The sequence below is a fragment of the Vitis vinifera genome, chromosome 9 (assembly GCF_030704535.1).
Source record: "Vitis vinifera cultivar Pinot Noir 40024 chromosome 9, ASM3070453v1".
NCBI classification, from domain to species: Eukaryota; Viridiplantae; Streptophyta; class Magnoliopsida; order Vitales; family Vitaceae; genus Vitis; species Vitis vinifera.
The window spans coordinates 13,545,904-13,617,992 of record NC_081813.1 but is presented as its reverse complement, the minus strand read 5'-3'; the positions used below and the strand labels follow the sequence as shown (position 1 = coordinate 13,617,992).

The 72,089-nt window shown below is 33.8% G+C and overlaps 3 protein-coding genes and 1 long non-coding RNA gene across 11 annotated transcripts in view; all 4 read right to left on the bottom strand.

Annotated features, from left to right (window-relative positions):
• The window catches only part of LOC100267028 (large ribosomal subunit protein uL30y), an 8,511-nt gene extending 2,151 nt beyond the window's left edge, over positions 1-6,360 (bottom strand). The window contains exons 1-4 of the mRNA XM_002272880.5: positions 6,226-6,360; positions 4,621-4,854; positions 2,574-2,671; positions 2,347-2,484 (exon numbers count right to left, since the gene is read on the bottom strand). Of these exons, the coding sequence (XP_002272916.1) occupies positions 2,347-2,484; positions 2,574-2,671; positions 4,621-4,806 (422 nt within the window). The 5' untranslated portion in view covers positions 4,807-4,854; positions 6,226-6,360. The remainder of the gene's footprint in view (positions 1-2,346; positions 2,485-2,573; positions 2,672-4,620; positions 4,855-6,225) is intronic.
• A 5,580-nt stretch (positions 6,361-11,940) lies between these two features.
• On the bottom strand, positions 11,941-42,648 carry LOC100260162 (uncharacterized). 8 transcript variants are annotated; one of them, XM_059739668.1, is made up of 22 exons: positions 42,528-42,648; positions 41,668-41,844; positions 40,946-41,229; positions 40,822-40,856; positions 40,181-40,302; positions 37,571-37,660; positions 37,317-37,436; positions 37,106-37,189; positions 36,778-36,855; positions 36,317-36,442; positions 36,141-36,230; positions 26,847-26,882; positions 26,688-26,743; positions 21,112-21,259; positions 14,891-15,332; positions 14,670-14,761; positions 13,978-14,491; positions 13,235-13,370; positions 12,904-12,945; positions 12,499-12,664; positions 12,306-12,389; positions 11,941-12,207 (listed from the first exon to the last, which is right to left on the bottom strand). In XM_059739668.1, exons 3-22 carry the CDS (start codon positions 41,209-41,211, stop codon positions 12,109-12,111), a joined length of 2,826 nt encoding a protein of 941 aa, XP_059595651.1. In that variant the 5' UTR covers positions 41,212-41,229; positions 41,668-41,844; positions 42,528-42,648; the 3' UTR covers positions 11,941-12,108. The 8 variants fall into 8 exon arrangements, with proteins under 8 accessions (XP_059595651.1, XP_059595653.1, XP_059595649.1 ...); XM_059739670.1 differs by having other exon boundaries at positions 41,357-41,841; XM_059739666.1 differs by having other exon boundaries at positions 41,668-41,841.
• Positions 42,649-51,588: 8,940 nt separating this feature from the next.
• On the bottom strand, positions 51,589-58,641 carry LOC100244712 (uncharacterized). Its single transcript, XM_010656713.3, has 3 exons — positions 58,457-58,641; positions 58,226-58,364; positions 51,589-51,804 (listed from the first exon to the last, which is right to left on the bottom strand). Exons 1-2 carry the CDS (start codon positions 58,616-58,618, stop codon positions 58,227-58,229), a joined length of 300 nt encoding a protein of 99 aa, XP_010655015.1. The 5' UTR covers positions 58,619-58,641; the 3' UTR covers positions 51,589-51,804; position 58,226.
• Positions 58,636-70,023, bottom strand: LOC132254320 (uncharacterized). Its single transcript, XR_009466580.1, has 3 exons — positions 69,890-70,023; positions 66,762-66,846; positions 58,636-58,671 (listed from the first exon to the last, which is right to left on the bottom strand). It is a non-coding gene; the product is annotated as an uncharacterized LOC132254320 (long non-coding RNA).
• Positions 70,024-72,089: the final 2,066 nt, after the last annotated feature.

Here is a 72,089-nt window from a genome sequence, read left to right as displayed (position 1 = left end):
TTGATGTGAAGTGTTTTTTGGTTGAAGCAATCTCAGGCTTAAGCAATAACTTAGAGAAAAATGAAACAATCCTTGTTAGTGAGGTTCCCAGTGTTAAGGAGCAAGCATTTTTGTTAGGTTGTAGGTTAAGAAAGTTGCCTTCCACCTATCTAGGTCCTAATCGAATGCTCCTTTCAAATCTTCTGCATGCAGGATGTTGTGGAGGAGAGGTTCCTTAAAAGGTCAGTTTCTTGGAGACATTAGCTTTTGTAAAGATGGCAAAATAACCCTTTTGTAGAGCTCATTGTCTAGCTTGCCTATCTACATGTTTCCATTTGTCATTCCAAGGGTTTTTTTTGTAGGCAAATAAGAATATATATTAACAGCGCCTAAAAGGGACGCACCAAGGTTGACACAACTAAGATTCAAGAAGATTCAAAGTACCTCACGTGGGAGGTGGTTCTTTAGAGAAGAAACATCACTTAATTGATTGACCGTATGGTTGGACAATAGAAGGGTAGTTTGGGCAATAAAGATCTTTCTTTGCTCTAGAAGACCCTTCTAGGTAATGGAGTTGGATTAATAGATACAATAGGTTTTGAAGATGGATTATTCTAGGTAAATTTGGTGAGGACGCAGAAAGGAGGTGTTCTTGTGAAAAAGAGGGAAGGATATGGTGTAGGTTCTTCATGGAAAGCAATAAAAAATAGATGGATAGAATTTCAAGCTAGGACCAACATTGTGGGGGTTATTGGTAGAAGAATGAAGGGACTCTTTTCCATTTTTATTCTCCATTCCAAAGTCTAATAATATCTGATTTCCCAATGTCTCTGAGGAGGTGAATGGAGTTAGATACTAGAACCACCCTTGTTTCTTAAGAAATTTGTTATGATTACAAGGTCGAGTGTGTGCAACCGTTTCTTCAACAAATTCAAGTGATGGAAGTGACTATGAGATGTCAGGATTGGTTGATGCTAAGGGGGCCCTAAGGATGGGAAGTTCTCTGTAAAATCTTTCTTTAGCTCTTTGGAAAAGGTTTTACAGGGGTTCCTTTCCTAGTCAAAGAAGTATAGAGCTTGAGGTCTCCCCCAAAAGTGAATTTTTTGCTTGGGCAGGAGTCAAAGATAAAAAATTTTATGATGGCTCAATAAAAGATAAGAGGATGACCTCTAGCTACCTGGTGTTGTTCTGAGTAAGAGCAATAAGAAATTAGTCAACTATACTGTTAGAAGATTAGCCTAAGAAATCAGCAATTATTTTTCCTCTCATATATATATTCCCTTTTTTAGTAAAAATGATTTCTGTACCTAGAATCTGGATAAATTCCATATAAGACCCTAGCAATCAGATTGCTTAATTTAAGGGATCCTTTTGTGATAGGTAGCTTAAAAAGGGTTGTCAAAATAGCAGCCCAAGGCATACAAAAAGTATACAGCGACCACCAGCCACCAACCCAATAATCCAAGGTTACCCAAAAAAAATAGAGAACAAAACCAGCCCACCCCATTAATTCAAGGAATCTTGTCAACTCTTCTTTTATTTATATATTATAAATCAGAATGAATTGAGAAATACAGGAGATCATTTTTTTACACCATATACCTTTCTTCATTGTGGCCTTGAGGGAAGCTTATTTTTGGTGTCTCCCGTGTTGCCAACATCATAAATGGAGACTATATTAGCGTCACAGGAGTTCCACAGGGAAGAAGGAAGAAAAGGGTGGAGGATGGACCCACTTGTTTGTTTTGTTTTGGACCATTTAGCAGAAGCAGAACTGTAGGGCATTACCATTATAAGAATTTTTGTAGGCTGTACTAGGAGTAGGTTCAGGCTTATTTGGTTTGGTATTTTAAGGCCTATAAAAAGGAGTTAATGATGATGTAAAGGGGAGAATCGGCTTTCAGTAATACCTTACCAAGGGATATTTATCTTGTTTCCACCAATTTGGTATAGTTTGTCAGTAGAAGGTTGCTCTCAATCAAGTTGTGTTGGTTGGTTGTCCCTGATGATTGCCCAGGGTTGTTACATGCTCCATCAGCAAAGATGGAACGAGAACAAACACTTTAACCCATATACTAGGAAACAAATCAAGCTGCAGAACTTACACAAATGAATCCATTCCATCAAAGATATTCAGACACAGTTAGTTAGCAGGCTTTCCTAGAAAAACTTCAGACTGTAGACCATGAACAAATGGTGAGAGTGCCCCCAGGACATGCAAATCTTGCTAGCATCTAGTGTATCTGTGTAGCTGCTACTATCGTAAATGAGAAGGAATGCAAACAAAAGTCACAGGAAACTAATGACACAGCACATATGAAACATATGATAATAACAACAGTAACAATAAGGACTTGTTTCTCCTACCCATATGCAACGTATGGCTCCACCTTTTGCAGCATTTCCAGAATTCCTTCATTGGCCTTCACCAAAACACCATCAAAGATTTTCCTCAATCTCAAAAAGTATAAGATCTTCCTAGTCTTTGGATGCATATCATTTTTGCTGAAAATAATTTGGGAAGATCAAAATCTGAAGAGGCAATAACAAAAAATATAGAGGAAACCCTCAAAATCACAATATTAGTAACCAACCCCTGTATGCGAATGACAAAAAGCAGTTTGGAGTCTAATGTTTCCAATGATAGTTTTCGCTTTTTTCCCCTATGCTTCATTTGGATCAGGTCTAATTCCTGGATGCAAAACAACAAATAAGATATATATTTTTTTGATAGGTAAATTAGGAGGATATATTAAAAGCAGTTGGAAAATGGCACAATAGAGTACACACAGAGTATACAAAATATGATATATCATATGATTTAATGGAACACATTGAACTCAGCAGAGTGACATAAAACCTAGACAGGAATAGAAGCTCTATCATATATTGTGATAATCCACCGTGCAAGGCATCTGATCATTTTTTTTTTTTTTGATCAGAGCAAGGCATCTGATCATGAAGGCCTGAGGTTGGACCATCTCATAATAAGTTCTGAAGCGTTATCTAGGTCTCCATCCTCATCCTCCACATATATAGGGAAATTATTAGAAGAAAATTCAACCTTTTTGTTCACATTTTTATTGCAGTTATCAAAATAATACTATTTGTACATGTACCATGTAATACATGCAGCAATTAACTTTATTGGACAATACAGATATGATAAACAATTTTGGATCAACTGAACAGATGACCTAAAACTTAAAAAAAAAAATAATAATAATCACACTAATAACAGTTGCTTTTTTAGTTGTATTGTTTGATCAAGAAACAAAATATGTTTCATTCAACTTTTCTAAACATCTCATAGGGCAAAAAGAACACCTTCTAACATTTGTTTACACTTTCTTTCTTGAGATTGAGATTTCTAGGTCCATTTTCCCTCATAAGAACTGAAATTTCTACCACTTTACAAAGCTCAGAATTTGATTGCATTTTGTTTCATGTCTCTACAAGTGAAAGAGAGCCTATTAGATACAAGTTTAAAGGGATTTGAATAATGATAGTTTGGCCATTGAAAGTGACTTTTATTAGCTTTCATATTGTGGTGAAACCTCCTCCTTAGAAATTTTGGCATAATAATAGTATATATATATTATGCCTTTTATGAATGATCTAAACATTGAAATTTTATATTTTTTATGTTAACACAAGCATGATGTTGCATTTTTTGGACAACCAAATGATAATATATTTTTTTGACAAGTAAAGAGATTGTATTAAAAAAACCACCAAAGTAGTGGCTTAAGTTACAAGGAAGAAAACACCCCTCACACCCTAGCAAAACGCCAAGGGCAGAGGAGCAGCCCTACCCACACCCTTAACGGGTTGCCACCCAACCAACAAAATCAACTATGGTCGAGGGACCATCTTTTATAGACAAGCAAATGATAATATATTGAAAGTGTATTTCCCTATCTGTGTTAATGCATACATATATATATATATATATATATATATATATATATATATATGATACCAAATACAGAAAAAGATGAAAGAATACACAACACATTTTACAAGTTGACGGCCATATTAGTCCATTTGACTTCTTAATGAAACTACTGGACATAAAAATATGGCCACCATGATAACACCTAACTTAGGGTATATGATTTAAGAGATTAAAATGTATCATAATATTTAAGTAGCAAAATAAATGAGAGACAGTTGCTGATTTTCATGATATGTGCCTATCCCTGTTTGCAACTGAGCCTTGCTGATTTCCAAATACAATAAAATTTTGGATGGCAAATTCATAAGATAGTTCCTATTTTTTTTTTTTTTTTTTTTAATAACAGAGGAACCTTCCATGGTCAAGCCCTTAGGACTCTCCATGGGGACCCAAACCTTAGGGTGCTAACCATGCCCTCCACAATCAGCACCGGGTAATTCAACGTATCATCAATGGCAGGATTCAAACCCAGGACCATGTGCCTCTTACCGAGACCAAAGTCCCCAGCGTTCGCCCTGACCAACAGGGTAAATTAAGATAGTTTCAAGCTACTGATAAAATGGACCTAGAAATAATTCTGCCTTGTGGTTCATATTTGAAGCACCAAGATACTGTTTTGATTTCTAGAAGAATGTACAGGACCAATAGCACTAACTTCATTGTATTTATGTAAATATAGTTACCCTATTTCGGTACTCTTGGATGTATTGCTCAGCCGTTTTCAAATTGAAAGCCTTATTTTGTTTGCTTCTCAAATTCCTCTCCTCCAATTGTTGTCTCCTCTTGATCGCCCACTCTTCATTGCTCTTTCTTTTCTTCAAAATCACCTCAGGTATGTATGTGAGGGGTTTTGGCTCCTCATCTGCCATGATTTCTAAACTCCTTTAATAAGGAGAAGACACCAAATTAACACTTCCCTGTTCAAAAGAAAAAAACAGAGATTAAATTTTGAACTATGTAGTTTCCTACAGTATATGATGAATCAACACAAGCAAGCAAACTCTCAAAAATACCAGTTGGTGGACAATTCTAATAACCACAGTCTCATAACATGTTATGAAAACGCATAATCGAGCAACATAAACCAGCAGAAGATAATGTAGTTTCTTTCATGTTTTAAGTTTCACCAGGCCATAAAGACTATCTAGGTTTAGGTTACAAAGAAGTCCAATTTTCATATTTTGCATACAGCTCCATCCCACAGCAGGGAATTCCAATTCCACATTATTGTTCTTCCAATACAAAAATCTTTATCTATATCAATACTTCTATCTTTCTATACCATGCATAATGGTACAAAAAGATATTTTATGTTACTTATTTCCCTTTTATACCTACTTTGCATTTTCTTTTTTTAAGACAAGAGTTTTTCCTTTCTATGTTGCTCTTCCTTTTTTTAGAGGCTTCCATTTAGAATCTTAGATTCGGTAACATTTATGTTTCCATGGTAAAATTAGTGTTAATTTAACCCAAATTTTTTTGTATGTACAAGCGCACAAGATAGTGTTTCCAAAATGCTAGCTTGAGTTGTTGTCCAAAATGAAACCTAGAATTCAAAACTTCCAACAATAGCATTGTACAACTTAAAAGCATTCAAAGAGAAACCCTAGCTCCATGTTTGGTTCCAAGAAAATAGGGCAACAAAGAAAAAACAATATTTTCTTTTTTATGTTATCTCTTATCTTTTGCTTCCTAGAAAATGTTATACATAATAATAATTAAAATAAATAAACCCAGGTCAACTAAGCAAACATTCAGTGTGCATTTTTTTAAGAAAAATGACATTTTTCTGTATTCCCGAATCCTAGGTGGGGAAAACTTTACTACTCAAAATTTTAATTGCTTTTATCATATTTTCTCTGAACATTCCCAAACAGCAAAGACCGTAAATCTAACAAAAAAAAAAAAAAAATCGGTATTAGCTGTAATCCGAAATTGCAATAGTTCCACGTCTGTAAAAAGAGAAACCCTAAATTTCAGAACTCCCAGCAATAGCTTTTCCAAGTTATAAAGCGTTCAGAGTGAAATTCAACACGCTGCTTGGTTACCAAGAAAATGAAGAAAAACAAGTTTTGATTCCTATGCTATCTCCCTCACTTTCTTTGCTGCCAAAAACCTAAAAGAAAAAAAATTTTAAAAAAATATATAAATTTACATTTCATTTTTTTTTTTTTCATTTGTCTCATTATCTTCTCAGTATCCAACGGATTACATCTAACCTAGAAGAATTTTCTCAGCATCCAAACGATTGTAGATTGATTAACTGGGAATAGAGATTGGATCAGTACCTTAACTCAGAGATCGATCGAAACGCGGCGTTTGGAGAAAAATGATTGAATGCTCTTTGTGAACATGGAGCAAACCCTAAAAGGGCGGACACGTTAAGTTTAGCGCCAGTGGAATGATAATGGGCTCAGCCTAGGCCCACCCAAATTTTGAAGTATTGGACTGTAAGTGGGCTAATTTCTAACAGGTCCAAAGCCTCTGGATCAAATATTGTCATTCAAATTCAACCCGACCCTACCCTTTAAAGATTTTCAATCCATAATCATTTCAATTAGGTTTAAGTCGGTTTTGGGTATCACAAATTTTATAAATAATCTAATTTTCAATCCATGATAAGTTTGGAGGTGTTTAAGTAGGTTTAAGGTTTCACAAATTTGATAAATATTAAGTGATTAGTTTTTGAGGGATTAATTGATTAAAAGGGAGAAAAAAATGCTTAAATTTGTAAAATTAGTTTCTCCCATTTTTGAACTTAAAATAGTTATTATTTTTTGCATAAATACCCTTCAACATTTTCATTATTTACATATGTTTTAAAAGAAAATAATATTTTTTCAAGAAAAAAGTGAGGGTATTCTCTTGTCCAAAATGGGTATTTTTTGGGTAAAAAAAAAGTAGGGGGTTAAATTTGTAATTTCATGTTTCTTTTGTCCCTTTTAATCGGTTATCCTTATTTGAATATATTTTTCCTTTTTGTTTCTAAAAGTAAAAAAATAATTATATAAAATTTATGAACTTCTATTGTTAAGAATTATTTTAAAATTTGAGATAGTAAAAAAATTTTAATACCTATTTTCTTAAATAATTTTTAAAAGTCATTATTTTTAGAATTAATTTCAAAAAGTTTTTATATTTTATATAAGAATTACTATTATTTTTTATTTTTAAAAATAGGAAATAAGAAATGTATCCAAACAACACCTGTTAACATATCATTTGTATAATAAATTAATTAAATATATAAAAAATAATTTAAATCCATATTATATCAAACTTATAAAATTTTATTTAATATTTACAAAACCAGTACCTTTATTTATATCATCTCATTCACAAAACTAGTACCTTTATTTCAAAAAAATTATGCTTTCTTCATTCATATATTAAATATTTTTTTAATATTGTATTTATATTCCAAAAGACTTGATCCCCTTTTGATATTATTATGATCTTAACTTTAAAATAATTATATAATAATTAGTATTTTATTTATTAAAATGAGGTAGGCTCTATTTAGTAAGTATTTTGGAAACAATTCCAAAAAACGGTTTGTTAACACAGTTATGTTATCCCAATGGTGCTTCTAATCGTAGTTTGATGATAACAAACCATAATTAAATTGTTAATTGGTTTGAATTATAAAAAATTTAAGGTTTTAATTTGAAATTTCAAAAGGATATCCAAGAAATTCATTAAATGACCCAATGGATACAAGATTGAGACATATAATATTTTTTAACCTTAGGAATCACATGTCAGATGAATGCATGGGTACACTTAGGATTTTTATATCTTTTTATGCATATTTAAAAATTCAATTTATACATTAAAGTTAAATTTTCATTAAAACTCGAGTTTATCATATAAACCTTTAGCAAATTGTTTCAAAATTGACATATTTATTGATCTAAAAACCTTGTTTAAGTGTTAGAAGTGAAAAGAATAGAAAATATAAGTTTTTGGGCCAAAATAGGTGAACCAATCAAGGGACTAGTCAATCAACTCAACTGGTTAGGGTATCGACCGATCGGTTATGTCTTCTCCTGTCGATGGATGCAAAAAAACTTCTCTCTCTTCCAATAGCATTACATTATCGGTCAAGAGGTGAGTCCTCTTGATCAAGGTCTGATTGAGGCTTGGTTGAGGCCCAACGGTTACTGGTCATGCATTTATTATCCAATAGCTAGTTAATCGGTTGACCCTCAGCTTGATCGATCGAGGCTACTTTTTGGTATTTGGGTTCCCAATGCTAGAAACCTATAAATTGGAAGTTCCATTTCATTTATGAGCATGAGAACATTTTCGTTTAATTGTCTAACTACCTGTTCTTCTCTTAAGAGCTCTCATTCTCACCTTAGTACGTTAAATCCTCACTTCCATGCTTTTTAAGTGCACCCTCGTCATTCTTCCTAGTAATTTGAGTTGTATTTGAGTCTTTATTGAGCTAGATTAAGAGTTTCCATCATTGTTCTAAAGTGAGATTGTGTGAATAGAGAGCTTCAAGTTGGTGAATACTTGAAGGATTATGTAAGAATTCATTGAAGTTATAATCAAGATGTAAAATAAGAGCCTAAGAGTTTATTGAAGTTCTTAAGAATAGTGTTTTTTTTTTTTTTTTTTTTTTTTTTTTGTATTTGTTAAATATAAAATTATACTTGAAAACTTATTTTTGAGAAACAAGAGCCTAAGAACATTTTTAACAATAGTTTTCCAAAATAATTTCTCTAATGTTTTTTGAAACAAAATATTAGAGAACTTCAAACATTCTCAATATGTTTTCTTTGTCTTCAAATATTTTTTAAAAATAATTTTTATTTGTAATATTTTATTTTTTAATCATTTTCTATATTTGTATAAGTATTTTTTTTTTCAAAATAATCCTTAGAAAACAAACGAGAATAATTAAAATCTATACTATATTAAAAATACGAGAATTTGTGAAACCTTTGATACTTAAAAACCCCTTCAAAAAATTTGATTGCCCTAAAGTCCCAAAAAAAACCTTTTCAATTGACATCAACCCATAAATTGGTGATGACTTTCCAATTGACACTTACCTTATAACGCTACTCCAACAAAAACCCTTCTATTACCATATTGCAATTTTGAGTTTCCGTCATTGATTCGATTGATAACAATTCATTCCCCATAACAACTATTTTTGTAAGTAAAACGTTTCTACCCAAAAAAAAGTCCTTATAAAACAATAATTTCCATTTATAATAAACACCATATTGTCTTTTCAATCATGCCTTTCCAATTCATAAGTTTTCATTTCCTCTCATTAAGAAAAATCCTCAAACTCATTTAGTCCTTGTTTGAAAGATAAGCTTACAACAAAAATGGATGGTTCTAAGCAACACCTCCAAGACAAAGATCTGGTGGTGAAATTTGTTTTGAATCCGATAGGAGATGCTCCTCAACAAATTTATTTAGCACAAGTTGCACACTAGAAGATGGTTAGATTTTTTTTCTTGCTTATTTTATTTTATTATATTATGATTACCTTCTTTATTTCTTTTTAGATTAACTTAACTTTCTTTATATTTTTATTCTTTAAATATTTGTATAGAAGTCTTCTATATCTCTTTTGTGTTTTTATTAATAGGACATACCATCAAATAAGAAAACAATATTGTAATTTTGAAATAAAAATTTAGCTACTTATATAATTGTGATTCACGTATGGATTATAAAAGTTGAGTGTTGGATTGTGAAACCTTAATCAGTTTTGTTGTGCTTTACTTAGAATGTCGAGATTGAGTTGTCTGGATAGCTCGTGGGGGTGGAAGGGGGCAAAGTCTCTAAATTTTTTTCTTATGTGATGGTCGACAAGTTTATTCCTATTATATATTTAACTCTTTTATATTTAGAGTTTTGTTTTTTTTAGAGTGTAATCGCAATTAAGAGGTTTTTTTTCGAGAGTTTCACCGTTGTAACTCTTCTCATTTGTTTTGATTAATGGATTGTTGAGCGTTGATGCACTTTGTGAACATAGAGATCACATTGATCGCCGAATTATGTTAACAATCTTGTATTTTTCTTCATTTTCTACTTGTTTTTGTATGATTTGGTTAACATTGAGAAAGATGATAGATTTCAAACATTCAAATAATTTGATATGTCTTTTCGACATTCCATCTATTTATTTATTTTAACTCATCTTGAAAAGAGGGTCTTCCCTCCTCTCTCTCTCTCTCTCTCCTTTATAAGAAAAATACGGGGGAGTAGAATTTATCGACTAAGAAAGCATACACGTCCTCCTGTGAGAATGAGGGTTGGAAACATGGAACTTCATGATCCGATGGTGGACTTAAAAAATCTTGGAAATGATGAAGTGTATTATATGAAGTGAATATTATTATTCTATCAAAATAATTTCAAAGTTGTCTTCAATGGTCTTATCGAGAGTTAATAAAAAAATTTAAAATATGGGAATAGATGAGGTGTAAAATCGGAGAGAATAAGATTGTTTCTTTGAAAGTCTATTAAATGACTTTCAGTTGTTAATATTTGGGAATTCCAAATCCCATGTAAGGTGGTGGACAAGTTCGATTTCCGAAATTCAGGTCTTGCTCTATCATGTAATGTTAGTTAAGCCCACCTTACGAGGATTCCATGGCATGTTTTTGCAACTTACAAATTAGTTATGGTTGTCTCTTTGGCTACATTAACTAAAATTGATCTTAATAAATTTGAAAGAATCACAGCAGGACAAGGAAAGGAACTCCCAAGGAAAAATTCTGTGGCCCACCTATCTCCTTCATTTTATTGTCCTCACCATCAAACAAGTACTAAGGTGGTGTTTTTTTTTTTAATTCTAAATATTATTTTAATATTTAATAGTGTTAAGTATTACATTATTTGTTTTTATAATATTTTATTTTTATTAGGAATTAAAAGATTATATAAAAAAAAAATCAACATATTACTTTTTTGATTTAGAAAAAATCAAATATTTTGATATTTTTTTATTCAATAAAAAGTTTATGATAAATTATGAAAAAATAGAAAAACAACCGATCTAAAGTCTAAAAATAAATTGCTTTTAACAAAAAACAAACACCCCCTAATATTATACAATGAATGCTAGTTATAATACCTATTAGCCAAAGAGAAATATTTCCAATAGTATCGATCATTTACCCCCACTTCCCTTCACATTTCATCAAATGGTCATGCTAGAGACAAACAGTCATAGATATTTATGAAATGAGATCCTTTCAAATGGGATAAAAGAATTCCAACTATTATTATTTATTTTAGTTGTCTCTTTGTTCTCTTAATTCTTAATTGAAAAAATAATTAGAAAATAAAACAAGTACAAAAGTGAATAATAACCCCCAATAAAGACGAGTATGATTCAATTCAAAATTTTGTTCATTCGGATTTAATTGTGTCGTAGCTCTATAATTTGGATTATGGTAAATACCATCACTTTCATGAGCAAGGATCTGTCAAAGGAAGGCATGAACCATAACAAAGCCTTACACATTACGATGATGACTACAAGGAAAAGAGTGTCAATGGTTTTAGTTGACAATGGATTGGCCTTCAGAACGTGTGCCCATTCAAAATTACCACTTGCTTAGGATATCAGCAAAAATCTTTTGCAATCTTAGGGCTGGACATTAGAGCATATGACAACTCAAGGCGGGAAGTAATGGGCATCTCGACCTTAGAATTCACTGCAGGCCTGGTCCCGTTTAAGGAAAAATTTCAGGTACCATACATCCCGATGATCTACGAGCACCTTGCAACTTGGAAGGCCATGGTTAAATCTGAGACGAATGCCCTAATTCTTGCTACTTTTTCTCAGATTAAACAACCTTTGCAGCACTACAATACACTAGACTTTAAAAAAAATTGAAAAATCATTTGAAATATTTATTGGAGAAATACTTCATAGGTGATTTTCCCAAAAACATTAAACTAAAAACACTTCGAATATTGGTTACTTTTAGCACCAAGTAACTTATAGCACGAGCTCAATGATATTGACCAAAAAATTCATGAAACGTCACTGATGATTTTCTGCCTTCTAATTTTGCAAATGAGCATCCAACAAAATTTTTTCTGGAGAAAAAAAGGAAAACAAAAAACCTTCTGGGATGGGCTCTGATGTTCATGTTTAAGGAGTAGTCCATCATCTTGTCATCCTCCACTCAACCAACATAGTAAAGGGATGCTAAAACAATTATGAAATCTGAAAGGATCAGGCCCACCACATCAAAAACAAATTTTGGAGCAAATAAACCCCACACCTGCAAGGAAATTAAGTAATAAAAATTCTCATTTGCTTGCCTAATATTCAGAGAATGGTATGATGGTATGAAAATATATGGCAAAGGGTTTCTATTACCATCAAATGCCGTCTTTGAATTGTGACACATATGATTGTGAACGTAACTGTAGTTGCTGTAATAAGTCCATAAATCATATATGCCTGAAACACAGAAGAAGACACATTGCCATTTAGCATCTCCCAACTTAATTGAATTGGAGAAGAATCATTTAAGGAATATTATGGATACACATCCAGGAAATAAACCTACTTGAGACAACCGCGCAAATATGAATGGTTTTCTTTGGTTACTCTGAACAGATGGATATTGGTGTGCAACAAGAAAGGGAAGCCCAAAAATGGGTAGAAGAAGAGAAAATCCAAATGTATCAATAGTAAGAAGGATTGCTTGTCGGATAAGGATGAAATCGTCGAACCTGAAAATGAAGAGCATCAATAATAATAACAATAACAATACCCTATTAACAGTAATAACAAGAAATTACTTCATCCTCCATGGTTATCAATGAAATCTCAACCATAAGTGAGAAAATTGGGTTATTTAGTCCCACTTGTCCAATAAAATTCCAAGATTTAGTTAAACTTCCTTCTCTGCTGATGACCTAATTAAATCATAGTAAAACACTAGTGTTCATCTTCACACAGATGTACTCACCCAATAAATGCAGCTCCATATCGAAGGCCATCAAAGGCACACCTGGAGAAGAAAGTTGTTATTGGCCATGAAACAGAAATCAAATAAATAAACAAGATCTGCTTGTACTTTTTTTTATCGTTCTTTTCATTGGTGAATAACAACTTACATTAGGAGAACAAAATTAAATTGTAGAGGAACTGCTTATGTTATGCGAACAATACCAGATTGTTGCCACACAATTAAACAAGCTCCTAAAACCATAATATGATGTAGCAACAGTTTAACTTTGTTATTGATAACCAATAGCTCAACGAGATGACATGAAAAACTAAAAGTACAAGCATCTTACCAGTGCCCAGTGCAGAAAAACAGACTCACAGCTAAAAGACTCCATTGTGTTACAGGAAGAGGAGACAAATTTAGAACTCCAACTGAACCATCCCTAGATTCATGTTCCAAGTTCTCCAACCTCATTATGCACCAACCTGTTGAGATAAACTTTTACACATATAAGTAATTACAAATCTTTATCCCAAAAACATACACACACAAAAAAAAAAAAAAAAAGGAAGAAGAAAAAGTGCTCACAAATTCAAGAAAAAGATTTACACTCTTTAGTAGATATTGTTGGGAAAAGCTTAATAGCACAAGATGTTGGCTACTTTGAAGACATGATCCAAAATAAGGATGTTGAAATGGATGAGTATAAATCCAAGAAAAGATCGAATAGAACTTGGAATATATTTGTGAGAAGCCAGTAGTGGAAATTATTGAAGACAAGTTCAGAAGTTGACAATCTAGTCATATGCAACAAATACCAATAAGTTCTCAATAAGGAGTAATTAATTCTAGTTGAAGGCAGCCAAAAAAAGGTTTCAGGCAGTGAAAACAGCAATTTGATAATCCTAACTGAAATAGTTGGTACATGCTCTGTTGAGTTGAATATTAAAAAGACGAAGCCAAATACAAATGTTTATGAGGCTATTAAAATGGCATACATGAATGTGAATGTAAAAAATTAAAGAGAATGAAAATATAGCTCAAGTAAATTAGTGTCGAGTAAAAAATCAAAGCTGTAACAAAGAAAAGCACCTCCAACTATTGATGCTAGAGCAACCAGTGGACCTTGTTTTCCCGACACGATGATGACCGTTGAACTCCATGCAGACAACATGGCCACTACTTTAAGAATCAAGCCTTTTTTGGAATCCAAAGCTTTCTCTTTGCCAAACAGCCTACCAAGTGCTAGGATTAATAGTTGTCCAATTCCAATAGCATAAATTATCCGAGGAATTAAACCTTTTCCAGTGCCTTGAAGCATCAAAGGTGTGCCAACTAGGTTACTTTCCATGGTCCAATGCACTGCTATGAGCAAGTAACTTAAAATGGTTACTGCGATGACAAACTTCAATAACCCCACACAAGCAGTGTCATCAATGCTCTTGTACAGAAAGCATGCCAATAAAACTAGAGCTAGCATTGGCACAATCTCAGCTATATACATCCAAAGAGGTATGCTTGTAAACCCAGAACTGAAAGCCTGCTTTGATAGCCCAAGTTCAATAGTTAATCTGAAAATGAAGACTAACAAAAGAAATACAACAGCCTGCAAATTCATGGGAGAAGTCGTCAGCATCACTGGGACATACATAGCATAAATTTTGTCATATGATAAGAACATAAAAAGGAAAAATGAAAAAGCATATTCATAAGTTGTAAGAAATCACCAGTGATGTATTAAAAACAATTTACGGTGATAAAGAAATGTAAGATAAAATACCAACTTCCAATAGCATCTTCTTTTTCAAGATTGAATTGCGGAATTTGAGAATGCCAGTTGTGGCCAAAAGAAAACTTGCCACTTTTCCTTCTTCCACTGATCTCAAGAAAAACAGGGAAAAAAACATAAAAAGAATCATTAAATGTCAGAGATAAGAAGAGAATCCAAAAGGTCAAGAAATTCTATTAAAAGGAAAAAAAGAAAGAAAAAAGGTTCAAAACTTACAGATATAACTATTTGAAAGGAAACTGCATGCACGTATCATCACTATAAAAATGGAAAAGATCAAACCAAAGGAAGTCCAAGAATCTCCTGGGGAAGGAAAATTAACTCCACATGTTTTGTTCATCCTCTTGATACCAAGAAATTGGATAACAAGTGTTATTAACATTATGCCAAGGCCAACACCCATCATCTTTAAATCGAACTCAGTCCATTTGGAGCGAGCTAGCTCAGCAACACTTGCTAGAAAATCAGAATATGCATCAATTTGCCTCTTGATGGGTAACATTGTATTACAGCTTTCATTTTTATCTAATAACAAATTCTTAATAGTATGGGACCAACTCTCCTCTGCCTGAGCATATATGTCTGTTATACGCATTATGTCTTCTGAAGAAAATCCAATAATTGATGAAGCTGAATAGACATCAATGTATCTTTTCACCTGCACAAGTAAAATCAATGAGCCACCAAAAAGTGGCGATGGAAAAACAGTTGCTAGATGAAGAATATGCCGCCTATAAATAGTTATAGTTAAAAGCCCTGATAGTATTTACCATCTGTTAAAAATGTTGGCAGAAGGTAAATGTCAATGCATTTTTTGTACTTTTTCTTGCTTACGCATTCTATGGATCTATATATTCGTTTTTTGTAAGAATATAAAACACTAGAGGGCATTATGACCATTTTATTTAATATGAGACAATGAATATACAATGTAGAAACCCTGAGGGGTCCCCAATGGTCACTAGTTTGAGTCCCCTCAGGGCCACTGGAGGTTTACCCGGTCGTTAACTTCAGGGCCCCGTGGGATTAGTCGAGGTGCGCGTAAGCTAGCTCAGACATCCACGGTTATCAAAAAAAAAAAAAAAAAGAATATACAATGTAGCAAGTATAGTGGAGTTAGAACCTCCAAAGAGTTCATCAAGGTTCCTCCCCCCCCCCCCCCCCCCTACCCTTCTTTTTTTTTCCTTAGACCACTTTGTTCAAGTCTTGATTGAAGCATAGTCTAATGATCAATATGATAAGCATGTTCTAATAATGCTCATTATGATATCACCCAAATAATACAACAAATATCTGGTGGGGAGGTCTTGGTCATATGCCCATCAGTGATGCACAACAGGAAGAAAAAGCAACTTTCAATTTCATATATAAAGGTGAAACCATTCAGCGAACCCTAAAAATCCCAAATGAATTATACATGAAGAATAAGTTTTACACCATTGTGCAAATCTCCCTTGGTCATTAAACAAAGAGAGGGCCAAATCCACAAAAGTAGTGATGAAGGTGCTTAGAATAAAATTGGGAGAATTATCCAAAAGGATCACCTAAAGGTAACAAGTCTCCTCAAGGTTTAAAATTCTCTTTAAGTCCATAAGTCATACTTTGAAAATTTGACCATCTTGTAATTCCAATTATACCCTTTGTTTATCTTTCCTCCTATTCCATTTAACTTCACATCTTTTATGCATTTTATGCTTTATATATGCTGTTAAAGATCCATTGTGGCCCAAATCCTACAAGTTTAAGAATTTAGGAAAATTGGTACTTTAATTTGCTATTAGAGTCTCATTTGACGGAAGGTCATGTGTTTGAGTCTCACCGCATAATATTTATTTCCCCAATTTATTAAGCTTAAATTAAGCCCAAGAGAGACTAATCATGGTTGTTTGTCTACGGGCCATTGTGTCTCTACATGTGTGGGTATGGGGTCGCATGTGAGGGAAGGTGTTAAAGAGGATGATATACATTGTAAACTCAAATCCTGCAAGCTTAAGCTTTTAGGAAAATCGGTTGTCCAACATATGCTATATTAACACTAATTGTATTATTATTATTATTGCTATGATTAAACATTAATATCGCTATTAATATTATTGCTTATGATATTAGTGTTATATTATTCATATTATTAGTAGAACTAATATCATTCTTAATAATATTATATCTATTATTATGATCATGTGAAAATATTATTCATATTATTAATATTTTATTAATATCATTATTCATAGTTTTATTATTATGATGTCATTTACTATAAACCAATCCTAGAAGACAATTTCTTTTTTGTTTTTACATTCATAAAGCTTACAAGTTTTTATTATAAAAATCATTCATAATAGTAATTCACCAAGTGTACAATGCTAATGCACCAATATTTTGCATTAATATAGAAGCCAAGGAATAGGTACGACAAAAATGCATTGATCTTACAACATAAATATGCTAAATAATTCATTGTGACATGACCTAATATCATTTTTTTTTTGTAAATTTTTTTAAACGGACAGTTGTGGATGGTCTTCGTATACTCTTTAACATTCCATCTATACTACAAATTAACCTTAGAAGACACTTTATATATATATATAGATATTTATATATGGGTTCCATGATAAATATCATAGTCAATAAGAATGCACCCAAGATACGATGCTAATTCAGGGGTATGATGTATTAATATAGACACCCCTATGGTAGAATAAGTCACCTAGCTTCTAATGCTATTAGGAGGATTGTCACAAGATGTAGGTACAACACTTATACATTAAACTTACAATACAAGCAGACTGAAAGTACGATGCATTACGACATGACTTAATTTTGCTTTCTAACAATTATCAAGACTAATTTTCCTTTTTATTATAATATTTTTAATAATTATACTATGATTAAAAAATTTCAAGTCTATATAATAACAAATACAATGACATTGTTTTTTAATTATAGGAGTAAATCAATGATCTATAAAATTATTAAATTATATTATATATATTAACATTAATATTATTATTATTTTGAAAGCGTTACATATGATAATTTTTTTATATTTGTAAAACAACAACAACAACAACAACAATAACAATTTTTTTTTTTTTTTTTTTGATAGGTAAAAGAGATTCTATTAGAAAAAAGAGACACCAAGAAGGCGGCTCAAGAAATACAAACCTATACACCCTCCTTCAAGAGAATGCTAAAAGAAACAAAAAGCCCCAACATACAACCCTAATTAGAGCCCATCCAATCAATAAAATTAGCTATAGTTAGAGGGCAATCAACTATAAACAATTTTGTTTCAGCCCAAAGAGAAAAAATAAAAGAGTATTTCAATCTTTGAATTGACAACATATCATCCTTGAAGGCCAAACGATTCCTTGCCTTCCAACAATAACAATAACAATAGTAATAATCATAATATAGGTTAATTTCATTTACCTCCCCCAAGGTTTTGGCTAAATACGCTTAGCCCCCATTGGTTTGAAATTTCATCAAAAATAGGGAGGTATTTGATAAAATTTCAAACCAATGGGGGTCAAGTGTATTTAGCCAAAACGGGAAATGAATGAAATTGACCCCTAATAAAATTTCAAGTAAGCAAGCTTGAAGTGAAAATAAAATGATAGAAAAAATAAAATTAAATTAAAAAGTAGTTTTATTTTGGGAAACTTTAGAAAATAGCTTTTAAAATTTTTACTTGTCTATTGGTCCGGCCTTGGATTTGCTCCCCAATGGTCACCAGTTCGAGTCCCCTTAGGGCCACTGGAGGTTTACCCGGTCGTTAACTTCAAGGCCCCGTGGGATTAGTCGAGGTACGCATAAGCTGGCCCGGACATCCACGGTTATCAAAAAAAAAAAAAATTTACTTGTCTATTATTGCATTTTCTCCATCACACATAAAGCTTCGGTCTAAAGATGAGAAAAATGTTGGTCCAAAATCCATGTATATCTTAGCATCATGTGGACATCTATATCAAAGTGAGTTTCAATAGTTTCATGCTTGATTGGCTTCATGAACATTTGATGTCTTGTTTCAGATGTAAAATTTCTTACTTGAGAAAAATGACCATCCAATTTGCATGTAAATCTGGACACTCACATGGATGTCTATAGTAGGGTAAGGTCCAATAGTTGCAAACTGTGAGTGGCTTTGGGAACATTTGATTGTTTGTCTTTTCTAGCACATGAAGGCACCAACAAATTCACTAAGTGGGAGATATATTACAATCTGGAAAACACATGGAATCTCATTATTCCAAAGCCTTTTTATTTCAATTTGACAACAAAAGATGCCACTTTAGAATTGAGACTACCTTTTTCTATATATAAGTAAGCAAAGAGAAGATATATAGCATATGATAAATACCAAAAGAGGTGAACCATGGAATGCATGATGTAGACAAGGGACACCAGACAATGCCAAAGGAAAGAAGATATGGGAACATCAAAGACAGCAAACAAGGCCTTAGGCCAGCACCAACTATCAGTGCAATCTAGGAAAGACAAGGTCCCTAAGGAATTCCTAGACCATAAAAATAGACTTAAGATAGGTGCCTTTCAGTTTTAACTCTGAAAACTACATCCCTTCAAAGTACTGAACCCTAAACAAGGCTTCACCCTTTATCAAGAAGATTAATCCCATATAGGAACCTTCTACTTTATTAGAAAATAAGACCCAAACAAAACATTTTGTGAAGCCTATGATTTTTTCATTCATGAACACATGAGACAGATTAACTTCTGAAAATAGTATTCCACAAGAAAAAGTACAGAACATTTCTTATATTCAACCAAATAGGTGCTTACCCTACTCCTTAGCAGTCCCAACCTAATATTTCCAGAATAACATAATAAAATAAAATAAAAATGAGAGGTAGGATATAAAGCATTTACAAAATAAAAATAATAATAATAACAATTTTGCTATACTTTATTTGGCTAACTATTTTGCTATACTTTATTTGGCTAAATCTTAAATAGAGACATTGGAATAAGGACCTGATTCTGTAAAGAGGAAATGTATTAAATAATAAAATAAATATTAATTCAAATGTTAAATCACATATCAGCATGAATAACCCTGTTTAAACAAAACAAAACAAAACCAATTCTAAAGTTCCAGCAGCCAAGCCTGGCCTGAAAATCAAACTTAATTGAGCCAAATTTGATCATATGAACCAAAATGATAGAAGCAAACCTGTATACACACAAGGAAGAACTATGGAACATCAACCCCAGGTGACGGAGGAAATTTTTTGATAGGAAACGACAAAGAGATATATTGATAAAAAGGAAGTACAAGAGAAGGATGAGGAATCCTCCCACCAAAGAAAAACAAAACTACAAGGAATCAAATACAAGACAATACAAAGTAAAAACAAGCAAAATCTCTAGGTTAGTCCAACCCATTGGAATTACACACCGCTAACCAATCAAGTTGTAACACCTTTTTTTTATAGGTAACATTTTTTTCTCTTGGAAATTGAGCCCAGCACCTCTTATATCCCCATTTCAACCCCTTGCCACTTGAGCTAGGCAAGGGAAAAAATGAAGGCATTTATGAACCAATATTGACTAAACCATGGAAGCAAATTCCAGACGATTTTAAAAGGTGCATCTATTTACATTTTACCAACATTACAGACAAATAAATTGATTCCTGTTTCCACAAAGCAGGCTTTTTTCAAAAAATTTTAATATATATATATATATATAAAAAATTATAACAATAAATTATAAAAATTTGAAAAAAGAAAAGAAGGAAAAACCATGTCTAAAGAGATTACATACAAGCCAATGGTTCAAACCATTTGATCATCCTAATTGTAGAAGATATAAAGTGTAAGATATTCCTTTCCAGGCAATTTAAGATTTATTGTCAATAAAGATTAAAAACACAACAAAATAACTAGATAAAACAGTATCTTTGAGAAATTAAGAGTAACGGAAAAAATAATAATAATAATAATTAGTATTCTCAAAAACTCTCAAAGATATAGCAAGTCATAAGGTACAACTATAACAAATTAAAATAGAACATTCAAACACCAAACATAATTAATAAATAAGAACAAGGAAAAATTATCCACAATTGAGTGGAAATTTACATAGAAACTAATTTCTTTTGCATTCATATAGGTGTTAATTCAGAAATCCTCACATCTATGCTTGAATTATGTGTGTTTGTATTCAATTTTTACATTTTTTTGTTATTTTCACTTAACCTTTAAATTTATTTTTTGGTTTAGAGGTTTCATGATGTTATGTTTTATTATTATTTTTAATACTAATATATCATCAAGCTAGAGATGAAGGTTAAGGCAACCTTGACTTGTTTATTATCCTTATCAATAATTTTTTAAGCTATGCAATCTTGATTACAATTTCAGTGTCAAGACAATTTAAATCTTCAAAAATAATTCGACAAGTTAAATTAGTACCTGCCAAGAATTGATGCAAAGTACATTGACATAATCGTGCATCCACGATTGCATATTCAATTGAGTTTGACGATTCCCCACATTAATGCTTTCCAAATTCCATGTACCAGAGCCTAAAGCATATAGCTCAGAATTAACACGGCCAATGCTGAAATGAAACCAACCTCAAGCTATTATTTCAGAAAGATATTTGTCAAAGCTACATCAAGGCATAGTAATGACACCACCAGCATAATAGCACAAAACATGGATCATTGCAAAATGTGAAAGTTCTGATACAAAAATACCAGCACTTGTTTTTAAATACATGAAGATTGGAATAGTAATTTATTAGGTAATAAACAAAGACGGATATAGCTTTTAAAAACATGAAGATTAATAAATAGAGATAGAAATAGTAACTTAGAGAACTCATAAATGAAATTAAACAAGCAGAACAAAGTCAAGAAATTGTCTTGCAGATGGATTTCCTAAGGTTTTTAAACTTTGAGTTCTATAATAGTGGGGTGTGACCAATGCTCTCATACTTAAAAGGTTCCATCAATCATATTTAAAATTTCAGACATATTAATCTACCAATCTGACTCTAGAAGACTTTTTTTTTTTTTTTTTTTGATAGGTAAACAAAAAATGCATTAAAAGCGCCAAAAAAAGCACACCAAAGTACATAGGACGTATACAACAGCCTCTACAAGACTTATATCTACACATCTTCAAGCTGCCTGAAAAGCAAAGGTAGAGCTAGAAATTTGGCCCGCTAGGGACACCTTTCCAATCACAATGTCCAAAAAATTAAACTAATAGAATTACAAAAACTTAAAATTAATCTATAATACTTCTATTTAATAAATCTATAATTGTTGTCTATAATATTTTTCATATTTAAATAATCTCATCATCAATGTTATTAAATAATATTCTCAATCTATATAAGTAAGCTAAAAACCTTCTATATTTTAGGTTTGAGCCTCAATAGCCTCGAGGCTATAGTCTTAAGGTTGTAAGCCTCAATAAAGTGAGGCTTAAGCCTTAGTTACCTTGCCTTGAGGCTTGAAGGCTAACTTAACGCGAGCCTCAAGGTGTAAGCCTCAATAATCTTTTGAAACAATGCTTGTAAAACTTGTTTGCATGAATTTTTATTTTATGTTTGTTTTAAATACCTTCAATTAAAATGTACAAAAAAATCAAATTAAGAAAAGAAAAGAAAAGAAAAGAAAAAAAAGCTCCACCACTATTCAAGAGACTAATTCCCTCCTCATAGAAGGAACCTTTGTTGAGGTGTTTACATTTTGGTGGATAAGAAATTCACAAAGATATTCAACTTGATTTCAAGAAAGATTACACCATGTTGACTTCGGTTTCTTAGACTTGGACCATGCAATGATTAGGAAAGCTTTCTATCCTAAATGGAGGCTTTAGATTCAAGGATGTTATATTCTCCTAGTTTTAAGTGTTGGTAAATATCTTCCTACAAAAGGATAGGTAAAGGCTTTGAGCCACCTCAAACAAGGTGACCCACTCTCTTTTCGCACTACTAGTGGATGTACTTAGCATAATTATGATTAAAGCTGAGAAAAGAGATGTTTTAAAGGGTCCTCTTTGGTGTATAGAATCCAGCATAATTATGATTAAAGCTGAGAAAAGAGATGTTTTGAAGGGTTCTCTTTGGTGTATAGAATCCCTCAAAGTAACACTATCCAATTTTTGGATGATATATATTTTTCTCTAAAGCTAGACCAGAGGATGTATACAATATTCAACTCATTCCTTTGATTTTGTTGCAGATTTCTAGATTTTCAATCAGCTTAATCAGAGCATTCTCTCAAACATTAATGTTAATCAAGACCAAATACCCCAGTTTTTAACCACAGTTATGGAAAGGATTTCTCCCACTTGATTGTCAGAAGAAAATGTATTTATTTTTAGGGGTTAGAATCACACTTGTCTCACTTGTCCAGCATCATTCGTCTCATATCACTTCTTATTGTCTCAGTTTTCAAATTTAAATTTAAGATTGCTTCAAGAATAAAAAGAATGCAAAGGTAATATTACTTCTAGAATTAAAAGAAGACAAAAAAGTTTCTCATTGTCGAGTTTAAAGAAGAGAAAAATAGATCACCTAATTAGGAATGGCAATTTCGCGGGTTTTTCAGGTCACCCGCCCCGCCTTGCCCCGATTAGAACGGGTATGGGAGCATAGAAATTGGGGATGGGACGGGTTCAGGTTTAAAAAAAAAACCCGAATCAAGTTCGGGGCGGGATCGGGTTTAGTAACAATATGCCCTACCCCGCCCCGAATATGAAATTACAAGTTTACCCCCACTTATAAATATTTGCTTCCTATCCTTTCTGGTCTTCCTCTCCCGTTTTAGGTTTTTTTTTCTCTCGTTTTAAGGTTCTCGTTCCTGGGGTTGTTGATGAGAACACAAGTGATGATGGAGACGGAGCTGTCCCGAATCACCTGAGACGACCTCATCGTACTAGATTGCCTCGACCCCTTTCTGTACCAGTTTCCAATGTGAAGAAATGGCTTCCGCAAATCCCTCCCATCCTCGTTCTCGTCCCTAAAACTCAATCCCTAATTTGCAATCAACAACTCAAGTGTTTGTCAAAATGCTAAAAGATGGTGTGTTTTGGACAGTTGGAGTACTCAATGCAGAAATCCATCAGATAATCCACCCGAAACTGCCATTTTCTCCATGGGAATCGTTTTAGGTATTTTTTTTTGGAATTTTGATTTTTTGGTTTTGGGTGTTTTTTTGTCAGTTTCTGGGCAAAAGATGAGAGATTTGAATGTTGATTTGTTTGGTTTGGGGTGTTTTTTTTGTCAATTTCTAGGCAAAAGATGAGAAATTTGTTGGTGATATTTGGGATTGTCCAGATTTGTAATCTGGTGGCAACAAGGTGGTCTTTTTGCTAATTTATTTTCCTCATTTCAGCAGTCTATAACTCATTGTTTTCACCTGTTTTTGGGCAACCCGGGTCGAAACGGTCGGGGATGGAATTTTGATTATTATTTCAAAACGGGGATGGGATTACATACCCCGCCCCGCCCCGGGTTTGGGACGGGGATGAGATTTGTTTTGAATAAACGGGACGGGGTTGGGATGAGGGCGACCCGTCCCGAACCCGTCCCGTTGTCATTCCTGCACCTAATCGGATGAAGGTAAGTTTGTTAATCCAAGATGAAGGAGGTTTAAGCTTGTGAAAAATTTTATAATGAATGGATCCTTCCTAGGCCAATGGTTGTAGAGGCTTCATATGGAGAGCAACACTCCACGAGAAAACGTACTAGAAGCATTTATGGTTTATAATCCAATGGTTGGGAAGCAAACATTTTTGAAAGATAATTGCATCATTACCTCTGAAAAGAAATTGCCCAAGGTTTCTTCTCAATATAATCAATTCTCAATTGGAGATGGCTCTAAGATTCCTTTATAGGAAGATTAATTGGAGATGACTCTAAGATTCCTTTATAGGAAGATTTATGGCAGAGTGACCAACCACTTTTGACTCTCTATTCTAACCTCTACTTAGTCTCAGTTCTAGAGATTTCGAACTACTCCCATTTATTGTTGTGTAAACTCTTCCCCTCCATCTTGAAAATTTTACTTTCAATGTAACTTATCCAATCAAGAAATTGACAATATTACTACTCTTAACTCATCCTTGCTCCATGTTTATGTGTGATCCTCCTTAACAAATGAGAAAGCGCAGACCGCTCTCCTCTCAATCCTTTTTCCTAACCGTCAATTCATACTCACACCGACATTCTCCTCATTGAGCCAAGTTTATTTGGAAGCCCTAAAGATAAGGATTCTTCATGGTTGGTGGAAACAAAAGCGTCAATACTAATAAGACAATCCAATTGAGGAGCCTTCTAAAGCCCTGCACTTGGAATGGTAAATTATATGCAGAGGTATGTAGAGAAATTGGTTGGTTGACCATTTATTTCTCCACTGTCTAGTGGTTTTGATTCTCTGACAGATTATTTCAACTGGTTGGGATTGATAGGGTACTCTTTGGACTGCAGATGATTTGGCGATTATTGCTTTCCCAAGGTTTGGAGGCAATGCCAAGAGCAAGGTAGGTGGCTCTTATGCTATTTTTCTCCAACCTACTTAAAGAGAAATGCTTGGATTTTTTAGCATATATGCAGATCTATGGTTACTGTGGGGTAGACTTTTTTTTCCTCCTCTCATCACATTGTTCTGCAATCTCTCAAGGTGTTCCACAGGGTTTCTGTGAGCCTGGTTGTATTTGAATGGAATAGCAGCTTGCGTAGCCAGCAATCTACCTCAAGCTTAATTATGATGGATGCTTTTCAGGTAAATCTACGACACTGCAGTGTCTTTAGAAATCATAGGGCCAACATGATAAGAGCCTTCTCTAAAAGACTGAGATCCTTGCTTTACAGGAAGGCTGAGCTCTGAAAGCTCTTATTGCAATCATTTGTTTCAGAGAGACTCGACTCTAAAGATAGCTTAGGTATCTCAGGGGAAGCAAGATCCACAAAGATTAGCTCCTCCAGCACAAAACCATTGACATGGCTAGATCTTTGAGCTGCTCCCTCTGTTGGATTTCTTATACAGCCAATCACGCATGGATAATTTGACTAAATGATGGAACTCTCATTAGCATCCTTTGTGGGAGTCTTTTGTCACCTTGAGTTGTACCCTTTTGTTTGGCCATATTATCTTTCTTTGTCTTCTATTAGCACTTCCACAACATCAGCAACACAAACAATAATTCGTGGGCCCCTTCCATATTAGGAGAAATGGTATTCTATTAGGCAAGTGTCCAAAATTCTCACGAACCTCACATTTGTATTCCTTCTAACCCCAAACAAATTGTTCTGATCAACCTCTAAATTTCCTGGTGAAACCTACATCCCTCTCCGGCAAGCATGACCTCCCAATTGCTCAATAAGCCATGAAATTTCATCTATCTCAAAAAGCAGCAAAATAGACACACCAGGGATTCTTTATCTAATGGTGAACCACATACCTCCACTACCTTGTTCCCAAAGCCTGAACATCTTTCTCTACATGGCATAGAACTACTTTCCAGTGTGATTATTTTCTATTAAGATATCCCGTTATAATATAGGGTAGACATATTCAATGCCAACAAAAATTCAGATCTAAAAAAGCATATGATTGATAAATTTTGAGCTCAAAAACCTATTGTAATTTTGTGTTTTTGCCACAACTTAGCTAAGTTCTGTGCTTATATTTCCTTGAATTATCAGCATGTATTTTAAATTGTCAAACACCTGTTGTCATTTTGTCTACTGAAAGGTTTATTTCCTTGAATTATCAGCGTGTATTTTAAATTGTGCTAAATGGAAATAAGAAAAAATATTATCTACTTATTCAAAAATCCCAAATCTAAATGTTGAGGCTTCAAAACAAGAATGTCAGAAACCTTCCTCCAATGACATCATTTTTTATATCAATCCTATCACTAATCAATAAATAATAGTAAATTGCCAAAACATATTATAAAATTCATTATACATGTATATTTTACATAAGATGACAATAATGATATGAAGCAGAATGCGTACACTGCACCTTCCGAAAGGAAAGGGAATACCAAGCATTGCAGATACAGTCACTGCAAAATCAAGCTGCAAATAGCAATCATTCAAATATGCATCCTAGGAGAAACACGGTTCAAACAAACAGAAAAAAGATTTACCAAATCACAATCCAAAAATGAATGCACAATACCTGTTGGATGGAGTTGATGCACATGTTCTCTTTGTCCTGAAAGTGGCACATAAAAAAAATCTTTTAAAAGAAAACAAACTTGAGCCAGGATTTAAGCACCAATTTGCATTATGTCTGCCAACACATAAAATCATTTTTAATTCTTGACATTCAACAAGGAATAAAGTACCAGGAGGAAGAGGGTTGGCGCCCTAGTGTTGACGGGATCTCTTTTATGAGGTTAGATATCAGTGAGGCTGAGGGGTTGGAGATCCCTTTCTTGGAGGAAGAGGTGCTAGCAGCTCTTACGGACCTAGGCAAAGACAAAGCCCCGGGGCCAGATGGCTTTACAATGGCGTTCTGGCTTTATGGGTGGGATGTGGTGAAGTTTGAAATTATGGGCTTTTTTAGAGAATTCCATGAAAGGGGCAGATTTGTAAAATCCCTAAATGCAACCTTCTTGGTTTTAGTCCCTAAGAAGGGAGGGGCAGAAGATTTGAAAGATTTCAGACCGATTAGCCTTGTGGGAAGCCTTTACAAGTTGTTGGCCAAGGTGTTGGCAAATAGAATCAAGAAGGTTATGGGAAAAGTGATTTCGGAACCCCAAAATGCCTTTGTGGAGGGTAGACAAATTCTTGATGCAGTTTTGATTGCTAATGAGGTTGTGGACTCCAGATTGAAAAGCAATCAAGGGGGTGTGATGTGCAAATTGGATATAGAGAAGGCCTATGATCATGTTGGCTGGAAGTTCTTGTTGGTTGTGTTAAAGCAAATGGGATTTGGGGAGAGATGGATTAAGTGGATAGAGTGGTGTATCTCAACTGTAAGATACTCCGTTCTAATAAATGGCTCTCCTTCTGGATTCTTCCAAAGCTCAAGGGGTTTGAGACAAGGTGACCCTCTATCCCCTTACCTGTTCGTGATAGCTATGGAGGTTTTTAATTGCTTAATGAGAAGGGCCATCAGTGGGGGCTTTTTATCTGGTTGGAGGGCTAGAGGTAGGGGTGGAGAAGGGATTCTGATATCCCATTTGCTCTTTGCGGACGACACCTTGGTGTTTTGTGAGGAGTCCCAGGTTCAGTTGACGTATCTAAGTTGGCTTATCATGTGGTTTGGGGTTTGCTCAGGTTTGAAAGTTAACTTGGAGAAGAGTGAGCTTATTCCGGTGGGGAGGGTGAATGATATAGAGGATTTGGCTCTGGAGTTGGGTTGTAAGGTGGGTGGTCTGCCTTCCAGTTATTTGGGTTTGCCTTTGGGGGCACCTTTCAAATCAGAGGTGGTATGGGATTGTGTTGAAGAGAGGTTTAGGAAAAGGTTGGCTATGTGGAAGAGACAGTATATTTCCAAGGGGGGAAGACTCACCCTTATTCGGAGCACTCTTTCCAGTTTGCCAGTTTACTTCATGTCTCTTTTCCTTTTGCCCAGAAAAGTAAGGATGCGGTTGGAGAAGATTCAGAGGGACTTCCTATGGGGGGGAGGTGCTCTTGATCAGAGGCCTCATCTAGTTAGGTGGAATATGGTTTGCTTGGAAAGGAAGAAAGGTGGTTTGGGGGTAAGAAACTTAGCGTTGATGAATAAAGCTCTCTTGGGTAAGTGGAATTGGCGTTTTGCCATTGAAAGAGAGGTGTTGTGGAAGAAAGTGATCAAACACAAATATGGTGTAGAGGAGGGGGGTTGGTGTACTCGGGCCGAAAGAGGGAGGCATGGTGTAGGGCTTTGGAAAGCTATTAGAAAGGAGTGGTTGGGTATGTATAGCAGTTTAGCCTTCTGTGTGGGCAATGGTCGGAGAGTGAGATTCTGGAAGGATAAGTGGTGTGGAGATGAGCCTCTCTACGAATCCTTCCCTTCTCTTTTTGCCATTTCTCAGGCTAAAGACACGTGGGCATCGAAAGTGTGGAACCCAGATGGTGTAGGGGATGGTTGGACCCCTTTGTTCTCAAGGGCGCTTAATGATTGGGAAATTCAGATGATGGAACAGTTTATGCTTAAAATCCAAGCTTTTAGGGTGCAAAGGGAGAACGAGGATAAGATGGTTTGGACAGCATCTAAAAGTGGTGTTTTCTCAGTCAAGTCGCTCTACTCTATTTTGGAGCCTGGTGGTTCAGCTATGTTCCCTTATGTTGGTATTTGGAGAGCGAGTGTGCCACCAAAGGTAGCTTTTTTCGTGTGGGAAGCATCCTGGGGCAAAATCTTAACTTTAGACCAACTTCAGAGGAGGGGTTATTCTTTGGCAAATAGGTGTTTTCTTTGTCTTGCTGAAGCAAAAACGGTGGATCATCTTTTACTCCATTATGTTATGACGAGGACATTATGGAATCTTCTTTTTTCTCTCTTTGGTGTGGAGTGGGTTCTCTCTGGTACAGTTAAGGAAACTCTCCTGGGGTGGCATGGAGCGTTTGTGGGGAACATCCGTAAAAAGGCGTGGCAAATGGCCCCTTTATGTATATTTTGGTCAGTTTGGAAGGAAAGAAATTCATTGGCTTTTGGGAATGAGGTGTTGTCAATCCAAAGGTTGAAACATTCTTTTGTATGTAATCTGTGGTCATGGGTGAGGATGTTTATAGTTTTAAGCCCACGGTCTCTGGTTAGCTTTTTTGAGTGGCTAGGCTTTTGTTATAGGTAGGGGTTTCAGCTCGCTTCCTTGGTTTAGAGTCGAGGGGCTGCTTTTGTATACTCTTTGTATACCTAGAGGACACTAGTTTGGTGTTTCCTCTTTCATTTTAACATACTTCTCTTTACTTATCAAAAAAAAAAAAAAAACAAGGAATAAAGTAATAGGGATGAAATAGTCCTAATCTTTATTTTCTTTTATATGGACAAATAAATAGATGTTCAATGAAAGGTGTCTAGCAAAAGAGGTGGGTGCTACCCAGGTACACTGGAAGAATATAAGGAGCCCCAATACCAATAGAGCCAAGGAAAAGAAAAGAAGAATGTACAATACACATAAATCCATCTCAAACAATAAAATACAAGAAAAAAAAATCATCAATCCTACAAGCACCCCACCCCAGGACCAAGAAACTAAATAAGCATGGAGCCTTTGTAGCCACTTCAGAACAGTCCAAACTTTCTCAAGTTCTAAGTCTCCTTTCCTGCCACCAAAGCAGGCACAAAGGAACCATTCACCATATCTTTTGATCCTTGCCAACAAAACTACCATGCAGCTTAAGTACACAGTGAGGCCAAACCCACAACAAAGGAGAATAGCAAAGGTCACAACCAGAGAACCATCTCACAAAGAATATCATAGGCTCATGCCTCCTTTTATATACAGCACTATTTGCCAAACAAAAAAGCAATCCTTGGATGAAGCATTAAGACCCCACATCTTTTTAGCCGAAACAAGCTAACCATGCCCAAGCTTGTCAATTCACCAAAAACTCATAAAGAAGAAAGCATCCTTTGCAACCTTCCACACCATCTATTCTCAACACCTCCATGAACTACCACAGAGTAAATCCTCTAAATCCCCCAAGATCAAGCATCAAATATGAGGAACAATCTTTCAGAAGAGTCCTACATACCAATCATCAAATGATAACTTAGTGTTACACCTGTTTGAGACATCCCAAGCATTCTGAGAATCCCTCACCCATATATAAGCAACCCCAGCATAATGAGAATTTTATAAGCTAAAATAATAAACAAATCTAAGAATTAATTTTTAAAGAAAGTCCTCCACACTAATCATCGAATGATAACTTAGTCTTGCACCCATATGAGACATCCCATCCTCTCCTAATAGATCCCTACAGACCCAAACCATAAGCCTTGCTTCCACCCTCAAACACAACCCATCTCCTCTCTAGAATTACACACAATGACTTTCCTTAACAAAGCATCTCACTCAACCGTAGGCCTCCATAACATGGTTCAAAGTCGTGGTATCAATCATTGATTCGGACGGTCTTGAGGCACATCGGTCTTGGCATCTCGGCTCGGTATTGGGTGATACGCAAAATAAGATAGTTAAAAAGTTTAAAAAATTATAAAAATATTATGAAAATTTTTATAAAAATAAATATAATTAAATAAGCTTAAAAAATTATAAAATAAAATTTATTTCACATTTAACATTATTTAAATAATTATAGAGCCTTTGCAGAAAGCAATTTATAATAATGTTAAAAATTATTTCACATATAATAATATTTTTACTAAAATACATATAATTCAATCATCAATTCCATTTTTAATTTTGATTAAATGATTTTAATAATGTTAATATTATAACAAATAAAATGGTTTGAATAGATTGTTAATAATAAATTAATACACCAAATATGCTACCATTACCATATAAAATAATGTACATGTAATTTATATCACACCATCAATATATAAAACAATAAATCATTACCATATAAAATAATAGTTTAAAAAATCAGGTAATATATTACGGATATCCTTTCTTCAAATACCCAATTCACATGCACAATCTCTTTTTCAATATCCCCAATTCACTCGCAAGACTCACCCACACCACGGTGATAGAGGGCAAAAACAAGCAGAGAGAAGGGCAACAACTATTGTTGAATTCCCAATGGCACCACCGAAGGCGCTCCACATCCATTCTGAAATTAGCGATGCCCTCAACCTCCTCTTCTTATACAACTCCAACACTCATGATTAGACTGAGGCCTTTCTTCTTCTTCAAAATGGGTCATAGGTCTTGGTTGTTGAAAAGTTATTTGTTTTGAAGGCAATCTCCAATTTTTCCGAGGTTTTTTCGGTTGAGATCTCGACTGTTGTTCATTTGCTATGATTTCGAAGTGAAAAAACGATTTCTTTTGGTAACTTGGAAGGTTTGACCCAGTCAACTCGGAATCCTAGATCGAGTCAACCGAGTTTAAAACGATTCTTGATTTGAGCCTGAGTTTTAGATGGGATCAAGTATCAGGTATCGGACTCAACGCGGACAGGCTCAAGGATGATACGACTCGACCAAGTCATACTTAACTTGGCCGATTCTTTGAACCGTGCTCCACAACAACTCTCATAAAGTGTTGTTGGGAAGCAATAGGCTTCTAATACCTAATCCTCTCTTCAATTTTGTCATAACAAAATTGGTCAAACAGTTGTGGTTTGATTGTAATGTTGCTCCACTTCTTGCCTTTTAGCAAGAAGACTTTCCAATAAATATTTGTTTCCAACCAAAGAATTGGACTCACATTCTAACACCAATCAGGTGCCACTAGTCTAACTTTTCATGACAGTCTGAAGACAGTTGTCCAGGAAAAGAAATATGAGGAAGGGAGAGAGAGGAGAGCTTTGCGGGTATCACAATCGAATTCTTTTTAGGAAAAGGCCATGTAAGTCCCCCTTCTTCTCAAGCAAAAAAGCCCACATATTCTATCCTAATAGAGATCAATATTTCTCTATCAATAGATGGATAAATCTATTGAAAATGGATATTAATCTGGTTTCAAGATCTATGAACAAGATAATTCACCCTCTGAAACAAGAAGTTCTGATCCTAGAGGGATAATATCAACCATTTGACGTCCATGTGATGCATCCACTATGGTTACACTACCTTTTGAATTGAAAAACCCGAAGGGGTTCCCTTGCAGAGCTAGGTGGGAGGGGTTTGCATTATTGGATGTCTCCCAGATAAATTCTCAGCAAGATTAAAAAAAGTTGTATTAAAGTTTGGATGGGTTAATAACATGGCAATTGCCCCTAACAGTACTGAAATAATAAAAGTGGGAATATTGTCACTAGAATGGACCATCACAGAGGAAATAAAGTATATACATAGTCTGAAGAAAGTGTTTTTGATAAAAAATATACACATCCCTCCACTTCCTAGGTACTGTCTTTCCATTGGGCAAGTGTCTTATTGAACCACTCAGCAAAGTCCCAAAATAGTGCTAATGTTAAAAGGACGACTCCAATGACTCTCTAAGATAAGATTAAACTTTTCAAGCTTAAACCACTAGTATACAGAAGATATAAAGTATACCTGTAATCTGGACAGAATGCTTTTGACAAGCACAAGTGTTCCCTCATTTGGCAAGTATTGTCTTTCCATGAGGTGACCCACCTATTGAACTGCTCCTCAATAGGGTCCGAAACAACACTAGCCTTGTAGAAGCCTCCAATGATAACTCCAAATATGTAGTCGGCAACACACCCACCTAACAACCAAGCAATGACACCTACACATCTACATTTTCCACATTATCCACTACCGCCTCACTTTTCCCTATATTATTTATAAAACCCAGTAGTGCCTTGAAACAAAGAAAATTCACCTCAGATATAGAAGTTGGTCACAACTCACCCCACAAAACAGAGGCGCATTATCAACAAACCATACGAGGGACTCTAGCACAATTCTAATTATATAAACATATGGATGATCTACAATATTAATGAATAGAAGGACAAGAAAGAAAAAGATGGGTACAAAGAAGGCAATGAATCCTTGACTGAGATAAATACATGGATACACCAAGAATCAGGATAAACCAAAGCAAGAAGCAAACACAAAACCCTAACTAAGGAGAGAAAGTGCTAACTCAAGGTTCCCCTTTTGAGGAAAAAATGTAGTCCTCTTCATTATCTGCCCACAAGGCCCTCTTAAAATTGATGTTAATCCTATAAGAAGCCTCTTAACCTCATTCATACAGGAGCACCCTTCACTAAAAACTTTGCTTGCCTCTTGGAGCCAGCTTACCTAAGGTCAAGGAAGAGTATTGCCTTGCTAGCATTTCTAAACCCAGTGTAGTTCATTAAAAGGTAATCTCTTGAAATTGATGCCAGTCCTTCAGGAAGCCTCTTAACCTTTTTTTTTTTTTTTTTTGATAGGTCAGGAAGCCTCTTAACCTTACTCATAGAGGAATCCCTTTTCACTAAAAACTTTGCTTCCCCCGTGGAGCTAGCTTATCCTTGGCCAAGCAAGAGAGCGCCACCTTGATAGCATTTCTAAACCTCTTTAGTCCATTAAAAAAATAAGTTAATTTCATCAAATTGTTGATCAAATTATTCCAGCTCTTATAAATCTTTTTCTTCATAGATTTCCTAAAGGTATCGACTCCACCAAGGGATCCTTCTCTTCTTCTTTTTTTTTTTTTTTTTTTTTTTTTTTTTTTTTTGATGTTCTTTGGGTGAGGGAACAAACATCAAAACTCAAGGGGGCATCACATCCCCAATAAGATCAACTAAAGAAGATGCGCTTCTCTTAGACAGACTATCAACTTCCTAATTACCCGATCTAGACTATCAAGAGAAAGAGAGACTCAATACCCTATCAATAACACAATCTTCATATCCATTGGTCATATCCTAAGACCCTGTACCATTATTTGCCATTTAAGACAAAACTGCCGCTAAACCCCCTTCTACCAACAAATTTCTGACACTCAACTCTCTTGCAATCTTGAGATCATTAAGTGAAGCAAATGTTTTCATTTTAACAACTAGGCCAAAATCAGCTCCCTTCAAGAAAGCCTGAATCATATCACTATGACCCCAAAACAAATCCGCCAATGCTCATCTAGGTCAAACTCCCTAGGAACATCCATCAAAATTAAGTTTCAAACAACTAGTGGAGAAAACTAGTTGTCAAATTCATGTATTCTTACAAATTTCTGAACTGGGAAGCAAACTAAACTTCAATTGCACATATGATGCTAAGAAACTACCAAGAACTATTTGGCAACAGGCATTGAGATGGATGTTAGAAAGCAAATATCTCCCACAAATCAAGCATTAATCTCTTCCAAACCTCAAACATACTCTCTTTTTTTTAAGCTAAATAACCCACAAAGTCACCGTATAGCCCACCAGACACTGCCTCTTGGTTCTCTACAAAATGATTTATAATAATAGGGAAACATAAAAATCCAAAATAAAACTTGACTGTTAAAAATAATCAAAAATCATTTTCCAAATTCAACATATTATTAATGAAGCGCATGGATGATACATATGTGGTGGTTAGTGTGCACAAGCCACATCTAATATTAGCTTGTACACAGTAAACACCACATACTTATATGTATGTATATGAAAAGGAATCAATTCAGTACCATATAATAGAACTTTCTAAATATCATACAATTTTTTGGTACAACATTTTACAGATTGAAGCGTAATACAACCAGACAAGTGCCATGAGAAGTTCCTTGGATGAATTGGGATGCCTATACATGAAGAAGACTCACAGAAGAGATCTAGAAACGCATGAACAAGAGAGACAAGATTATGACCTAGGTTTAAGACCATGGTGACAAGTAACTAATATTTCATAACATGGACATTTATGAATTCTGTCACTAAAGCCCAAAGAGATAAAAAATTAATTCTATCCCAAACAACTTCCATAGTTGTGTCAATCAATAAAGATTCAAGAGTTTCTTTACTACCATATTAACCAAATCAAAGCTACACAAAAGTTTACAACATATTGACCCTCGCACCTCTCCAAAACCATTGAATCTAGTAGCAAATATGAAATGTATTCCACAAGGAACTCAACTTATACCCTACCCTAATGATCAGTCTATGCCACAATGCTAGTAAGAAGGATCTATGCAGTCTTTTTTAATAAGAAATGTGACAACACAAACTATTCACACTTTAGACGTGTAATATAACTAGAAAAATACCACATGAATTCCCTGGGAGGTTCAGATGTCTACATCTCAAGAAGGATCATAAAAGATATCTCAAAACCAATGAAAAGAGATGTCAAGATCTTTTACCTGGATTTAAGACATGGTTCAACATACCCACCTAATGATACTTCATTACGCACAAAATATAAGTTCTTATCGCTGAAAGTCAATGAAAAGTGAAATAATTAATTTTATCCCAGACCTACTCCTATATCATCATACCCATCTACAAATATTCTAGAGTTTCTTTACTACCATATTGTTCAAATCAGTCTTACAAACACAAGCCCAAAATATATTGTTCCTCACTCCACTTCCAAAAACCTAGAATCTAGTAGCAAACATGGGAATGATCACTCATACCCATGGTAATTATCACTCTACACCAAAGGGCTAAAGTGCAGAGGCACTAGAAGAGAGGTAATAACTAGCCCTATTGCTCCTCTTGCATAAGAAAGAGCTGTATAGGATATTTTTCATATTTTAAATTATAAGATTTTTCTAAGAAACAAAAATCTAGAAATTTTGTGTTAGAATTACTACATTTTGCTCATATCCAACTCACTTTTGTACATTTGTTTTTCTAAAAAGTTAGGGAAATTGGCACAAATTTCAAGCAGTCACATACAAGTGTGAAAATAGAACATGGAGGTTTGGGAGTGTACTCATTAGAAGAAAGAGGCAATACCAAATGTAGTTCACAACATGATGTATTAAGTTCAAGAGGCAAAGAAGATGGAGTCGTCTTCAAACTCATGGCAAAAATCGACGTTTCAACCTGTAGAATATGATTCTTGTTAGCTTGACAACAAAATGAATTTGACAACCAAATCAAGATTTTAAAAGAAAATGATAATATTATACCTCTTCAGCAGTTCCTCCACCATGATCACCATTTATGGTTTGTCCATGATCACCCATAACAAGAAGAAAAGTATTCTCATGTAAGCCACCTGGTCCAGATTGGCTCTCCAGCACTTCTATTATATTCTGAAGCAAAGTGGTAAGTCAAACATGAATGGTGAAGGGGCACAAAATTTTTTGGAGTATTAAAATTTCAAAGGTCTGAAACAACATGTGAAGCAGTGTAAGAACCCAGGAAACAATTTTTTGAGTCAAGGAAAAAATCCTAATTCTAAAAGAATGTGAGAAATTTATCCTGAACAAGCAATAAACAATGCTAATCAGAAAACTCAACAAGAATTTGGAATTAAGAAAGAAAAATGCAAGATGGAAGAAAAAATGATAGGTGAACCTTTTTTTTGTCCTCGCTAGGACAAGATGAAAAATACAATAAAAAACAAAAATAAGTCAAATAAACTTACCTCTAAAACACCATTATATTGCTCCAACTTTTCAATCATTGGAGTGGAGTCAACGCCAAATATATGCCCAGCATGATCCTGACCCAAGTAGAAACAAGAAACTTATTCTATATTTTGCTGATACAGCTTGTAACTTAGCGCTAGTTTCTTTATTTTCCTAATCATAATGTAACTAGTTTTCCAGGAAGAGGGGGAAAAAAATCCTGTAGCTCGACATTATTGTCAGGAAAAAAAATCATCATCTGATCAAGAAACTTTAAGCAAAAAAGAGATGAAGAAACTGGTATCAAAGAACGGATTTCTGCTTGACAAATAAAGGCAAACATACCACACCAAGGAAATGTGCAATAAGAACATCCCAATCTTCTTGATACAAGGATGGAAGCAAATGGTCAATGCATCCATTGTCCACCTGGAAGTGAAATATCATGAACTTCCAGCAACAGAAGAAGCTAAAACTGAAATATTGGATCAAATTTTTGAGAAAACTATACTTTAAAAATTGAATGTGGAAAAAAATCATAACATGTAAGGCATACCGTATGAAGATCTTTAACATTAAAAGAGGGAAAGGGGTAAGATTTTTCAAAATGATGAGGAAACAACTGCAACCATGTATCATCCCCCATCATCACAACTCGCTTTCCATTTTGAACCAACTGTAAGTGAATCCATAAATTAGATTTACATAAAAATAAAACATGACACAGCTTGCAAAATATTGTAGCACATGACAACAATTTTAGAAAGATAGCTAAATGACTATTCAGCAAGAAAAGTTATGAAACAAAACCTGATAAATTAAGTTATCTTCAACAATAGCAGGAGCACCAAAGCTATTCCCAACATCAATAAAAGTTGGAAGTCCACCAGTTGTCAAACCCTGAAACAGTTTCAAGCAAAGAATGTTAATTTTAAAGTCAGAAACTAATGCTTCACATGGCAATGGTTTTAAGTTCAGGATACGTTAGTTCAAATTCTGATTTCCATGGACCTCCTAGGGTGTAACCTCTGGGTGAACCAAAAGATCCAAGTTCAAGTCTCCCCGGTATTTAAGTAGGATAAGGTATAGGGGCAGTTAGATAAATTCTTGCTGTTCAGGGCGGAATCCCCATTATCAAAATATATATATATATATATATCTGATTTGAATACATTTGCGGTTACACATAGAAGTAGGAGAAATGATAATCACAACCTATTCTACCTTTTGCTTTCTCACTAGATTCTACTATTGAGATACAAAAACTTCCCATGCACAAATGATTAGCAACCTTGTGTCACTAAATCAATTTGCACATTTAAAGTTTGTTTGGCTTCTAACATTCAATGTATCAAGAGCCCAGCCCAATAGTTTAAGAGGAAGAATGTGCAAGGTATAAAAGCTATTCAAGCTTACTTGAGAATGACAATGAATCACACAATATTTATTGTTATAAAGAAAACAGTAAAGAAATGTTCTTGATTGACCAGGTCCTTAAAACTTATGTTGGAGAAATGAAAAAGCACAACTTGCAAATCCCAGATGGGCCACACTGGTAGAGCATTATTGTTCCACGAAAACTGTCACAAGATTGAGGAGTACTTTGAGCAACATACAGCTTAGTTCCACAAACAATAAATCTGCATGCTAGATGTTCAACAATGAGAAGCCATAATGGCCCCGCCTAACTTTGCACCAGGGAGCACAAAAGTTTTCATTACCCATGTTCTAAACAACCCAATGGTCACTACTAAACTCTACTAAGATTCTTGAGTTGGGTCACAGACTACAAAGTGTTTCCCAAGTTGGGACCTAAATTTTACTGAGGTATAATATGGACATACAGCCTTGAAATTTTCCATGATTCTTTCATCCAAAACCACTATGATTCCACCTAATGAACCAAAAGCCAAAAAGCACATAAAACTTCATTATCAAATAACATATTTCTTCCCATAAGAAACAACCCTTTCATTGAATAATAAAAAGGAATAAGGGTACAAGAAGCATGAGATGTTCTTCAAGCCAAAATGACAAACCTCAGACAAGGAATTGCAAATGGAGCTTCAGCATAACTTATATAATTACAAACCTAAAACACGGTAAATATTCTAAATATTACCAACTAGTGATCTAAAAAAAACATTCATGGGGAAGGAGTTCTCCAACTATCGTTCTCTGACAATGAAGATCCTTTCTTATCCAACTATCCACTACCTCATTGGTGAACCTTGCATATGGGAAAAGTTGCAACCCATTTTATTTTGAAAGATCTAAGATTTTCCCTATCCATGCTTCCCTTCCAACTGGCGGTTACTGATCTCCATAGATCTTCCTCAACTGGCCTAAGTTCCCAACAAATAACTATTCCCATTTAAATTAAGAAGTTATGAAGATTGTATTCCTTTTCTCCCCTTTCTTATAAGAAATTGTATTTGTATCATATGGGATAAAATTAAGAATTGATATAAAAGAAGTGGAGGTTCTCATACTCCCCAACCTAGTCTTATTACCAGCTTTAGCACTACATGCCTCTCTTCAATATGATATAAATCATGCCTAGAGGGATATCCAAGAACCATGTAGAATTAAGGCCCATAATGAAGTAAGGTAGTAAACAACCTCCAGGATTCACTTGCACTCCAAAATCTCTAACCAAACCATCCACATCTGGTTTGGCTCATCTGAACAACATCCATGAGGGGAAGGCCCAAGGCAAGCCTGCCTCCTTGAGCAACATATTTCATGAACCACACAGGGCATAGTAGAAAGAAATGGCCTGCTGTGTCACTGTTGTTTAAGCTGAGAACACAACCCTCAGGATTATGGGTAATGTAAGGCCTCTAGCCAACAACCATTCAATGGTATTAACCCTTTCATTGCGGCTAAACAAGGAAAAGCTCTAGCTTCTGATGAACTTCAGAATTCTAAATGAAATTGGCCCCTGAAAAAGCACTGGAGAATCAATATTTGCAACAGCAGAAAACAAAGATTGAGAAGAAATAGACCAGGGGAAGATGTCCAAACCCTCTAATCAGAAAATGAGAGATGTAAACAAGGTATGACATGAGCAATGATAAGGATAGCTCATCAATTTCCTGCTCTAACAAATTAAGTCATAAATCAAAGTTGCAGGGAACACAGGGATTGAAAATTACTGATTATTCTTCTATCCACAGATCAATTTGATTCTTGAAACATGCTGATCTTTGTGTTAATGAGCCCAAGAAAGAAGAAATAGCAAACCTCACAATATTAAATTTTAAATTTTCTACATTAAAATGAGAACTACAAAACAAAGAACAAAATTGTCAAAATAATTTTTCAAAGACTAATTGACCATTATAATTTGCTTAAAGTGGGAGATGAGACATCATACCAAGGTCCAACTACCATTATCATAGTGAAAGAAAATATTACCTTCAAACGTTGCAAACTGGTTGTAGGTGGATCTGAAATGGCTTTGAAAATCCTAGCCGATGATCCTTGTGTAGATGCCAGTTTCTGTAACACTTGTAGCTTGTCCATCCATGGTTTCTTCTCTGTAGGAAATAAATTTAGCTAATTATACTGCCACAGAAGAACTATTGAAGAGATAACTGGTAATACTTTGCTTGAGATCAGTACAACAAACTCAAAAAACAAGATTTCACATAAATCAAAATTGAAAACAGATTAGAAAGATTTGGTGAGTTGTTTAAGCTTCCCATACCTAAAAAAGAAAAGAAGCCACTAAGTGCTCATACTTGTACAAGCAAGAGGTAATGCAAAAAATAATTAAAAAATTACAGAAGGTACTCAACCAGTACCCATGTGTAAGTGAAGCATACAGACTACAACCACCATACAAAAAGCTAAAATCTCTGGCCAATTCATCAACTACACATATCAAGCTGATTACCATTTAACAAGCAACACCAATCTGAACAGAAAAGCATCAAGAAAGTACCATTACTCGAGTGCAGATTGTACTTTCTGGTATTTCACAATTAAGCAATTACTGAAAGTTAATGTTCATTAACATAAGCATTCATCACTGTTCAAAAAGTAAAAAAGCTAACCTTCAAAGCAGGCACTGGGAGCAACAAAATCAAACCTGAAAAGTAGGAATACACCTCAAACAATTAATTGTTACCTTGTCTGAGAAAAAAGAGAAGGATTCAAACAAAAGCAAACTTTTTTTACCTCAGTGCATCAAGGACAATGATAACAAGACGATCAACAACAGGCCTAGTCCAACATTGGAGTTGATGTAGATGGGTTTGGTTGAGATTTGAAGAATAGGAAGAAGGAGAAATACATGGAGAGTCGGAGATGTCAGAGCAAGTGCTGAAATGCGGAAGCTCCGTGCGAGTGAGGAGAAATCCTCTTGTGAACAGGAAAATGGCCATACCATGAAGTACCATTATCATCAAGAATGGCCATATCAAACTATTGCGCAATGCCACCATGTTCAGAGGCCTTTAACTCTGTAAGAATTAAAATAGAGATTACTATCGAAGAAGAATGGTGTTCCATTGGATCAACACGCTATATAAGAATCCTTAAAAACAAACTTCATCATGAAACTCATGCAAGCTGAACCAAATTGATTACCTATGCAGTCCCTGTTTGGGTTGATTCACAATTTTCAACAATAACCAAATAAAAAGCAGGAACTGCAATACTTGATCACCTTGTTTTTTATCAGTTTTTCTCATCAACCAAACAAACCGCAAAAAACACTATGATCTTCTATCAAAAGAAAAGTAGAAGACCATTGCTTGAATGAAACAAAACTTGGCAAATGAGAATCAATATCAGATTTCCTTTTATTTAATCAGTTTTCCCAGCATCCAAATGCAGTGTAGCTATAATTCAACAATAACAAATAGCAAAAGAAACGGTTTCCAATTATGAGGGCATACCTTGGAGGAGGAAGCAACCACATACAACTTTCTCTAGCAGAATCTGAGATTGAATGAACTTAGATTGTTTTTAGGAATGTGGCAAGTATAGAAAGAGAAACCCTAAGTTTTAGATCCATTTCCACAACAATTCTTCATTGCTCCAAATTGCGTTTTGGTTTCTTGAGGAATGTCCTTCTTACATGGCAAATGTTTACATCATAAAAATAATAATAATAATAATAAATAAATAAATAAGAAATTTTAATTTTTAAAACATATGTAAGTTTATCATAAAGTTTCAAATACAAAATCAATGTGATTACCGTATTTCACTGTTATGGGGTGCTCCCAACCCTTGGGACCAAGGATTGAAATGTCGAAAAATTTCGGCGATAATATCGCTTATCGGCCGGGTCCAACACAATATTCGTCACCGATTATCGGTCAACGGAAATTTCGGTAATTTTTTAAAAATATCGCCAATATTTCGGTATTTGTCGGTATTTTTACCGATTTTTCGGGAAATTTCCTACCAGTCCAGTCCGCGCACAGGATACAAAATCTGTCCAATTTTTTTTTTTTTTTAAAAAAAACATAAGATGCTATTTGGTAATCTGATCATGATTTGCAGGCAAAGGTTGTGCTTTTCAGCCTGGCTCAAAAATCGTGGATTTAGGGTTCGTGAAATTTAAATCCAATGGCACAACAGCAAAGAGACCCCTAGAACAGCTCCAGAAAACACAGGGAGCAAAAGAAAAGCAATTTTTTTGGTTTTCCTTGAGATGAATTTTCCCGGAATTCGAATGGGGGATGGATTTCCTTGGGAATCAAACGGGGTTGCAAAAAAAAAAATAATAATAACATGATTAGATTAGTACCTTGGAGGATTGATAGTGGCAGAGGAAAATAGGGCCTTTCAAGGGATTCTCTCGTCTGGAGGGCAACTTCAGACAAGGGCTTCTCAATGCCCGAGTGAGAGAAGTGGGTGGCACTTTTGATTTTTAGATTTAGTAGAGATTAAAAAAAAAATAGAAAATCATGAGAACAATTTTCCTCTCTTTATATAAATAATTATTAATTATCCATCTTAATTTTTATTAAATCAGGATTAAAATTTTGGTTTTTATCCACGATATTTTATAAATTAAAATTAATTTGATAAGATAAATTATTATTAATTTTAATTATTTAAATAAATTAATATTAATTAAAAAAGTTATTAAGACACATTTTTAATAAAATTTTAAAAATTAAATCTCAAATAATATGTTTTATATAAATTAATTTAAATTTTTATTTAAAATGTAATAAAACATGTTTTAATAAAAATATTTTAAAATTTTTTAAATAAATATTGTCTTCAAGGAGATGGATTCCCTTCATCTAACAAGAGTATTGCAATGTCATATGTATTATATTTATGTATAAATTGTTTTTATTCAATAAAATCAAATATTTCTTAACTCAATTCTAACTTTATACACTTCCAAAATTCATATTTATTATTCTTAAAATTCAAATATTGAATCTAACGATGTTTTTCTTCTTGATCATATATATGTGAACTACACTTACAAAATAACTTTAAAATATGTATTCTTACTTATTTTATCATTTTTTGGAATTTTTTCAAGCATTCCTATGGATTTTAAATAATTTTCACTCCATCAATATTTGTGAAAAAATATTCATCGATATTTTCGATATATCCGTAAAATCGAAGTACCGATATATTCGTAATTACCGATATTTTCACCATTGGAATGATTAGATTTCCAAAATTGGGTTTCAATAACCCTTTTAATCAAATAACCCTAAATAAATTTAGTGATTATTTGAATATATTTCTCATTTTTGGTTCTAAAAGCATAAATGAAGCTTCTATCTTTAAGAATTATTTTTAAAATTTGAGATTATAAATAAAAAAAATTAATACTCAATTTTTTAAAATAACTTTTAAAAATCATTATCTTTTATAATTAATTTCACAAAGTTTTTACATTTTATATAAGAATTACTATTATTTTTCTTTCTAAAAAATAGAAAATAAGAAATTATGGACCCCGTATTTCGGCTCATGCGCTTCCACTCGATGGCGAACTTGCTTTTTATTTGGAAATAATTTATTTATTTATTTAGAAAATGACTTGGAATCACCACTTTTTTTATTATTTTTTTTAAAGGGAAAATAAAATAAGAAATAAAAACCCTAAGTGTAATTCGTTATTCGAAAAAACAGGTTTGTGAAAAACCAAGTCGGGGTTTAGGGTTAGATTACTTATTGGGAAGGTACGATAAAGACCATAACACCCCTCTAAGTCCCTAAAAACGGGTCTCTACTAATGAGATGAAGTAAGCATAATAATCGATAAGAAAATCAAGGATACCAAAATGAAATAATCAAATAATAAAGCGAATCATGCATCAGAATGAGCAAAGTGTGGGTGAGATCGTATCTTAGCAACAAATAATAGTGTGTTATCATGGAAATAATGTTAGCTTAAGTATAAAATTATCGCATACATGTCAAAGATTAGAACAAAAATCAAACAATATTCATTAAACATAACAATTAACAATCAAAAGAGAAATCTTATATTTAGGGCCCCCACCAAAGCCCAATTGGTCTTGCATAAATTAATCTCACAAATTTCCTTATTTTAGAATTATGAAAATTGTCTTTATGCTTATTAAAAATAGTGAAAAATGAGAAAATCATTAAAAATCGAAGAAAATCACAAGATGCATGCCTGAATGAAAAAATGGCAGCACGTTTATTAAAAATCAGGTTTTCAATAAACAAATTAAATGAATAAATTTAAAAAAATTTAAACCATCTGAAAGACAAATTTTTGGAAATCAAATTTTGAAACTAATTTGAAAATTGAAGCTCTAAGAATTAAATTAGAAAATTGGAATTCTAAAAAGATAATTTGAAACTGAAAGTCAAGAAAATCGGAACATGGAAAAATTATTTGGGAATGAGATCTCTTAAAAATAAAATATAAAATTTGGAATTTTGGAAATTTACTTGAAAATGGAGATTTCTAAAAGAATAAATTTGAAAATTGGAGTTTTGGAAAATTATTTGAGAATTAAAGTTTGAAAAATTAAATTATAAAAATTGGAATCTTAGAAATTACTTGAAGATGGAATTTTTAAAATAAATAAAACAATGATAATGATAATAATAAACAAATGTGAAAATTGGAATTTTGGAAATTGGAAATTAAATTAGGAAATTGGAATTTCAAAGAATTATTTAAATATAGAATTTTAAAAATAAATAAATAAATAGAATAATAATAATAACGAAAATAATAATGATTAAATAAATAAATGTGAAAATTAAAATTTTGGAAATTGGGAATCAAATTTGGAAATCAGAATGTTAAAGAATTATTTAAAGATGGAATTTAAAAATAAATAAATAAATAAAATCATAATAGCGAAAATAATAATGATTAAATAAATAAATGTGAAAATTGTAATTTTGGAAATTACATTTGAAAATCAGAATTTTGAAGATTTGTTTAAAGATGGGAATTTAAATAAATAAATAAATAAATAAAATAATAATAATAACAAAAATAATAATGATTAAATAAATAAATGTGAAAATTAGGATTTTGAAAATTCGAAAATTGGAAAATTAAAATTTGGGAAATTGGGAATTAAATTTGGAAATCGGGATTTTAAAGAATTATTTAAAGGTGGAAATTTTAAAATAAATAAATAAATAAAATAATAATAACGAAAATAATAATGATTAAATAAATAAATGCGAAAATTGAAATTTTAGAAATTTGAAATTAAATTCGAAGATCGGAATTTTGAAAAATTGTTTAAAGATAGAATTTTAAAATAAATAAATGAATAAATAAATAGAATAATAATAACAAAAATAAATAATTAAAGAAATGAACGTGAATATTAGAATTTTTGAAATTGAAAATTAAATTCGGAAGTCGGGATTTTGAAAAATTGTTTAAAGATGGAATTCTAAAATAAATGAATTAATTAATAAATAGAATAATAATAACAACAATAAATGATCAAATAAATGAACGTGTATATTAGAATTTTTAAAATGGAAAATTAAATTCGAAGGTCGGAATTTTGAAAATTTGTTTAAAGATGGAATTTTAAAATAAATAAATAAATAGAATAATAATAACGAAAATAAATAATTAAATAAATGAACATGAATATTAGAATTTTTGAAATGGGAAATTAAATTCGGAAGTAGGGATTTTGAAAAGTTGTTTAAAGATGAAATTTTAAAATAATTAAATGAATAAATAAATAGAATAATAATAACGAAAATAAATTATCAAAGAAATGAACGTGAATATTAGAATTTTTGAAACGGGAAATTAAATTCGGAGGTCGGAATTTGAAAAATTGTTTAAAGATGAAATTTTAAAATAAATAAATGAATAAATAAATAGAATAATAATAACAAAAAATAAATAATTAAAGAAATGAACGTGAATATTATAATTTTTGAAATGGGAAATTAAATTCGAAAGTCAGGATTTTGAAAAATTATTTAAAGAAGGAATTTTGAAATAAATAAATGAATAAATAAATATAGTAATAATAACCAAAATAAATAATTAAAGAAATGAACGTGAATATTAGAATTTTTGAAATACGAAATTAAATTCGAAGGTCGGAATTTTGAAAATTTGTTTAAAAATGGAATTTTAAAATAAATAAATAGAATAACAATAACGAAAATAAATAATTAAAGAAATGAACGTGAATATTCGAATTTTTGTTGTGCAATCTCATCATCTATATCAAATATCTATGATGTGGGTGAAGATGGTGCAGATGAAGTGATATCACAAGAGATAGGAATATACTCGAAAATGCTCAAATCCATAAATGAAGTCATAAACATCGTCAAAACGGAAGACAAATCCCGATAAAACATCAAATGAAAGAGGTAGGTCCACAAAGTCGGACGCTCTCTCAACTAGGACAACATGGCCATCATATAAGTCATCAACTACTATAACATCATCTGCAAACTCCAAAGTAGGAGTAGTATGGATTTCCTTAGCAATCTCGATGACGGACACCCCAAATAGATCAAATGGTGAAGCAAGCTCAGGCTTAACTATCTTCTCGATCTGGCACATACTCATAGCAAGCATCTTGTTAACGTACTCGTCACGTGGCATACCTTCGTCCACTATGTCTCTGATCTCGGCAAATGTCCCATGCTCGTCGATCTCATCTGGGAAATAGAGCGTCATAAGGCTCACGCGATTTAGAGATGATGGGGCAGCCAATGCAAATGTGGAAGTGTCCGAAGCTCCATCACTCAACTACAGCTGATGGACAAGATGCTGAAGCTTGACCTCTCGAACAGTGCTGAGCCCCTTAATGATCCCATCTGAAGGCATCTGTGGCCCCGACGCCCTCATGAAGTAATTTGCCAAGCTCATGGTGTACGGACGAATAGGATAATCAAACGATGTAGAGTCAGTCGACCCCCCACCCGCTCCTTGCGCAATTGCGCCATATATCTATAATCGGCCTCAGTGGGGATGAACCCGAGTCCGAATGGTACGTCGTGATCTGGGATAGTCATGAACTCACTAGGCCCGTGCTGACGCAGCCCCAATCCCATGCAGGAAAGATAAGACATGCTCCTCATCATATCGAGCAAAGTGTATGTTCTTGCACGAATCTCAACAATCACCTGTTCTGATCCACTGTGCTACCGTGCTGGTTGAACGACATGGCTACAAAGTCTCGACAAAAATCCTCCATCTCTAGGGTCTGTACTTTGTCAAATGTGAATCCAGTCAGAAGTAAGTCGTCATCACTGTGACTAATCTAAAGAACTGACTCAAAAGAAATAAACATATCTCCAACAGACTGCACTGTGATGACCTGGCCATCGTGAATGAACTTCACCTTCTGATGAAGGGAAGAAGGAATAGCCCCGGCTCTGTGGATCCAAGGTCGACCAAGTAGCAGGTTAAAGGATGTAGGAATCCTCAAAACCTGGAACAAAGTGGTAAATGTGGTCGGACCTATCAACAACTCAATCTCCAATGTGCTCATAACTTTCCTCTTGGTGCTATTATACGCTTGGACTATCTAAGTGGAGAGACTAAAGTCAGAGGGCGCATAGCCGAGGGCGATGGCAGTAGCTAGGAGACAGACGTTTAGGGCCGAGCCATTGTCCAAAAGGACAGATGGAACTTGGCGGCCTGAACAACCGACTGAGATATACAGTGGACGTGTATGGTCTGGACCATCGGGTGGCAAGTCGTCATCAGAGAATACTATGCACGTGGTTCTGCTAGTCGTCACCATATGAATCAATCCCTCAGGAGTGGTGGTATTCTCGACTCTGATCTGGCTCAAGGCTTGAATCAATGCATCTCGGTGAGTACTAGAAGATGCCAACAAGCTCCAGATAGAAATGCGAGCCTGAGTGCTCTATAACTGCCTCAAAATCTCGTCATCCTCTCTCCGGACCTCCTCGGGAGCAAATGTCCTCTCTAAAGGTCTAGTAGTTGTGGGAGACGGCTGTCGCAATACTCTACCCCCTCGGAGAATATACTGCACATCAGGAGTCTAAGAAGCATCAATATACAGAGTCTAAACCTCCTCAACATCCGGGATCAAGACAAATGGTGTTTGAACACTATAATGTGGAAATGTCAGTGGCTCAACAATGGTTATCTGTACTTATGTCGCCTCGGGAACTAGTTTGAATGGAGTAGGCATCCGAGGTCCCAAAGTCACTCCGCCCATCTCATAAATCCCATCTGACACTTGGGCTCCGACTCTGTGTCATCCCAGATCAGCATATGGATGAAAATTATTTTGAGAATGGAATTTCGGGAAATTAGGTTTCAAAAATTAGAATGTTAGAAAATTATTTTGATATCCAAGTGTGAAGAAATAATAAAAAGAAAAGAAAAAAAAGGGTTGTTGTAATTCCCGTGTACGAATTACACGTCTCCAGTACAGTGGCAATAAACCTATTTTCTATCAACCAGCTCCATGCACTGCTATAACCCATTTTCCATACCCTTTGTCCATCACCACCATCAAAACCCTTAAAAGTCTTATAACCAGTGCAGCCAGTGATGTCATTGGTCGTCACAAGGGCACCCTGTTTGGCCAAAGGAAAAGAGAGACAGCCCGTGCCACACCTAGCGTCACATACAGTAACCCCTTCCAGCCACCCTTCGTCGGTCAACGTCTTCATCATATTTTCCACAGTCTTGGAGTGGCCTAGCCGAATATCCAATTGAACCTTGTTCACATTGTCGGTTTCTCCATAGATCTTCTTCCACCTCTGAAACCCCGAGTTGTTGAAATACTCCTTCACAACCTCCTCTTCACTAAACCCTTTTGATCGCCTCCAAATTCGTAAGAAACAAAACCAATACTATTCTCTTTTCCATTGCTAGTATTGATGACAGCCAAGAACAAACAAGCAAACCACTAAAGCTATAAAATAAGCAGCAGAGTGCGCCAGTCATTACCTTAAAAAATAATGAAACTAAGAGAGGATTGGAAGACCAGGAGCAGAGAGCTAAAGGTTCCAAAAAACAGAGCATCCATGATCCCAACCCAATTAACACCCCTGCTTCCTTCAAGTTGATAGTGGACTCCAGTTGTTTTATCAGTTACAAGAAGCCAATCTATATTTTCGGGTTTCCATTCATAGAAAGAAACTCAAGTACGGAAGCCAAAATAGAGACCCGGATTGGAACACCCATGTACAGAATAGAGAGAAATAGAGGATACAATGAAATAGAGCTTTAAAAGAGAATGAACATAGACCAAACACCCAATAAATATGAAGAGACCAGATTCATTTCTCTTTATATTTGGATTTAAAGGTCGGTAGATTGAACTAGGAAAATATCTTAAGAAAAAAAAAAGATGATGCAAGAAGGTTTTTTTTTTTTTTTTTAAATATGAAATGACCAAACAAAGCATAATTAGATTATTCCAAAATGGAGTCAGAGAAACAGAATCTAACCGCCATGACCAACCAATGCGACCTCACGAACAATGCAAAATAATCACATGAAGAAGTAATAAGAGAATGTGATGATCATTAATAATCCATACCAGGTAATGCATTCCTCCAATAGTAGTTTGTTTGGCTTCTGCTTCCCTTTTTCTCCTGGCTTCCTTCAACTTTGCCAAAAGTCCTTTTTCTTTCGTTTCCTCCATATCTCACCCTAAAGAACCCCCATTTTCCCCACCCCGCTTTCTTTCCAAGCTGGTACCACTTTCTCCTACCTGCTCCATTGTTCCTGGTTCAACAAGTCTCCATCCATCATCTCTTGCTTAGAGATGTCTCTCTCATCAACCACCACCATAGGCAAGCTGCTGATGTCCGCCACACGTCCATGCATGGAGCTTCATGGGAGATGTCCCCCACTTCCAATGAAATGCTCCCCAACTCCTTAATAAAAGCAAATAAAAAAACTAATAGCATTTTGTTTGAAAAAAAAAAAGGTCTATTGAAATATATCCCAACAATACCTTAATTGTTTTATTTACATTTGTTAACATATCACTTGTATAATAAAATTTAATTAAATATCTTAAAAAATGATTTAAATCAATATCACTTCCCTCCACATTACATTAAGTGGGCATGCTAAAGACATAAATAGTCATACATAATTATGGGATGAGATCCTTTCTAATGGGATAAAAGAATTCCTACTATTATTATTTATTTTATTAGTCTCTTTTGTTCTCTTAGTTCTTAATTGAAAAAATAATTCAAAAAATATAACGATAAGTACAAAAATGAGTAATAACCCTCAATAAAGACCAATACAATTCAATTCAACATTTTGTTTATTCGGGTTTGATTATACCATAGCTCTATAATTTGGATTAAGTTTATCGTTAGATGAACTATATTATTGATCTTAACCCCAAAAAAGAAATGGTAGGTACAACTAGTCCGTGAACAACCAACCATTGCACTATAAAAATCGGATAGGTTCGATCTATGGTCATTGGAGCCTCCTAAAAAAATCTACTAAATTCATCGAGTTGTTACAAAGGATCAAAATGGCCGGTTATTAATGAAATTCCTTATCGACTCTTTGTAAAATACTCATTTGGTTGAGGACTTCATTATTAATTTATTTATTATCAAAGATATGTGAATAAGTATTTATTATTGAAATATTAATATTATGTAAACAATAAGATTAATAAATTTAAAATAGAACCTATATTTTTTTTAATTATTTCAAAGATATATGAATATGAATTTAATATTAATTTATATATTATAAAAAGATGCATAAATATGTATTTATTATTAATTTATTAATATCTTTCCTATCAAAGAAGTATTAATATTATGTAAACAATAAGAGTAATAGATTTAAAATATAACCTATATTTTTAATCTTACATCCTAACAATAGTTCAACCTGATTTTTGAAATTAAATAAAGGTTGTAAAGCATCAGATTTATTTCTCAATAGACAATATCTAGATTTAAGTGAATCTAGAAGAGCATATAATATCTATAAACACCAGAAGATTGGGTGGGTGAAGGACCCTACAAATCTGAATGGAATAGTTGCAAAGTTGAGCATATTATGTTTCCAGAATTTTCATTTTACTTCATTTTCTCTGCATTCATTTCTCATTGAAAAGAACACAGGAAGAAGCACTGAACCAAGTTCAAAACAAAGATAAGAAAAAGATGGAAACCACACCCCCATAGATATAAAGAACAAAAGGATAAATTTGACAACTTTTTCTTTTTATTTTTATTTTTCTAAAAATGACTTCTTCCTCCTTTTCCAAGAAGATCTTCAAGACATCAAATGGGAACAGAGAGCTTCTAGGGCTTCCAGGGTTTAATTGGTTTTGGATAGATTTTACTTAGTAATGACAAAGTATTTGAAAGAATTTTCCTAAAATCTGGTCAATAAGGTTGATATAAATAAATCCCTAATTTCAAATAGGTAAAATCTACAAAATATTCACTTGCTTGGAGGCAAACAACAATTCAAACAAAACACAAAAAGGGCTCTTGTGGTTTGGCAATGCTGTCATCAGTTCTCTGAAGCTGATGCCTAGGCCCATCTTCACAGCCTTTTGAATGTGCTCCAAGTTATGCTTCAACTGGCCAAAAGAAGAAAAACAGCATATTTACAATTTAGTCTCAGATGATAGAAGCAAGTGACCACCTGCTTAGGATTAAACCACCTTTGTATAAATTTTGCAGCAATTTCAGCAGTTACCAACTTACCACCTTTGTGCTGTACCACAATAAACCGTATCTCTAAAAAAATTCCCAAGTATGCATGTCATTCTATGATTGCAAATTACAAGCATTGCACAAGAGAAAATACAAGAAAAAAATATTGCAACAGTTTCAGATCTACAATAATGAATTCCAAATGCAATATGCAATGTAAGACCCTACTTTCTGATTCATTTCCGGAACATTTATAAAAAACATTTCGCCATGGATCTACAGTACCCAACAGAAATTCAAGGCAAAACTTCATCATCCAATTAAAATATTTGAATAATTTCTTCTTCTTCTTCTTCTTTTTTTTTTTATATATATTGTTCAACCACTTCGTGCTACAGATTAAATAATGGCCGTCCAATCAACAATGATGAGTTGATGCAACCAAATAAATGATGAATGCAACAAGCTTTCTTTCCTTTTTTTTACCACTAATGATGCTATCCACATCAGCAGAGCCCATAGTTTGATAAGAGATTTTCCATGAACAAAAAGGCGTGGTTTCAATTGAAACATGCACCAAGAATCTTTTCCAGTAGTTAAAATTTTTTTTTTTCAGATTGTTTTCTTATTAAGAACAAACTGAACTTACCAATTAAAAGACATTACCAAATAGAATTTCATGAATAAAAACATTTAAAAAAATCACCACAGCAAAAAGAGCAGAGGATTGTTAAACTTCTAGCTCATCATTCACAGATTTTCAGATATATGGATTTGAAAAAAAAAAATTTACGTTTAAATTTAAATATAAAAAAAACACTGTTCTAGATAAAGTTTGAAGGAACTTTGGCATAATGGTGAATAAGATTTGATTAAGAAGCCTTCCTTAGTCAATTTACTAACTGACTATTGTCAGCTGATTGTTATCAAGTTATTTTAAGTATTGCCAGAAATTTAGCCAAATTACTCAACTATGGCACTTTTATTATAGAACACCAAACCAAGGCATCTTAGACCAGTTGCTACTCATCCAAGATCTTAAACCTTTTATCAAAAGGAAACTTTCAAAAGGCCCTATATTTCTCGACTATCAGCACAAGACCCCTTACTAAATGTGCAATCTTGCCACCCAGGAATTAATTTTCATAACTAACAAGTGGGGTGGGGGTAGTGGGGTGTTGTAAGAAAAAAAATGAAGCAGAGTATGCAGTGTTCATATGAATAGCTGGCTTTTTTTAGAAACAAGCTAGTATATCTATCATCCATTAACTTTATTGGACTATTGTGTCTTGCAGTAGAACTTAAGTCTACAAAAGTATCTTGAGGACTGGGTAATAGATATTTGTGCTTTCCACTTGATTGTTTGAGAGATGGCTTGTTGCACCAGATCTCATCTACCAGCTTTAGATCCCAAAGTTCAGATTCCCTCATTACTTCCTTTTCAAAACTTGTGTATAAGAGCTTAATTCAGGCTATCATCTCACCCTACCCAATAAGATTCTAGAGGGACTCAATGAATTGATACCCATAATTCCCCTAAAAAGGAGGCAGCTAAATTCCACTGAGCCAAGCAACCAGTTATGTCAGAAGTTGAGTATGACCATGTTACATGCAATATTATTTATGAGAACAATTGAACAAAATTATAGAGTTCAGTTCATTCAGGCTGTTTTGATCAAAACATTTTATGCCATCTTAAAAAGATATATTGAGAGCCTGTCTTGGGTCTCTAGGACAGTCCAAGACCACAATTTAAAGGCTTTAACAAGGGATTGTGCTCTGCAAAGTCTCTTCTTAGCCCCATATCTGAAGTATTCCTTTGTTTTTGTTCTTTTTTTTTTGTCAATCAGAAACAAGAATGTATTAGAATGAACAAAGTGAATACATGAGAAGGATAAGGTATCCTTCCAAGATTTACAAAAGGGAAACAAAAGAGAAAACACAGTATAAAACCTTTCAATCAAATGAGGTTTTAAACATCTTAATCACCATGAGGCAATACAAAATCTCAATCAGATAGGATCATTACGAATCTCCTCTTCTCATTATTCAAACCCTCATGGCCTACACACTGAATGTCAGTCGAGCTGAATAACACTGAGAGGAATGCCCTTGAATGCCATGATATAGGAGGCCGAAAAAGATAAATAGAAATGAATTAGACCTCAAATTGTCTTTGGATTCCTCCACTCGTCTTTGGAAATCCTAGTATTTCTTTCCCTCCACACAAGCCATATCAACAAAAGACAAGTTATTTGCCACAAGGCTTTGCCTCAAATGGAGCTCCTCAAAACCCTACATGAGATGGTCATCATATCATAAATGTTCCAAGGAGGAATGCAATCCAAACTAGCTAATCTGAATAGCCTTTTCCATAGGCTGAGAGTCACCAAGGAATATCAAAGAAGATGGCTGTCTGTTTCTCTACTCCTAGAGCACAAAATGCACCATTCAGGGCTTAAGGGTTTTGTAAGGTCTTCCTAATTGTGGCATGTCATTCATGTTCACCTTCTTATGTGTCATTAACCACGCAAAGGCTTTGGCCTTAGAAGGGACTTTAGATTTCCATATAAAATTAATTGCAAAGAAAGGAATTGTGTCTGAAGGATTGGACAAAAGCTAATTAAAAAGACTTTATCGAAAATAAACTAGTGAAAGACAATGACCAAGCTATTATGTCTAGAACAAATGATGACAAGTGTATACGAGTGAGACAAGACATTAGACTTTCAAGATCCTCAATCTCCAAGTCATTAAGGTGGTGGCAAAGAATTAGATTCCAAGGAAAAGGGGGAAAGGAACCAAGGATAGTTGAGATAGGAAGATTTCTAATTGCAACAACTTTGAAAAGTTGACTAAACTGAGAGCATAATGGTTGGTCTCCCCACCACAAATCTTCCCAAAGACATTCTTGCCATCATAAAATGAGTAAATATGGAAAAATCTTGAAAAACCAATACAATAGCTTTCCAAGGAGATCAATGTGACTACCTGACCAAAATATCAGTGTCCCATCCGTTGAAATAACCTAGTGGCAAAAGTAGAACTTTTGTTTGGAAACTTCCAAAGCCGCTTCCCTAAAAGAGTTCAATTCCTCAAAGAAAATCATCCTAAAGCCTAAAGCCCAAACCCCAAACCCCCTTCCATATTTGGCTTGCATACTAGCTCCTAGTTAATGAGGTGATCTATCTTACACTCACCCACCCCTGACCAAAGAAAGTTCCTTTGTAATTTCTCAATCTTAGACTCATTTGAAAATGGAATCTTGAAAAGAGAGAAAATAGCTAGGAATGAAAGACAACTAGGACTAAATTAGAGTTATTCTTTCACTTAATGACAAAAAAGCCTTTTCCCACTCATCTAGTCTTCATGAGATTCTACCAATCACTAAATCCCAAAAAGTGATGGTCTTTGGATTCCCACCTAATAGAAGGCCTAAGTACGATAAAGGCTAATGCCAACATAGAGATTTTGATCCTCATTCATGTTGATACCTGATAGAGTGCTTTTGTTTAAATTAATCTTAAGACTAGAAATCTGCCCAAAAACCAACAAGATTATATTAAGATTATGCAACTCTTCCATATAGGCTCTCGAAAAAAAGATGGTGTCGCCTGCAAATTGCAAATGAGAAATTCTAATGCTACTCTACCCACCACTACAAAGCCTTCCAACAAAGTAGTCTCCTTTGCTCTTGACATCAACCTGCTTAAAACATCCATTGTTATAGTGAAAAGGAAAAGGGAAAGAGGATTTCTTTGTCCTAATCCCCTAGTTACATTAAAACAACCTTTAGCACTTCCATTCACTAAGACCATAAAATTTGTTGTAGATGAGCAACCCCTCATCTAAGACCTCCATCTTGTACTAAATCCCTTCTTTTTTAGTACATGATCCCAAACAACCTCATTCCGCATGATCTTAAGTCTTTTCAAAATCAATTTTGAAAACTACTCCTTCCTCTCCTAAGCTATTTTTCTCATCTACCATTTCATAATTTGCCTCCCCTCAACAAAGACTCCTTGGGTTGTGTGGATGGTTTCATGAAGGACGCCTTGAAACCACCTTCTAACACTTTAGCTATGATCTTATACAAACTAGTGACTAAGCTAATGAGTCTAAAATCCAAGATTTTGTTAGCCCGACTATTTTTTAGCAAAAGGTCAATTAAGGTAGCGTTGGTGCTTTGTTTATTACCCCATTATTATAAAACTCCAAGAACACCTGTACTAAGTCATCCTTGAACATCCCAACATTCCTAAAACACTGCAAAAGTGAAGCCATTAAACCCGGGAGCTTTTTCCCTATCTAATTGAAAACAACTTTGTAAATCTCCTCTTACATAAAGAGGAGATGGTATAGCCAATTACCACTTTTTGCCAAGATTAGGGGAAATCCAAGCCTTCTAACCTCCACAAATTTCCAAAGGGCCTAGAGTATAACTTTTCAAAAAAATAAAAAAAAATAAAAATGCACAATCTCCTCTAAAATGCTTTCAAAATTATCTAGAGCTGTCCCTTCTTCATTCACCAAGGTCTTGATGAACTTCCTATTCCTCCTTCCATTGGCCACCTTATGAAAATACTTAAGAGTTACCATCTGATTCTTTTACCCATCTCAACCTACCACTTTTGACTCCAATGCATCTCATCCTGTAGCAATAGCTCCTCCAATTCCAACAATATCTTCAAGAATATTCTTCTTCCTCCCTTTTATATCTTCAAAAGACACCTTATTCCATTCTTTCAGTTTTGATTTAACAAATTGAAGCCTCTTCATGTATTTATGTGCTTCCTACCCTTCACTTTGAAACCCTCGACCAAAAGCTAAATTTTTCCTTCAAGTTTGGGCAGAGCAACCACATATGTTCAAACCTAAAATGGGTTAGAACCCACTTCAAAGGGCTGGCATCCAGAACAATCGGGCAATGATCAATGGCCAACCAAGGGAACCAAGGGAGAACTTCTTGGAGACTTTGTGGGAAGCTTTGCTACCACTCATTTGAAAACACAAATCAACCCAATCTTTTGCATACAAGGGATCCTTGCATGTTTGGCCAAGTAAACGAAGCATTCCCTCATACTAAGGGTTAATCTAGAAACCCCTAACTTCTTTGAAATTCCTCTTATAACATTAAAATCCCCTCCCACACACCATTTCATAAAGGTTAAACCAAAAAGATTTAGAAGCTCCATCCAAAAATCCTTTCTAAGGGAGGAAAACTTGGGTCCATACACTAAAGTGAGCTAGAAAATCCCAACTATGTCTAAAAACAATTTGACCATAACTAAAAAGGATCCTACTTCCACCTTTGTGCAAATATACTTATTTGAGTCTCAAATAATCAAACTCCCTCTCAATGTCCCACATGTTGAAAGATAAGCCCACTCCTTGTCCCTAGATGGTCACACACTTCCCATGAATCTCCTATCACACATCTCTCTTTCTGTTTCTTGAAGCATTACAAGGTCTAGAGATTCATGACCAAGGAAATCTTGAACAACCCTTCTTTTCTTTCTAGAGTCCAATCCTCAGATATTCCAAGTAATGATCTTCATACCAACTCTTTAGTCTCATCAACCTCTAAACTAGATTCTACATGTCACTAAGAACTTTGAGTTTTGGTCTGAGCTTTCTCTTGAAGCATGCCTTATCCAAAGACTTTACACTACCACGGCCCATGGAAATAAAATTCTCACTATACTTAACAAGCGCGATATTCATGATGGACAAACCTAACTAAACTTGAGCATTCTACCCATGCCCCATAAGGTACACCTTATTTGATGTATCTAATCCACCCCAAAACTTAAGCATCATTTCATAGATCATAAATCAGGTATGTCTTCCATTTTTCATCTTCTTTCTAATCTAGGTTTTAAAGCTCATATAGGATATAGGTCCAAAAAAATAAACTTGTTGGTCCGTTGGTCCTCCCTCCCTCCCTGTCAAAGGCTTTCCCTTTTCCTTCCCCCTTCCTATTCCTGTGTGGTCTAATACTAGCAAGTATGGTAGTATTTGAATTATTATGTATTTCATCTACCAAAAATAAATAAAAGAAAACAACAAGAAATGTGAATTGGCATAACAGAAATCAACACCGTATCAGCTTGCCGTTAATAAGTTTCTTGGTATGTATCCCCAATTAATGTTACAATTATGCGAACAACTGAAAGGTTTAGATTTGTCTTAAATCATGCATGCTTGTCACCTATTTTTGTCATGTAAAGTTAGAAAACCCAGATCATCAGCAGGGTGAAAGGAATGATTAAGTCACGGTAGAACACACTTTACACATATAACATTATATTCCAGAAAAAGGAGTAACATTAGCAGAAGTCAAACCTTAAGATGATGAAGGTGGTGCTAGATCATGAGTCTTGGTAATAGGTTCAGGTGGCACATAGATTCGTGCTTTCTTCAGAATTTCTGCAACAACCCAATGCTTGTGCTTGCTCAAGGGCCTAGAAGGATCCAACCTAACCTGGAATGACAGTGTTGTTTCACAAGTTATTTTATCCATTATGAAAAAACGGAAGTGGAGAAAGGAAGGAACCCATTGCTTTAACAACTGACTCGGTCACCAATGTTGCAGAGGTTGTGTTCGTCATGAGCCATGAACTTGCTGGTTCGTTTGACATAGCGGTTGAAGAGCTTGTTGTGGAAGAGACGGTCCACTGCCACCACTACTGATTTCTGCATCTTGTTTGACACCACCATCCCCACCACTGGCTTCATCTCGCTACTGAAGCCCTAACCTTCTATTCTGACGATATAATATTGTTACTGACCTGATCATCAAATTTTAACAAAATAAAAATGAATACTGCTCTGTTTAGCTTCTGAGAAAGTTAAGGAAACTGAGAGAATACAGGAATAAACCTTTCATTTAATCAGTAACCAAACATAATCCTACTCACCCAAATTAAATATCTCGTCAGAGATTGATGCCAATGATTTTATTTGACTACAAATATTTTTGTTATGAAGGAAAGAGGGATAGGAGAGGAACCCCTTTTCCCTTTTCCCTTTTCCCGTTACCCTTTTCTTTAATGTGAATATAATTGATTTAACTGAAAGATGGATAAGCCTGATCACCAGTCAATTTTCATGGCTCTCTCTCTCTCTCTCTCTAGTGGTATTCTTCTAATTTCTTATATTAATGCACGGATGGCCCTGATCATGCTCAAGATTTCCTTCTTTTCCCCATTTTCAGCATAGCTCCATCTTTCTATTGGCATTCTTATAATTTTTTTTTTGTAATTTTCTTTTTCATTATTTTATAATCACATATAGATTTTGAAAAAGAAATTCAGGTATCTTGTTGGATATTAGTCCCAAAGGTTTTGATATTTCATTAAACTGTATTACACTTAACAGTTAACTAACACGAGAATTATAGCATTCAGAAAATCTTAAAATATTCCAAGTAAACATATTTATGATTTTTCACATCATTCTTGTTCTTTTTTGTCAACAATTTTATTAAAAACTAAATATTTCAAGAATCATAAATGCTAGATCTTAAAGTTAAAGAGCTTATCAGAACATTCGAATTTCATGTGAATACCAGCAAAAATCTAGTGCCACCACTTCAAAGTGTTTTAAAAATTCTCCTGAAATTCCATAAAATTTCCATACACAAAATTCAGCTCATCAAGTTTCCAAAATATTCCACCAAACTTTCTTTGCTACCACTAGATGAAATTTTTGGGGACCTGAAACATACATCAGATTTCCCAATAACCCTAAAACAGAAATCTGCCACCACTTCAAAGTCTCTCAAAAAATTTGAATAACTTACCACCATGGTTCCTCCACAAGATCAAAAGTCAAAACACAATTGTAGAAACCTCCAATGTTGTAGCAAATCATCAAAGAAACAGTTTGCAAAAATAATATTTTTATATACTATTTCAAACTTTTTTTCACTTATTTGACTAAAAGATAAAATAATTTTAAAAATATATAATTTTTTTAATAATTTCTTTTAGTTGATTTTCTTTTGCATTGTTTTTAATGGTAAAAATCATTTTCTTTTAACATATTTTTTTGCCTAATACCTTAAAATCAAACATAATAAAGGATTAAAAGAAAGGAAGGAAAAAAGGGAGGGTTTGGAAACTAGTCCTTGAAACATAGAAACCTCTTCCTCAAAAAGCCTAAGCACTACGGTGCACACTATCCGCCTTTTTCTGGGTTCTCATTTCAAAAAGACGAGGAAGATCACAATGAGGTGTGTTCATACTGTTGTATGTGGATGTAGTTTTGTTTTTGTTTCTACAACGGTAGACTTTTGTCGCATCTTTTTCTGGTATTCGTTCCATATGAATTTATTCTTCATGAATCTTCACTGTATTCATTTTAATTTCCAGTTCCCTCTGAATGGAGGAATATTTATTTATTTTTGATAGGAAACGAAAAAAGAATATATTGATAGAAAAAAGAAGTACAAGAGAAAGATAAGGATCCTCCCACCAAAGAAAACTAAACTACAAGAATACGAAAACAAGAAAATACAATGTAATAACGAACAAACTCTCTAGACTAGACCAATCCAAAGGAATTACACGCCGCTAGCCAATCAAGTTGTAACACATTAAGGGGAGTCCCCTTAAAAACCTTGGAACAAAAAGCCCAAAGAGAGCAAGGAAATGAATAGAATCCCAAAGATTCTCTGAATTCCTTGCTTTATCATAAAAAATCATCGCATTTCTTTCTTGTCACGTAACCCAAATTATAGCAATACACGCAACTTGCCACAAAACTATCCCTCTCTTAGATAAATCAAAACCATTGTAATTGATGGACAACATGTCGGAAATGCTCCTCGGGGGAACCCAATCCGTCTTGGCTAACTGAAATAATCTATGCCACAATTTGATCGTCAAAGAACAATGTAGGAAAAGATGATATGTTGGTTCTCCATGCCTCATGCACAACTTACAAATATTAGGACTAAGAGCTTTGTAGGGTCTTCTCAATTGTAGCAAGTTATTAGTATTTACCTTCTGGTGTGCCACCAATCAGACAAAGAACTTGACTTTGAAAGGGACTTGAGAATTCCAAACGAACTTAGTAGGGAAAACTAGAAGAGAACCAGAACATTGGGATAAGGCAAGAAAGAAAGATTTGACTATAAAAAGCCCTGAAGAAGAAAAAGACCAAGATCTCGTATCTGAAACCAAATATGACAAATGCAGATAATCAAGTGACCGCATAAGGCCTTCTAAATCTTCTATCTCAGAATCAGATAGGTTGCGGTGAAAATTAAAGTTCCAAGAGAAGGGACGAGCAGAACCGAGAATTGAAGAAATAGGAATATTTTCATCCGTGACTATTCTAAATAATCTTGGATATTGGGATCCCAAAGGTTGGTCCCCCCACCACAAGTTTTCTCAGAACCGAATTTTTTTCCCATCTCCTACCACAAATCGAGTAAACTTGGAAAACTCCTGAAAGACTTGTGCAATAGCCTTGCAAGGACAACGATGTGACCATCTGACTATAGTGTTGACATCCCAATCATTAAGAGTGTGATCCGTAAATGTTTAAAATAACTTGATGCCATAGAGCTGAACCCTCCCGAGGGTACCTCCACAACCATTTCCCTAAGAGAGCGACATTCCTTAGAGCAATCTTCCCAAATCCCAAACCTCCTTTTGCCTTCGGCTTACACACTACATCCCAACTAATAAGATGATCTCTTTTACCTTTTCCAACCCCTGATCATAAAAAATCCCTTTGAAATCTCTCAATTTTTGCAACCACTGAAGCGGGTATCTTAAATAAAGAAAGGAAGTAGCAAGGCATGTGGGTGAGGCAAGATTGGATAAGAGTTATCCTACCTCCAAAAGATAAATAAGTCTTTTGCCACCCATCTAATCTTCTCGAGATCCTCTCAATCACTGGATTCCAAAAGCCACAAGCCTTGGGATTCCCTCCCAAAGGAAGACCCAAGTAGGGTATAGGCCAACCAAAAGCCTTGCAATCAAGCAACTCGGCCAACCTATAAAGATGATTCTGTTTAAGATTGATGCCGTAAATATTACTCTTGTCAAGGTTAACCTTAAGCCGAATGGAGGAATATTAATGATTGCTCAGTGGAGGTTTTTTCCCCTCTTATGGGTCTGGGTTATTTAGGATTGAAAAATTTAGATTTCTTTAATTATTGTTGGAAACCTAATTATTGTGTTTGCTGTTTATCTTATCATGTTAGTGGACTGGGATAGAAGGCAAGATGGGAAATGTGGATCCTCCCTGGCTCTCCACGAAGCTCACCAGAATTCAGCTCCTTTCTCTTCTATTTCAGTTCATTTGCAAGCATTTTTTCATGTTTTGTTTCTTTGATGTGGTTCTGCTTCTTAAAAAATTCCATGTTTCTAGGGTTTTGTTGTACTTCTCATCAATCTGGGGTTCACTATCAAGTCAAAATATTTTCATTATGTTGGATGTTTAGCGCTGAAATTTGAATGAGTATTCTGATAATGTCAGAAGTAGAATACTGGAAAATTTGAATTTGCCTGAATTTTGGGTGGTGAGTGAACGTTGTCTCAGTTACGCTTGGTCATTGCGGCTTTATCTGGTGTGCCCATTTTCCAGTAATGAATATTTGAACGCAACAGATAATTTTTCTTAGTTGCAATCAAGTCCAGAAGTTGTTTTCAAAATTAAGCAGAATCTTATAAAATTTTGGGTTATTCTCTCAATTGATTCACTATATGTGCTAATGTTAACTTATTTTGCTTCTCTGTAACAAAATCTTGCAAGAAATTCTGATAAAATAAATAAATAAATAAATCTTGCAAACAACTGAAATTTGTGTGTACCATAACCTCTGACATTATTAAACTATTTTAGTACTTTTGTTGGTGTTTGTGACGGCGAATGCTTACTTTGGCATATAGTCTTAAACTGGTGATAGTGGAAAAAAGGTTCAGTTTCACTATATAGATGTGGATATTCAACTTTCTGGACCTCCTTCCAGTTCAATTTTGGATATAGGATCTTGAATTATACATATTGGAATATTTATTTTATTGAGTTTGTGCAAGACTGGCACAATCTACTCATTTTGGACTTTTGCTTTCTAGTGAGAAGGTATCTTCAAATGTGTTGGCCCTATTATGATTTTAAAACACATGGTATGACATTAACTTGTTTTCTTAACATTCTGGCTGTGATATAAGATGAAAGTCCCTCTAAATTGACTATTTACCTTGGGCATGATAAAATTTATACTATGAGTGGATGTTAGGCTACTGATCTAGGTACTCCTTTATGCCAATAACACCTAAAGACAGTTTATAAAAACTGTCCAAAGTCCCTTAAGATGAATTTTTCTAAAGCACCCAAATATGGACATGCAAAGAGAGGAAGGTAGGAAAGGTGGGAAGCATAAGGGGTTGGTGAGAAACCTTATGAGAAAACAACACTAAATGGTAGCTAACTGGTTGTGAGAGGTAAAACGAGAAACAGACCCGGTAGCTCAGAAACTTTCTACAAAATCAAACACATTTTCATAGTGTCACTGGGAGAATCTGCTCCACTAAAGGGATGTAGTAGTTGGTAGGGTGGGAAAGTGGAAGAAGTGATTGGAGAAAAACATATGGTTACAAATTAAACCCAGGTGGCTCAGTGCTTCTTTAGAAATATGTCACAAGCAGTGCTGAATGGTGATGGGAAAGCCTCAACTCTGTGTTTGGTATTGAATTTGAAGCTGTCTGGGGCGCAGCCACAGGAAGCATGCTCCAAGTTGTCACCACCTGAAGTTGGTGAAAGACCCCACTAACAACACAGCTTGAAGAACTTTCCCAGAGAGAGCAAGAGTTGATGGAACCCTTTTTGGATTCTTCACACGTTGGAGGAATCTTTTTCTTTTTTCTTTTTCCATTGCAAAGGACCTAGGTACTTACTAGCATTTTGACTGCTTTTGCAACATTCCTTGGTGCCTTTGGGTCTTATAAATTACAGTTGATTATCAATGCCCTCCTAAGAAAGAGTGTAATTACACCTATTGCTCACAGAAAGAAAAGGAAAAGCCCACTTCCAGCAAGGCAAAAGATTCACTTAATCAACCCAAAAGCACTAGGCTGAGAGAGAGCACAAAGCAAATTACAACACTTTGTGCTTTAGCATACGTGTACATCAGTCCATATCAGTAAGTAGTGGAGACAGGAGAGAATAAAAAATTGTTTGCAGCAAAGGAGGACTAAGTGCACAAATCATAACGAAGTCTTGAATACAATTGCTATACTATATTGTTCTAATAGAACCCTCTTGTGGTTTAGTCAAACACAAGCCATCAGTGGCCTCAAGAAAAAAAAATGAACAATGCATAGAAGCAATCCAACTCAACCTGTACCATGATCAGTTTTCTGAAATGAATTTGGAATGGTTTTAAGATCAAGTTACTATTTTCAAGGTGTTCAATGACAACTAATGCAAATTCTGAATGCTTGTGAGGGTTCCTTTTCCTGATTTTCTTTTCGTAAAGATTCTGTTTCCTTTTATCAAAAGTTTCACCATTGATGGGCTAAAGACTTGACCAAACTAGAAAATGATTGAAGCAGAATTGGGTATTGGGTATCCTCTAGCCTTGGAAATTCCTTGACTGGTCTTGATTCGATACATAACACCAACCTCCAACCCCCACACCCATATAAAAACTGATAAAAGTTCTTCTAATGGAAAACCAAGGTCCCACTCTCTTCCTTTGTTGTCTTAAAGATATGGAAAACAATTAGTTCTTTTCTGCCTTTATGATTTCCCCAAATTTGGTCGTGCCCAAGAAAACCTTATAGAGCTTCTTACAGGTAAACAACAAATTGAACATGATTATATGTACTGGACCCCACCAGAGCATCTCCATAGTGCAGCATCATGCGTTATGGTTGCCAAGCGTCGTGCTTTCTTTCAACTTAATCGATTACAGCAATGACTATGAGAAGAAAAAGTGTAACTTCAATAGTGTTGGGCTCAGGTCCATTGTGTTTGTGGAAAACCTGATTCATATGTTTATTAGGGCTTCATGTTCGTGCAAAACTTGATTCACCAAGCAGCCACTAAAGTTGTTTCTAAGGGAAACCAGGAAAAAAACATCCTACAGATTAAAACAAACAAGCCTCAACTTCCTCTTTTTGAGGCTCTAAGGAGTAAGGACTTCAAATGCGGTAATATCAGACCTGGTAGCTCAGTAATATCAGAATCTGGTGAGGACAGAGCTTCACATTGCTCATTGGACAAGTGAATGACACAGTACAGGGGCAACAGAAAACAGCCCAAGCAGGCAGAAAATGGATTGTGATTTTATCAAAAGCAAACCATAACAGCACATGAAGATGCAATAAGTGTATAAAAAGATCCTAAACAATTAAACCCATCAAAACTCAGTTCCTCAGAATCAAAATTCAATCATAACAGCACATGGAGATGCAAGACAGAGAGTGCATATCAGAGTAATGGGAACTGTAGAGGAGCAAAATTTCTAAACATCAATGGTTCCTCAAAGCCAGAATCGAATCACACAAATGCATCCACAAACCCATGAGCATCTCTACAAAATTCGTTGAACCTGTAAACCCACCAAACCCACTCCCACAAAATCAAAATTCCCCACAAAACCCCAAAATAAACCATTGGCATGAGAATCATAAAGAATCGTACCAGAGAAGATATTAATAAACCATTTCCAAACAGAAAACAACAATTCTACCTATGGTTTAACCCCATTGCTGAGAAAGAGCAAGAACGAAAGCTGAAACCTAAATAGAGAGCGAAAATGGGGAAGAAATTACCTTGAGAAAGCTTGGTAATGGTCGTGGAACCAATGAGCTACACAGGGATGAGATGACGGTTGGGGATTGTGGTTGCAATTGAGACTAGAGAGCTATATGGGATGGGCTAGGGTTGGGGGTCGGGGTTGCAATCGTGATTTGGGGGAAGTTTAAAAAGCTTGCTTTTTCTATTTAGAAAAAGCCAAATATTTTAGTTTTTTTTATTTAGCCAAAAATTTTAAAAATTCAATAATAAGTCATCAAAAACTAGAAAAACAAACAACTTAAATTCTGAAAGCAAATTGCTTTCAACAAAAAGCTAAAAAAACAAATGCCACCTTAGTAAGTGTCAATGTAACCCAATTTTTTTTTTTATATATGTACAAGTGCACAAGGTGTTTCCAAAATTCTAGCTTGAGTTGTAGTCCAAAATGAAACCTAGGATTCAAAACCTCCAACAATAGCATTGTAAAACTTAAAAGCATTCAAAGAGAAACCCTAGCCCTATGTTTGGTTCCAAGAAAAAAGAGCAACAAAGAAAACAATATTTTCATTTTTATGTCATCTCTATCTTTTGCTTCCAAGAAAAAGTTATACATAATAATAATTAAAAATAACATAAACCCAAGTCAACTAAACAAACATTCAGTGTGAGTTTTGAAGTAAAATGACATTTTTCTGTATTCCCAAACAGCAAAGACCATCAAATTAACAAAAAAAACTCAGTATTAGCTGTAATCTGAACTTGCAATAGTTCCACGTCTGTAAAAGAGAAACCCTAAATTTCAGAACTCTCAGCAATAGCTTTTCCAAGTTATAAAGCGTTTAGAGTGAAATCCAACCCCCTGCTTGGTTACTAAGAAAATGAAGAAAAATAAAAGAAAAACACGCTTTGATTCCTATGTTATCTCCCTCACTTTCTTTGCTGCCAACAATCCAAAAGACAAAAAAAAATAGAAAAAATATAAATTTACTATTCTTTTTTTCTTTCCATTTGTCTGAGTATTTTCTCAGCATCCAATGGATTGTATCTAACCTAGAAGAATTTTCTCAGTATCCAAACGATTGTCAATTGATTTAACTGGGAATAGAGATTGGAGCAGTACCTTAACTCAGAGATCGACCAAAACGCAGCGTTTGGGGAAAAATGATTGAATGCTATTTGTGGACATTGATACTGGCCAGCAAGCCCTAAAACAGAGTACACATTAAGTTTAGCACCAGTCGATTGATAATGGGGTCAGCTTGGGCCCATCCAATTTTTGAACTATTGGGCTGATTTCAACAGATCAAAAACCTCTGGATCAAATGTTGTCACTCAAATTCAACTCGACAATACGCTTTAAAGATTTTCAATCCACGATTATTTCAATTACGTTTAAGTCAGGTTTTGGGTATCACAAATTTGATGAATAATCTCATTTTCAATCCATGATAAGTTTGGTGAGGTTTAAGGTTTCATAAATTTGATAAATAAATGAATTAATTGGTTAAAAGGGATGAAATAATATCATATTTGTGAATTTAACATCTTCCGTGTTTTTTCTTGAAGAGTAATTATTTTTGACATAAACGCCCTTAACTATTTCAAGTATTAACATGTAGGTTTTAAAAAAAATATTATTTTTATAAAAAAAGAATGAGAACATTTTTATCCAAATGTAGTAAGCAGTGATTCTAGTGAAAGTGTTTTTATTGGAAGTGTTTCCTTCTGCAGTGTTTCTGTGAAAAACACTTTTATGAGAATCATAAAAAACGACTCTAATAGCATTTTTTATAATATGTTGTATAAGTATAAAAAGACTTTTAATATTAATAAATTACCAAAAAGGACATACAATTTTAATTACAAAAAGAAAATAGTATGATAAACAAAAAACTTTTCATTACAACAAAATATATAAACATCTATCTTAAAAGAATATATATATATAAAACTAAAAATAATCTTTTTTATGATTTAAATAAAATTTTGAAAAATGTTTACAAAAAGAATTGGATTAATAAATAAATATCAATCATGATATAACAAATTATTTTATTATATATTAGTTTAAAATTAATAATTTTTTTATCACTATAATAAAATTTTAAAAAATATTTACAAGAAACATCTAAATCAATAAAAAAGAACATTGAATAAAAGATAATTTTCAAAGTAAAACAATATATGATTACCTATTAATTTCTCAAAAAAAAAAAGACTTTTCTAATTAAAATTAATAATTTTTTTATCACTATAATAAAATTTTAAAAAAATTTACAAAAAACATCTAAATCAATAAACATCTCATTTTAAGGAAATTCTTCAATAATACAACTTCCCTACAATCACAAGGATACACAACCTAATCTCATGAAATATTCAAGCATTTTCATTTTCAGGTTCCATATGGAAACAAGGGAGGCCACAAGTAAATATGCTTCTATGATGCTCCCTTCAACACCAGGATCCCATTTTACCTAGTTTAAAAGGACAATTTATAATAAACAAGTAACAAGCAATATCAATGAAAATTATTCCCCATCCTAAAACTTTGAAAAGTTTTAAGATGGAAATTTTTTTCCATTTGACACCAGGCTCATGTTTAACTAGTTTAAAGCCAGTCAAAAATAAAGAACAAATCATCATTTTCAAAATTATGACAATACTCACAAACAAGTCAGCAAGCAATCTGAGAACTTTATTGCCCATCTTAGAATTTCAGGAAGTTACTAAATCATAAGAGAACCATCTTGACAAGCAAAGCTCATTTTTTACGATTGAACACTCCTAGCAACTGAAAATTACATATCTACATAAGAAAAAACTTTAAATCTTTTGTAAACTTAAATTTTATAGATGCAATGTAAGTCAATAATTTTTTTATACAGAAAAAAACAAATTTACATTCAGCGGTGCTGATAAATGATTGAATGGTTTACAACTGATCAACTTTAAAGATCTCAGCTGAGAAAAGAAAACAGAGATAAATGAAGAGTAATCAACACTATGGGATGGATTTATACAGAAAATCCAATGAAGGTAAGCCGCTAGGCCCATTCTTATGTGCTGATAAGGAATAAGCCACTAGAACACAATCAAATGGTAAGCTGGGTTGTGTGGACCCCACAGTAACTATCATATGCCCCAATTCTTCGGGATGCCACGGTAACAACTCTCTGTACCTGTGTCCACCAACATCATACATCAAATCAACAAAAGAAAACCTCATCCGAACTATCCTAGTCCACATAAACTAAGAATACTTTGCCACTCAACTCCAAGGCTTCTTATTGAAATATTGGTACTTGTGTCTTTTCTCAGCCCTGTCCACATAAACAGAAAATCTGAAATTGAGGTTGTTGGGCTGGGCTAGTAGATATTGGAGTAAAGCACTAACACCATTGATTCTGTGCACTTTGTATGTTGATGAAACAATGAATTGGCTTTCTAGTTAGACACAAGTAAAGAGAAAGAAGAGCATCAACTCATGACTTTAATTAGACTTGGCCTCTATGAAGTATAAATTCTGTGCAGTTTAGCCTAACACCATAACAACATAATTGGACATAAAAAATAATCAGATGGAAAAAAGAAGCAATCAAACACTTGAAAATTCTCATCACATATTCCCTGCTCTTTCCACCCGGAACATAAGTTCTGATTCCCTGACCATTTACAACAAAGAGAAAATAAAAGCCGGGTCTCCAGGAACACTGGCAAGATTATTTCCTAGGTCTCCACAAGGTCTAAGAACTCTCATGGGCATCCTAACAAACAGTTTGAGCGCAAATGCTCTACCCAACAAACTATAATATGAAATTAATAAGATTAAACCCAAAATTTTCTTATATTTTCCTTTAGGTTTCAACAATCAAACAAACCATAAAATCCTAATAACCCAACAAACCACAAAAATCACAACAATCAAACAAACCACAAAATCCTAATAACAATGAGACAACAACCATATCAAACGGGCTCTAAATAACAAGATATCACCAAACAAAATTTTTCTTCCTTAAAAAAGAAACGGACCTGCAACACGTGAACTCAAAAACCCTAAACAGAGCACTTGCATATGTGAACTAGAATAGAGAATGAGGGTTTTAGAGAGAGAAGTACTGGGAAATGAGACTCGACTGCTTTATTGAAATCCTAAAACCCAAAACCCTAACTAACATCTGAAGACAATCAGACATTACAAAAAAAAAAAAAAAAAAAAAAAAGAAGAATAGAACAGAGGGTTACCTTCGATCAGATCAACGATGTCGAGTAAAAGTGGAGTGTCTTTCCAACTGTTTAGTCTCGGATGGAGAGCGATGGAGGGGAAGAATGAAGGAGAGAGGTATGAATGAAAGGGAAAGGGAGGTAACGGGAATCACTTGGGGCATTTTTGGAATATTTTAAAATTTTGAAGTGTTTTTTTAAAAAAACAGCAGTCAAATTCCCCGAATTTTTAAAAATATTTTTTAAAATTTGTCACACAGCTTATTTTTATTTCAAATTTTTAAAGATAAAAATACTTTTAAAAATCATTGTTAAAGGACTTTTAATTTCAAAATATTTTTATATTTTATACAATAATTATTATTATATTTTATTTTTAAAAATAAAAAATAAAAAATATATCTAAACAATAACTTATTCTTACCATATCACTTTTATAATAAATTAATTAAATATCTAACAAAATGATTTAAATCGATATCATATCAAATTTATGACATTTTATTTAATATTTACAAAAACCAATACCTTTATTTATACCATCTCATTTACAAAACTAATATTTTTATTTCAAAAATTTTATGTTCTCTTCATTCATATAGAGAATATTTTTTTTTATATAATATTGTATTTATATTCCAAAAGACTTGATCCCCTTTTAATATTATTATCATCTTAACTTTAAAATAATTATATAATAATTAGTATTTCATTTTTAATTTTATTTATTAAAATGAGGTAGGCTATATTTAGGAAGTATTTTTTGAAACACTTTCAAAAAACACTTCTTAAGAATAGTTTTTTTTTTTTTTTTTTTTTGTATTTATTAAAGATAAAATTGTACTTGAAAACTTATTTTTGAGAAACAATGGCCTAAGAACATTTTTAACAATAGTTTTCAAAAATAATTCTCTATCAGAGAACTTCGAACATTCTCAATATGTTTTCTTTGTTTTCAAATATTTCTTAAAAATAATTTTTATCTATATTATTTTATTTTTCAATCATTTTCTATATTTGTATAAATATTTTTTTTCTTCAAAAAGTCCTTATAAAACATTAATTTCCATTTATAATAAACACCATATTGTCTTCTCAATCATGCCTTTCCAATTCATACTTTTTCATTTTCTCTCATTAAGAAAAACCCTCAAACCCATTTAGTCCTTGTTTGAAAGACAAGCTTATAGCAAAAATGGATGATTCTATGCAAATTCACACTTCATTCATCTCTTAGTTTTTCTTCTATATTTGTATCAATAAGCATTCCCATGATTTACCATTTTCTACTTTTATTGGTTTTTGTAAGCAACACCTCCAAGACAAAGATCTGGTTCTTATTATTTGTATATATCATCAAATAAGAATAACAATATTGTAATTTTGAAATAAAAATTTAGCTACTTATGTATATGCAAGGATGAAAATATTGATAATTATGGATATATCGGTACTTTCATTTTATGAATGTATCAGAGATATATCGACGGATATTATGACACAAAATATCGGTGAACCTAAAATTGATCAGAAATTATAAAAATAAAAGAAAAAACTCTTAAAAATAAAATTAGAAGTATAATAGAATTGTAATTGATATATATATATAATATAATTTATTATATTTAATAATAATATTGTATATGCTAATAAAAAAAAATGAATTTCATAAACACATATTTATTATTAAATTATATCAAATATCATTCGATAATAATATTATGATATTTGATTATAATATGTTTAATTTAAAAATATATTTAATATTAAAATTATAATTCATTTAATTCAATTGTATTAAATGATATAAAATAAATGATAATATTAATTAATATATTAATGATATTAAAAACACTGTGAAGAAAATTATCATGATAATTTAATATTTTTGTTATTCAAATAGATAAAAAAATTTCATTTAATTATAAAATAATTATAATTAATTTGTTATTTAAAACATTTTTAAAAAAATATGTTTATATGTTGAATTTGAGTATATATGTATTTGGTGTAGTTTATGGATTGCCCCAGTGGTTGGCACAATACATTGCAAACCTTTTGGCGGCCGATATTTCTCCCCCATGTATTGTGTTGAGGTCCATCGATACTTGATATTTTTGGGCGATATATCGCCAAAATATCACGATATTTTAATCCATGTGTATATGTATTCATGTAAGGATTATGAAGGTTGAAAATGACGATAGGTTTCAAACATTCA

What these genes read in the sequence shown, in the direction of transcription:
- LOC100260162 (XM_059739668.1), bottom strand. Translation starts at nt 41,211, where the DNA reads ATGGTGGCATTGCGCAATAGTTTGATATGGCCATTCTTGATGATAATG. An exon ending in ATTCCCTTTCCTTTCGGAAG is followed by an intron (nt 21,260 to 26,687) that starts GTGCAGTGTACG and finishes GTTTCATTTCAG; the next exon opens with CATTGGCCGTGTTAATTCTG. An exon ending in TTCAAAGACGGCATTTGATG is followed by an intron (nt 12,208 to 12,305) that starts GTAATAGAAACC and finishes ATTTCCTTGCAG; the next exon opens with GTGTGGGGTTTATTTGCTCC.
- LOC100244712 (XM_010656713.3), bottom strand. Translation starts at nt 58,618, where the DNA reads ATGAAGCCAGTGGTGGGGATGGTGGTGTCAAACAAGATGCAGAAATCA. An exon ending in TCTGCAACATTGGTGACCGA is followed by an intron (nt 58,365 to 58,456) that starts GTCAGTTGTTAA and finishes CTGTCATTCCAG; the next exon opens with GTTAGGTTGGATCCTTCTAG.